This window comes from Pseudorca crassidens, chromosome 1 (assembly GCF_039906515.1).
Source record: "Pseudorca crassidens isolate mPseCra1 chromosome 1, mPseCra1.hap1, whole genome shotgun sequence".
Lineage (NCBI taxonomy): Eukaryota > Metazoa > Chordata > Mammalia > Artiodactyla > Delphinidae > Pseudorca > Pseudorca crassidens.
This window is the reverse complement of record NC_090296.1, coordinates 2,194,201-2,258,598: the sequence shown is the minus strand read 5'-3', so window position 1 is coordinate 2,258,598 and position 64,398 is coordinate 2,194,201. Positions and strand designations below refer to the sequence as shown.

The 64,398-nt window shown below is 62.9% G+C and overlaps 1 protein-coding gene across 7 annotated transcripts; it reads left to right on the top strand.

The window, feature by feature from the left end:
- Positions 1-16,330: 16,330 nt before the first annotated feature.
- Positions 16,331-58,167, top strand: KIF26A (kinesin family member 26A). Of its 7 annotated transcripts, none has more exons than XM_067715241.1 (16): positions 16,331-16,487; positions 19,035-19,280; positions 31,428-31,862; positions 38,382-38,572; positions 44,394-44,583; positions 48,870-49,082; positions 49,631-49,724; positions 50,006-50,268; positions 50,382-50,565; positions 50,701-50,863; positions 51,189-51,351; positions 51,972-54,846; positions 55,884-56,089; positions 56,196-56,216; positions 56,584-56,734; positions 56,930-58,167. In XM_067715241.1, exons 1-16 carry the CDS (start codon positions 16,350-16,352, stop codon positions 57,109-57,111), a joined length of 5,715 nt encoding a protein of 1,904 aa, XP_067571342.1. In that variant the 5' UTR covers positions 16,331-16,349; the 3' UTR covers positions 57,112-58,167. The 7 variants fall into 7 exon arrangements, with proteins under 7 accessions (XP_067571342.1, XP_067571426.1, XP_067571511.1 ...); XM_067715325.1 differs by lacking the exon at positions 16,331-16,487 and adding an exon at positions 18,484-18,682; XM_067715410.1 differs by lacking the exon at positions 16,331-16,487 and adding an exon at positions 18,767-18,893.
- Positions 58,168-64,398: the final 6,231 nt, after the last annotated feature.

Genomic DNA, 64,398 nt, shown 5'->3' with positions numbered 1-64,398 from the left:
CTGGCACAGACTGAGAGTCAGTCGTGGTTACAAGCCTTGCCGCCCATAAGCAAGTGACCGTGGCAATTCCCTCCTCTCAGAGAGCCCATTGCTTCCTCTGGCAGCGGGGCTGGTAGTGCCCATCTCGCGGGGCTCGCTGCAGGGCCACTCCCAGAGCGCTGATGTGGGGCAGAGCTAGAGCTTATCGCAGGGACGGTAATACCTCGTGGGGGAGGGCTGATGGGGGGAAGAGCCCAGGTAGCAATGGGGTGGGGTCTCAGCCCACGCCCCCTCGGTCCCTGGGGCTTTCTGTGACAAGCCCTGTCTCTCCTGACATACATTGCCCCCTGCCCCTGCCCCCCGACCCCTCTCCTCTCTCTGGCATTATGCCCAGGGTCCCCAGTACCCATTCTCTTTAGCAATGGAAGCCCCTAGTGTCCACTGGGCACTTGGCCCCCTGGGCTGCTAGTGTGGGGTTCTGGCCTGCCTCTACTTCCTCTTTCCCCTTGCCGGGTGGAACCAGGCCACTGTGGTGCTAAGCCCGCCCTGGCCTTGCAGACAGAGGGCCACCCTGGGCCATGGCAGAGCCTCCCTGGATGAGGCTGACCAACTCGTCAAGGTTTGCCTGGGACTTTCAGGTTTTAACACTGGAGATCTCATGTTCTGGGTGCCCTGTTTGTTCAGGGCAAACTGGGACAGCTGATCACCCCACCCTGGACTAGTTCGGGGGAGCCACCACCCTGGTTCCTTGGACCACTTACCAGCTTGTCTTTTCCACAAGAGAAATTAACCTTCTGTCTTTTTAAAGCCACTGTTATTTTGGTCTCTGTTAAAGTAGCTAAACCAGTCTTCTGAGCGAGTGGTCTCCAGCTTTGCCATGTGGCTGTCACCGGGAGGGCTGGTGAAGGTCACCAGGCCCAGGCTCAGAGCAGGATGGACGGGGAACCCACGCCTTGGCCAGGTTCCCAGGTGATTCTGATCGAGGCCCAAGGCCGGGAACCACTGTCTTAAGTAATCGATCTCAGCAAGAGAAAAGAATTGGAGGAATGAGGGTAGACAGACCCCGGAACCTGTGGCTTTTGGAGATGTCCCGAGCCTCTAATCCCCAGGGAAGCAAGAGCCCAGAACAGACACTGCCTGTCGGTCCCTCTGTCCGCAGCATCCCTGCCTGAGTCCCTAGGGCATGGGCAACCTGCTGGAGGCTGCCCCCAGGCTATAGTGAGTCTACGTCCAAGTGCCCCTGAGGTTGAGAATCTTCATAGAGGAGGAGGGACAGATGACAGTTCCCTACTTTCTCCACACCCTTGGTGACTTGGTGAGTGTCCACTGTGACGGGCTCTCTGAGCATCTGCTGTGGTTCTTGAAGACTGCGGGGCACACAGATGGCAGGGGACATGTCCAAGAGAGCTTCCCTCAAGCCCTCCAGTCGTTGGGGATCACTCTTTTTTTTTTTTTTTTGAAGTCTTATTTTATTTTATTTTTTAATCATACCTCATCTAAAAAAATAGCTCTGAAATTGCAATGGATACTACTGAATACACATAGTTGATGACTTTAATCAGGTATTCTTTGTTTTTTTTTTTTTAACATCTTCATTGGAGTATAACTGCTTTACAATGGTGTGTTAGTTTCTGCTGTATAACAAAGTGAATCAGCTATATGCATACATATATCCCCATATCCCCTCCCTCTTGCGTCTCCCTCCCACCCTTCCTATCCCACCCCTCTAGGTGGTCACAAAGCACCGAGCTGATCTCCCTGTGCTATGAGGCTGCTTCCCACTAGCTGTCTGTTGTACGCTTGGTAGTGTATATATGTCCATGCCACTCTCTCACTTCGTCCCAGCTTACCCTTCCCCCTCCCCGTGTCCTCAAGTCCATTCTCTACGTCTGCATCTTTATTCCTGTCCTGCCCCTGGGTTCTTCAGAACCATTTTTTTTTTGATTCCATATACATGTGTTAGCATACAGTATTTGTTTTTCTCTTTCTGACTTACTTCACTCTGTATGACAGACTCTAGGTCCATCCACCTCACTACAAATAACTCAATTTCGTTCCTTTTTATGGCTGAGTAATATTCCATTATATATGGGGATCACCCTTGTCTTTATTTTTTCAGTGTCTAGAGAGGTAATTAACATATAGTAAAATCGACAATGTATGTTCAAAGCGTACAGTCTGATGGCGTTTGCCCTATGCATACATACATGAAACCATCTGCATTACCAAGGTAAGGAGCAGATCCACCCCCCAACGGGGTTAACGTGGCCCTTTGCGATTACTTCCTCCCTTCCCCAACGCCCCCCACCCCTGACACGAGGTTTTCTTTCTTGGAACATTTTCAAATGCAAATTCAATATCTTGAATGGATATAGGACTATTTGGTTTATCTATTTCTTCTCAGGGGAGTTTTATCAGTTTGTATCTTTCAAAGAATTTGTTTATGTAATCTAAGTTGTCAGAGTTATTGGTATAAAGTTATTCATGATATTCCATTATTATTCGTTTGGCATCTGTAGCATCCGTACAATGTCCCATCTCACATTCTTTTATTTTTTCAAAATTTTATTTATTTATTTATCTGCCCAGCATACGGGATCTTAGTTCCCCAACCAGGAATTGAACCTGTACCCCCCTGCAGTGGAAACTCGGCGTCTTAACTGCTGGACCGCCAGGGAAGTCTCCTCCCCTTCTTTTTTTTTTTAAACCCAAACTCCCTGATGGTTTTCAGGGTGTATTTTTTTTAAAGATTTTTAAATTTATTATTTATTTTGTTTATTTTTGGCTGGGTCAGGTCTTAGTTGCGGCACCAGGATCTTCACTGAGTCATGAGGGATCTTTTGTTGTGGCACACGGGCTTCTCTCTAGTTGTGGTGTACGGTTTCCAGGGCGCGTGGGCTCTGTAGTTTGTGACATGCGGGCTCTCTCATTGAGGTGCACAAGCTCAGTAGTTGTGGCGCACGGGCTTAGTTGCCCCATGGCATGTGGGATCTCAGTTCCCTGACCAGGAATCGAACCTGCATCCCCTGCATTGTAAGGTGAATCCTTTACCACTGGACCACTAGGGAAGTCCCCCCTCCCGTCCTTAATATTGATGATTTTGTGTTTTCTCAGCCTGGCTAGAGGTTTATCATTTTTATTGATCATCTGAAAGAACCCACTTTGAGTTTGATTAATGTTCTCTATTATTTTTCTGTTTTCTATTTAATTGATTTCCACTCTTTTATCTCTGTTATTTCCCTTCTTCTATTTACTTTAGGTTTTGTTTGTTCTGCTTTTCTGGCTTCTTTTTTTTTTTTTTTTTGTGGTATGCGGGCCTCTCACTGTTGTGTGGCCTCTCCCGTTGCGGAGCACAGGCTCCGGACGCGCAGGCTCAGCAGCCATGGCTCACGGGCCCAGCCGCTCTGCGGCATGTGGGATCTTCCCGGACCGGGGCATGAACCCGTGTCCCCTGCATCGGCAGGTGGACTCTCAACCACTGCGCCACCAGAGAAGCCCTCTAGCTTCTTAAGATGGTGTCTGTTAGGCCATTTGAGGTTGACCCAAAGGTCCCCGAAGCTCTGTTCATTGTTTTTTTTAATATATTTATTTATTGATTGATTGATGTGGCTGTGCCAGGTCTTAGTTGCGGCACATGGGAGCTTCGTAGCTGCGTTAGGGATCTTTAGTTGCAGCACGCAGGATCTAGTTCCCTGACCAGGGATGGAACCCGGGCCCCCTGCATTGGGAGCGCAGAGTCTTAACCACTGCAACAGGGGAGCCCCTCTGTTCATTGTTTACAGTTTTGTTTTCTCTGTGTTTCACTTTGGATAGTTTCTATTTCTAGCTAAATAATTGCTTCTTCTGCAGTGTCTAATTGGTATTAATTACATCAGTGTAATTGCCATCATGGACATTATATTTTCCACCTATGGAAGTTCGATTGGGTCTGTTTAATAGTGTAATCTCTGCTTAATGTATTTAAGCATTCTAGATCTTCTTGAACATACTGAAATAGTTACAAAAATAGTTTTAATGTTCTTGTGAACTGATTTTATCATCTGCATCACTTCTGGGTCTGTTTCTTTGTGTGTGTGTGTGTGTGTGTGTGTGCGCGTGTTATTTATTTATTTATTGAAGTATAGTTGATTTACAGTATTGTGTTCGTTTCAGGTGTACAGCAAAGGGATTCAGTTATGTGTGTGTGTGTATACATTTATCTATCTACCTCTCTATCTACCTATCTATCTACCTATCTACCTACCTACCTATCTATCTATCTATCTATCTATCTATCTATCTATCTATTTACCTGTCTATCTATCTATCTACCTACCTATTTATCTATCTACCTAGCTATCTACCTACCTATCTATCTACCTATCTATCTATCTATCTGTCTATCTACCTATCTATCTATCTATCTATCTATCTATCTACCTATCTATCTGGCTGTCTACCTATCTATCTACCTATCTATCTATCTACCCATCTATCTATCTATCTATCTACCTATCTATCTACCTACCTATCTATCTATCTATCTATTTACCTGTCTATCTATCTATCTACCTACCTATTTATCTATCTACCTAGCTATCTACCTATCTATCTACCTACCTATCTATCTACCTATCTATCTATCTATCTGTCTATCTACCTATCTATCTATCTATCTATCTATCTATCTACCTATCTATCTGGCTGTCTACCTATCTATCTACCTATCTATCTATCTACCCATCTATCTATCTATCTATCTACCTATCTATCTACCTACCTATCTATCTATCTATCTATCTACCTACCTATCTATCTACCTACCTATCTATCTACCTATCTATCTATCTACCCATCTATCTATCTATCTATCTATCTATCTATCTATCTACCTATCTATCTGGCTATCTACCTATCTATCTACCTATCTATCTATCTACACATCTATCTATATATCTACCTACCTATCTATCTATCTATCTACCTACCTACCTATCTATCTATCTATCTATCTATCTATCTATCTATCTATCTATCTATCTACCTGTCTATTTATCTATCTATCTATCTACCTACCTATTTATCTATCTACCTAGCTATCTACCTATCTATCTACCTACCTATCTATCTACCTATCTATCTATCTATCTGTCTATCTACCTATCTATCTATCTATCTATCTATCTATCTATCTATCTATCTATCTACCTATCTATCTGGCTGTCTACCTATCTATCTACCTATCTATCTATCTACCCATCTATCTATCTATCTATCTACCTATCTATCTACCTATCTATCTATCTATCTATCTATCTATCTATCTACCTACCTATCTATCTACCTATCTATCTATCTGTCTATCTACCTACCTATCTATCTATCTATCTATCTATCTATCTATCTATCTACCTATCTATCTGGCTATCTACCTATCTATCTACCTATCTATCTATCTACCCATCTATCTATCTATCTATCTACCTATCTATCTACCTACCTATCTATCTATCTATCTATCTATCTATCTATCTATCTATTCTTTTTCAGATTCTTTTGCTTTATAGGGATATTGATATTGAGGGACTTCCCTGGTGGTCCAGTGGTAAAGAATCTACCTTCTAATGCAGGGGACATGGGTTTGATCCCTGGTTGAGGACCTGAGATCCCACATGCCACAGGGCAACTGAGCCCGCGCATCACAACTCCTGAGCTCGTACGCCTCAACGAGAGAGCCCACGTGCCACAAACTATAGAGCCCACGCGCTCTGGAACCCTCACGCCACAACTAGAGAAGAGAAAACCCACACGTCACAACGAGAGAAGCCTGTGTGCCGGAATGAAAGATCACATGTGCCTCAGCGAAGATCCCACATGCCGCAACTAAGACCTAATGCAGCCAAAAAAAACCAAAAAACAAACCAGAATTAAAAAACCCCAAGATATTGAATATAGTTCCCTGTGCTATACAGTAAATCCTTGTTGTTTATCTATTCTATATATAGTCGCGTGCATGTGTTGATCCCAAACTCCTAATTTATCCCCCTTTTCCACTTTGATAACCGTAAGTTTGTTTTCTATGTCTGTGAGTCTGTTTCTGTTTTGTAAATAAGTTCATTTGTGTTATTTTTTTAGATTCCACATTTGAGTGATATCATATGCCATTTCCATCTGACTTACCTCGCTTAGTATGATAATCTCTAGGTCCATCCATGTTACTGCAGACAACATTGTTTCATTCTTTTTTATGGCTGAGTAGTATTCTGATATATACATACACAGATATATCTCACACCTTCTTAATCCATTCCTCTGTTGAGAGACACTTAGGTTGCTCCCATGTCTTGCCTATTGTGAATAGCGCTGATATGAACATTGGGGTGCATGTATTTTTTCAAATTAGAGTTTTCATCTTTTCTGGGTATATGCCCAGGAGTGGGATTGCTCTAACATATGGTAATTCTATTTTTAGTTTTTAAAAGAACCTCCATACTGTTTGTTCTCCATAGTGTGCACCAATTTACTTCCCACCCACGGTGTAGGAGGCTTCTCTGGGCCTGTTTCTGTTAACTGAGTTTTCTCCTCATTTTGCGGTTTTCTGCTTCTTTGTGTGCCTGGTCATTTTTGATTGGCTGCCGGGCATTGTGGCTTTAAACACTGTTGGCTGCTGGGTAATTTTGTACAAACATCGTGAGCCTTGTCCTGGGGTGTGGTGGAACTGCCTGCAGAGAGTTTGATCCTCTTGAGGACTGCATTTAGCTTTGCTAAGCAGGAGCTGTTCAACGTTTATTCTGTTTTATTCTGTTGCCCCAACAATGAGGCAGCCCTCGAGTCCTCTAGCCAACACCTTGCAAACAGTGAGACTTATTCCTTCTGGGCAGTGGGAACACACACCATTCCCAGCATGTTTAAAATTTTTTTTTAATTATGGGAAAATATACAATACATAAAATTTATTCTTTTAACCATTTTTTTTTTTTGCGGTATGCGGGCCTCTTACTGTTGTGGCCTCTCCCGTTGCGGGGCACAGGCTCCGGACACACAGGCTCAGTGGCCATGGCTCACGGGCCCAGTCGCTCCGCGGTATGTGGGATCCTCCCGGACCAGGGCACGAACCTGTGTCCCCTGCATCGGCAGGCGGACTCTCAACCACTGCGCCACCGGGGAAGCCCTCTTTTAACCATTTTAAAATGCACAGTTCTGTGGCATTACATACATTCACATCGCTGTGCAACCATCCACCTCCAGAACTTTTTCTCATCTTGTGAAACTGAAACTCTTTCTCCATTAAATAATAGTTCCCTGTTCCCCTCCTCCCAGCCCTTGGAACCACCGTTCTACTTTCTGTCTTTAAAAAAAAAATTATTAATTTATTTGGCTGCGCTGGGTCTTAGTTGTAGCATGCGGGAGCTTTGTTGTGGCGCAAGGACCTTTAGTTGCGGTGTGCATGCAGGATCTAGTTCCCCGACCAGGGATCGAACCTAGGCCCCCTGCATTGGGAGCACAGAGCCTTAACCACTGGACCACCAGGGAAGTCCCTCTACTTTCTGTCTTTCAGAGTTAAGACAGTTACCTCAAATGAGCAGAGTCGTACTGTACTTCCATCTTCTGTGACTGGCTTGTTTCACTGAGCAAATGTCCCCAAGGCTCATCCGTCTTGTGACAGGTGTCAGGATTCCCTGCCTTCTCGAGGCGCAGAGCAGTGCTCCACCGTGTGGAGGGACCGCAGCTTGCCGACCTGCTCCTCTGTCAATGGACACTTGAGTTGCCTCCACCTTTGGGCTGCTGTGAGTGACGCTGCTGTGGACATGGTGTGCGCGCATCTGCTTTGGTTCCCACGTGGTTGAAACGCAGGCAGCTTTCCTTCTGTTCCCTCCCGGTGGCTCCTTCTCTTGCCTTGGGGAACGTCCTTTCCTTCACGTGCCGACGGGCACTGGGCTAGAGACTCAAGGGGCACCCTTGCCGGTCTCCAGAGCTGTGGCGGTTCTGGCCGCTCTTCTCTCTGAGACTCTGCCCTGCAGACGCGCGCAGCCTTGGCTGCCCCAGAGTCCCGACGGTGTGCGCTCTGTCCGGGGATGCCTGAGAGCTCCCCCTGGTGCTCCCTCCATGTGCTGAGGCCCGTCAGCTCTCCCGGGCCAGTGGGCTGGGCCAGCGCACGCCCTGCCTCACCTGCTGCCCTCTCTCAGGGGTGCCTGTCCCGTCCTGCCTGAGAGCCAATGTCTGTGAACGGTGGCTTCACCCATTTTGTCCCTTTTTGAATATTTCTGGTTGGAGTGTGAATCTGGTCGCTGCTGCTCTATCTTGGCTCAAAAAGCCCCCGCCCCGTTACCGCAAGAATAGTGGCTCAAACCTCCCCCTGTGGTCTGCTGATTCTCTGCCATGGTCCATTCCCAAAAATGTTTCTGGCTGTCCCCGAGGGACGACAGTATTGTGACAGACACACGGTTGGGGGGGTCCCCATCCTGCTCTCCTCTGGAGCTAGATGTCTCCTGGACTCTTCGTGCTTACGACCCCCGATGCTGGATTTTCCTGGGGACTCAGATGTTCCGCTGGCTCAGTGCTGGGGCATGGAGGCTTCGTCAGAGCCCACCTAGATCCACGTGTAGCTCGTCACACGTGCGCACAACTTCCCTGAGGGCCTGGCCTCAGCAGAAGTGGGTGGAGGTGGCCACCTCCAGGAGTGGTTCCTGGGGGGTGTCTAAGTGGCAGAGCCAGCTCAGTCCCGGCAGAGGGGACCCTCCAGGTACCTTGTCCTCCACCCTCCAAGACTCAGCCTTCCTTTATCTCCAGACCAAGTCCCCATCGTGCCTGAAGAGTGTCTTGGGAAGATGCCCCAGCACACAGGCCAAGGCGACATGCCATGGGCAAGGTGACACTTGGCCATACATTTTGTGAAGTCTGGCTTCTTTAGTCTTTGCTCCTCGTTTCAAAAACCATTCAGATAAGTGTTTAATTTTCCTTTGGAGTCACTTTGGTCTCAGACCGTGGGTGGTGGTATAAAGCACTCAATTGCTTTCTTTGTAATTTCCACTGGGATTTTTCTCTAGAGTTATTCAGAAGTATGTCTTCACTTTCATCTACATTTCTAAATTAAACAAATAATTTCTTTTAAAACTGAACTTTAAGCGTTTATATAATTTAAAAAGTCAAATAATAATTATAAAACTTGTTAAGAAAAACAGGAGCTTCCTGCCCCAAGTCAGCATACCATGTCACAATTCCTTTCTGGTACAGTTTTTAAGTAAAAAAATAATTGCCTCATTTTTTAATTTGCATAGTTATGAAAGTTTATATCCCTTCTAAACGTGTTCAGACACATTATGTAATCTATATCCTCCCTTCCTCCCTCCCGCCCTCCCTCCCTTCCTCCCTCCCGCCCTCCCTCCCTTCCTCCCTCCCTCTCTTCCTTTCTTCCTTCCTTCTTTCCTTCTTTCCTTCCTTCTTTATAAGGCCTCCCTGTACAGTGCTCTGAATGCCTGCTCCAGTCTGGACCCTTAGGACTCAGCTGACACCTGTAAACCTCTGTTCACCACCCTGGAAATGCCCTTTATCTCTTTCCTGGGTTGCAGTCCCATTTCCTTGATCCCATGTCCTCTTTTTCCTTGGTTTAGTTCTGTATTTGGGAGGAGCCCATCTGCCAGGAACTTGGAGAAAGGGAAAGATCAAAGGCCAAGTTTTTGTCTTCATTCTACTTTTCTACTCAGTTGATAGTTGGGCTGGGTATAGAATTCTAGATAGGGAATAATTTTTCCTCAGGGTTTTGGAAACTGCTCTATTCTCTTCTAGTTTCCATTTGCTACTGTTGAGAAGTGGAGGCCAATCTGCTTCTTGCTTGACATGTGGATTCCTCCCCCCATCACAAGCTTTTAGTATCTTCTGTTTGTTCCTGGTGTTGTTTTGAGATTTCACAAAGATGTTGGTCTTTCTTTCTTTCTTTTTTAATTGTGGAAACCATTAAATCCTCAGTCCTTAGTTCTGGGATTTTTTTTTTCATTATTTCCTTACCCATATTTTTTCTGCTCTTTCTTTCTGCAACTACTATTATTCAGATATTGAACTTCTTACTCTAATCCTGTAATTTTCTTTTCTTTCTCCTCCCCTTATTTTTCTCTTTCTTTTTCTTCTACTTTCTGGGGTTTTTCCTTGATTTTATTTTTCAACCTTTCGAATTTTATTTCTGTTATCACAGTTTTATTTTCCAAGTGCTTCTCTTATTGTTCTCTGAATTGCATCTGTACTTAAGCTCATGGAACTCAACGTCTTCTCTTCTTTCTTTGAGGAACCCCCATGGTCATGCCCAGGATGAGTGAGGGATGGTGGTTCATGAGGCATGCAGATGTCCTCGACATGGTCAGTGGTGTGCCTGGACCCTGGGGTCCCTCAGCACCCCCATCTTTATTCATCCAGCACACCAGCTCATGCTGTTTGCATGCTCATTGTGTGTGGTCCATCATGCTGTACACTCTTGTGTAAGCTGTATTATGCACACACACACACACACACACACACACCCAACCTGTGTTCAGAAGGGCAGCTTCATGTCCAGCCCTGGTTCCTGCAGATCCAGAGCTGAGCTGGACTCTGCCCCTGCCCTGGAGAGGTGAAGGGAGCTGTTTGTATGGGACAGTCACCCAGACGGGCTCCTCAGGAAGCAGCAAGGTTTCTGGCACGTTGTCGGGGCAGCGATGCAGCTGCACTAGGGGTTCCCCAGGGCTTTCCAGCTTGCACCCCCTGCCCCCATGTGTCCCTCTACCCTGGTCATTGCCTGTCCTCGAGCTAGAGGTTGAGCCCAGGTCTTTGAGGGGTAGGGGGAGACGGAGCAAAAACGGGGGTGAGGGAGGAGGAAGGAGTCGGGGTGGGCTGAGGCCTGTGGGGGTGGGGGGGACACAGGGAGGCATGTGGAGGGGATGCTGAAGAGGTCTCAGGGCTGGCACCTCTCACTCTCAGGGGTCTAAGCAAGCCCCTGCCCCTCTCAGGGCCTCAGTTTTCCTATCTGCATAAGAGGGAAACCAGACGGTTTCTCTCTTAAATATTGATGCATTCTTTTTCACCAGAGACTGTGGCCAAGGGGCGCCATCTGCCGGCCACAAGTGGCAGTGTCCCCATTGCAGCTGTGGCTGTGTGGACACAGGGGATTGGCTTCCCAGAGTCCTGGTTCCTGCCCTCTGACCCCATCAACCAGGGAGTCGGGGAGGAGGGGTCTGCTCCTGCTCCTTGGTGACCTTCCTGACTGGTTTCCTGTCTTCCTTAAACATTCACTGACACCTGGGAATCAGTGACACCTGTGCCCTGGAGGGGCACAGGAACATGCCAGGTGCGGCAGGAGTACCAGGACTGGGGGACTAGTTCTGCCTAGGGCTGGAAGCCTTCCTGGAAGAGGTGGCATCTGAGTGCACCCTGAAGTTGGAGTTTGTCAGCTATGAGGGGGAAGTCCAGGCAAAGAGGACAAAAGAAGTTGAAGGAGCGGAGCCCAAAGAGGAGGAGGTCCAGGCTGGGTGCCTTGCGGGCTGGCTGAGGGACCACCACTTTCTGTGGGGCACCTCAGAATTTCTACTGGGGCTGGGAGCCTTGCAGGCTGGGCTGGAGGGCCAGAGTGCTGCTGTCATGGTGTGGCCACTGATTACAGGGTTTGGGGACCACTCGGTGCCACGTACATTTCCTCTCGGGAGCTAGGGAGGTGCAGACAGATCAGGAATGCTTCCATCTGGGCCAGGAAGTGTCCTCAGGCGGGTCAAACCCGCTGACCTAGGGCTGGGCTGGGCGGGTCTGGGCAAGTCATCCCAGGGTCGGGGTCTGACCCTGCAGCCTTGCTCTGGATCGGGTGGGAAGGAGGGCCAGTGTGAGGAGGCCAGAGCAGACATCCAGGTGGGGGGCCAGAAGGGCTGCACCCAGGAAGGGGATGGAGGGCAGGGGCCCCTCTGCAATGGGACTTCACACAGGAATTAGCAACAGAAAGGATGCCTGGGAATCACGCATGCCTTTATTTCTTCAACAACCATCAGTGGGGGTCCACCCTGTGTCGGGTATGAGAGGAACAGCCGATTTTCTAATGGGATGATGTGCAGTAAACAAGACAAATAAGAAACATTCATAGTAACACAGGGTAGGTGCTGAGGAGGAAAACTAAAGCATTGCAGTGCTGGGGAATATTGGGAGGGTTTGGGGTTTTAGGTAAGGTGGGTAGGGAGGGCTTTGCCAGGAAGGTGACCTTCCAGAAAAGAGAGAGAGAGCAGAGTGGATGTCTGGGGAACAGCGTCCCCTGCAGAGGGAACAGGAATGAGCCCCTGAGGGGGCCGTGCTCAGCAACAGCAAGGAGTCTGTGAGGCTGTGGGACGCTGGGGCTCCCAGGGCATGAGAAGGGAAGCAAAAGTCCTGAGCAGAGAGGTGGTGTGGTATCACCCACCGGCTCGAAGGCACCCCTGGCTGCTGTGTTGAGAGCAGACCCAAGGAGGTGGCAGTGGTCACAGAGCCTCCAGTTAGGGGCCCCTGCAGTAAACATGACGGTGGCCGGGACAGGGCATGGGCAGCGCAGGCTGTGCAAAGCAGTCTGACTCTGGTCATTGTGTCAAGGGCGCGGGAACAGGAAATCCTGATGGATAGGACCCAAGGGCGCCGAGAGCAAGCAGGAGTCAAGGATGACTCCAGGGTGATTGAACTGAGTGAACGAATGAGCGAGTGAATGATGGAAAACCCAGCACCCAGGAGGCCCCTCCTCCACTGCCCTTATCTGAGCCCATCCCCACGTGACTTGAAGAAAGGGCCAAGGGGTGGGCCCTTGCGCCACGGCGCTGGCCGAGGTGCTGAAACCACGGTGCTGGAGGTGGTCCCATCTTTCTGGACCTGGGGCTCCTCCTGGCGTGGGGTGCTGGGCAGGGGTGCGGGCAGAGGGCAGGGAGGGGCTGGCCCAGTGACCAGTGAGGGTCCCTGTTCCACAGGGCGCTGGCCTGACTCTGCTGGTCTCTCTCTCTCTCTCTCTACTTGACACACCCTTATCCTGCAGCCCACTGCGGCAGGGGTGGGGGTGGGGATGTGATCATCCTCGCCTCCTGCTTCTGACCCCCGGCTGAGAGCCCCCAGGTCAAGGCCATGTCCTGCCCTCCACAGCTGCCCTACTGAGGCCAGGCCCTGGGGGTGAAGGGGCTCCTGCACAGACGCCGGATCCAGACGGCCTGGGAGGCATTCTGGCAACTTAGTTCCCCACTCTGCCTGTTTCCTCATCTGTGTGCTGGGGGTCGCAGTAACACCCCCTGCTAGAGTTGTTGTGAAAATTAAATGAGTGGCCCCCAGCACTCAGCCACCCCTGAAGGAGAACTGGGAACATGGCTGATCTTCTCCTGACCTGAAGCCTGCCCCCCCAACCCCCCCGGAGACCCTGCCCTGAGCCGAGGTGGGCTTCCCTTGCGGACACGGTGGGGCTGTCATCACGGGCCGCCCTCCTGAGGCGCCCCTCACCCACCCCAGACATGAGCCCAGCCTCTTGGAGGGGTGCTGAGGGGGCGCCTGGCGAGCTGACCAGACTTGGAGAAGCTGGGAGGGTCCCAAGCCCCCCTTGAGATAAGGGGGAAGGTTTCTTTCCCTCCCCCACCCTGCCCATGGAGGGGAGGGAGGGGCTGCTCCATGCTGAGTGGGGTCCTAGTTCGAGGACCTCAGATCATCTTATCTCTGGCAGCTTAGGCACTGCAATCCTTTTTTTTTTTGGCGGTACGCGGGCCTCTCACTGCTGTGACCTCTCCCGTTGCGGAGCACAGGCTCCAGACGCACAGGCTTAGCGGCCATGGCTCACGGGCCCAGTCGCTCCGTGGCATGTGGGATCTTCCCGGACCAGGGCACAAACCCGTGTCTCCTGCATCGGCAGACGGACTCTCAACCACTGTGCCACCAGGGAAGCCCTGCAATCCTTCTTGAACTCTTTATTAAACACCCACACTCATGGTTTAAATGCCCTGCAAGAGTTAAAACCACACGGGGGGGGGGCGGGGAGAAAGTGGAGAGAAGCCTCTCCCCGGCCCACCCTCTCCTCTCCGCAGAAGCAACAACTCCTACCTGTCCCTTGCGTCTCTCCCAGGAAAGGTCCAGGCCTTTATGGGCATAAATGTTCTCTAGAAACGCAAACCTGACCCTGCTGCACACGGTGTCTGGGCTTCTTTCCAGGATCCCCTGGTTTTTGACCTGTGTCTACCGTCAGCGAGGACCGAGTATGAGGATCTGTTGGCCGTCTCCCTACTGGTCCCCTTTGCCACCATCATAGAGGCTGCTGCCAGGCATTCATCTTCCAAAGTGCAACGTGGACGCATGTCAGGATGCCGGCCCAGCTCTCAGATTGCTGGCTGGAAGGGCTTGGCCCCTCTTAGAAAGGCTGGCTGGGGGTGGGCTGGAGACCACCCGCGGGAACTTGGGTTACATGTGGAGCTGGGGGCGTTTCCCAATGTTCCCAGCAGGTCGTGGTGAGGTGGGGGTATGGCTCAGGCTCCCCATGCCCGGTCCAGGACTCTGACCACTGCATCCTGGTGTCCTCCCGCTGTCCTGAAACACTGCCATGTGGGGTCTGATTGGAAGCCGAGTCCAGCAATTAATCCTGTCAGAGCTCCACTCAACTGCAGGGGTTTTTCTCCTTTGCTCCCTTGGCCTAGATTTCCCCGGGGACAGCTCTGACTGGCCGTGGCGTGCTTGGTGAATTAAATGTTAAAAAAAATCCCCACGATGGCTTTAATCAATCCACTGAGAAGGTGGCAGCCCCCTCCCAGAAGAGCGGGGTCCGCCGGAGGAAGCGCCCCAGGATCAGGGTCTTGGAGAGGTGGGGAGGGAGGAGGGTGGGAGGTCCCCAGGGTGGCCTCCAGTGGCCGACAGGAGGGGCTGAGGAGGGGGAGTGGGCGACTCCGGGCCTCCTTGTGGCTTTTGCCCTGATCTCTGCCCCAGGCCAGGAGTGGCCACGGGGATGGGGAGGCGGGCAGCTCCTCCCGGGGTGTCTCTCCTGACGCGAGGCCCGGGTGGGGCAGAGCAGTGGTAATGGCCAGCCCTGCGCCGGGCAGATAAGGTGTTTATGATGAGTCCTTCGGGTGCAGTCAGGTGGAGAGAATGTCCTCCAGTTGCCACTGGAGTGTCAGGGGAGGAACGCCGTGAAGCAGGAGGGTCTCCCGGCGGTGGAAGAGGGGTGAGTAGGGAGAGTCCATGGTCCCTTCCAGGGGGCAGAGGGGGCTGCGGGGCTGGCCCAGCCCAGCTGTCATTTCAGGCCATCTGCGCACCTGCGCCTCTGAAGGGGCCCAGCGCTGTGGCGTCCAGGCCCTCGCTTCGCTGGTCTTCTCTCCATGCCTGCTTACCTTCCGCACCCTGTTCAGGTCCGTCCCCCCCGGCAGCGTTGCCTAATACCCACCCCGCTGACTCCCAGAGACCTCGCCGTGGGCCTAGGTTGTTTAGGAAACCCTGTCCCGGGGCTCCCCCCTCCCCAGGCAGGCGTCCCGCCTCCTGGCCTGCGCCCACAGAGGGCGCCCGTCAGCGTGCGAGGCTGGGGGGCTGCGCACTGAAGGAGCGCGGGATTCGGGCCTGAGCTTGTATCCCGGTAGAACCCAGCCCCTGATCCCCGAGCGTCCCGCCACGGACTCCGAAATTTGGTCGCGCCTGGCGAATAGCAGGGATCCTCCAGCCCGCAGGAGTTCCAGGAACGGCCGGAGGTTCAGGTCAAGGGCAGAGAAGGCTGCAGGTGGCTGCGGAATCGGGGTGCTGGAGTGGAGGCGCTCTGAGGTCCTGATGGGACGGGCCTTAGGAGTCCGTTGACCGAGGCTGGGGTGTGGGATGGGGAGCTTCTGAGGAGGGGCCCCAGACAGGAGCGCTGTGGAGCATGGGGAGAGGGGGGAGCGCAAGGTCACTGGGCTCCCTACACATGTCTAGGGACTGGGACCCCCAAGGCGCGGAGTCCCCAGGGCGGATTGGAGTGGGAGGGGTCACGACACGCCCCCTGTCCGCCGGGGTTTTGCGGAATCCCGCTAGGCGCTGCCGCCCGGACCCTGTGCTTCCCGGCCACAGCACCCGGTAGGAGGCGCGCGAAGCAAGGGGGTGCGGACCCAGGCCGGGTCCGGGCCCCCATCCTCCGCCCCAGGGCCAGCAGGGTACTCGCCCCCCGCCCCTCCTCCTCGGGTGTGCGTGGCCAGGAGTCTGGCTCGCCGCTCTGGCGGAGGGGGCGCTGTCGGCGCGGGCGGGCGGGGCCGGAGCGCGGGGGCGCGCGGCGCGGAGCCAGCGCAGGGGCCGCCGACGCGGGCCGCGGAGGACTGGGGACCTGGCGGGCTGCCCTGCGCGGTGCGGAGCGCGGCGGAGGCGGGCGCGCGGCCAGTGAGCGCGCGGGCGGGGAGGCGGCGGCGGCGGCGGCGGCGCCGCTGCTCCCCGCGCTCCGCTCTTCCATGGCGCTGCCGGGGCCGCCCGAGCCGCCCCGCGGCGCGCCCCGCAAGGCGCCCAGCCTGCTGGAGATGGGGGCGCTCTGCCTGGACTCGGAGATCATCCTGGGGTTCACCAGCCACCTCCTGCGGCGGCGAGCCAAGGTGAGGGCCGGGCGGCGGGACCCGGCTGGCGGCAGAGGCGCCGTCCCGCTACTTCGCGGCGCGGCTCCCGCGGCCCAGGGTGCGGCGCCGGGAAAGAGGCGGCAGGTCCCGAGCAGCGTCGCGCAGGCCGGGCCGCACTTTTCCCCCTTAGTGCTGTCCTATCTCTCTCTCTCCCCTCAGCGAGGCGTCCTGAGCGGGGGACTGTCGGCGAGGGAGGAGAGCGCAGCGCAGGGACTCCGAGTCCCACCGCGCGCCTTGCTGGGGAGGGAAAGGCTGGGGGCCGCGGGTCTCGCGGCTGATCCCGAGTCCCGAGGTGGTCCAGGTTCCGCGGGACCGTGTCTGGCCGTCCCCGGGAACCCGGGTGTAGGGTGTGAGCGTGTGCTTCTGGAAGCGCCGCAGCCGTGCGGACAAACGAAGTTGCGGGTGTGGCCGGCCCCGGGGCATAGGACAAGGGCTCCTGGGGCCGATGTGTTTCCGGAGGTGCAGGTGAGGAGTGTGTGCGTCGGCGTGCTATAGAGTCGCGCTTCCCGGGCCTGCGTATGTGTGTGTCTGTGTCCCAGAGCAGTTGAGGGGCGGGGGCTGCGATGTCCCGCTGTACCCAGATCCGGACGGGGGTGACGCCCCTTTCCTTCGAGGAGCTAGAAAAGGAGAAGAGCTTCGGCGTCCAGGCCGAGTGGAAAGGGGCTGGACGACGTGGGACCGTGGAGTGAGAGTGGGGACCCTTTGCCCACTTTATGCTCCCCTCGCCGCTTTGCAGGCCAAGAACAACTGGGAGAGCCAGGAGGGGCAGATCACCCCGCTCCACTCTTTTCTGGGGAGTGAGTGCGTAGGTGGAGAGGACCTTTCTAGTGAAAGGCAGGGTGGGCAAAACATAAAGAAGGAGTCGCTTTGAGGGGCTCAGGAGAGGCGGGGAGCGGCTCGAATCTGTGTGAGGGTCGCACTGCGTGCCGGGGAGCTGCGGTTGGGGTCTCCGCCTGGGCCGCGGTTTTCCAGCCGCCCTCTGCTCTGGCTCCGCTCCTTCTAGCCCCCCTCCCCCGGCGTACCTCTTCGCCCCGGACGTGTGGCGCGAGGCCTCTTCCGAGCCTCGCGGCGGCGGGTGCGCGGCGGCCAGCAGGGAGCGCTCGCGTCGCGAGAAACCGGGTGGCCGCGCCCGCGGAGCCCGACCCTGGATTTCTGGCTGACCCAGAGCCGGACCCGGATCCGCCTGCCGCCTCGGATAGCGAAGACACTTAGGGCTGAGCTGGAGCGGGAGCAACTGGTCGCCGGAGAAGGGGGGCGACCTCCCAGCCGGAGACTAACAGGCAATTAATTCCGGAGCTAAGTTCCCATCTGCCCGGCCGGCTGACAACAGGTCCCGCGCACACCCCCAGGGCCACCTCCTCCCTCTTCCCGGGCGCACGGCGCGCACACCGGCCTTCTTGCACACGCGCGGCTGCAAAGACTCGCGTGCCGTTTGCAGACACGCCTAGGCACAGATAGACTGGCATGGGCGCTGCACGTTCCGAGGCGCAGAGCCCGGCGATGCTCACCCATGCGTGACAGTTAGACCCAAAGTGTGGCCACCGACACGCGGAGTGCGCTGGATTTTCAGGAAAAAGCGATCGGGAGCCTGGGGGCCGGGGTTCCCTTCCACTTTGTTGTGTGACCTTGGGCAAGACCTTCCCCTCCGCGGCCTCAGTTTTCTCGCCTGTAAAGTGACGAGTGGGTTGGGGCCTCCCAGGAGACCCCAGTGTCCCAGGAGAGGAGCAGGAAGGCGCATACGCGCGCGTGTACGGGGTATCTCACCGCGGCCCCCAGCGCCCCTCCCTCGGGCTGGGACTCGCCTAACAGGTTGGGGGCCTCGGAGTGGGTGCGGCCGCGCGGCGCTGCGGGACCCCCTCCCCCACACACTGCAGAGCGAGGGCTTGGGCGGGGCGGGACAGCTCTCCCGGAGCCCCGCCCCTCCCCGCCCCCGGAGTCCCCGGCCCCGCCCTCGTTTCCGAGCGCGGTCGCCGCCACAGCCATCGCGCTCTCCGCCACTTGCCTGCTCCGCGAACTTCGGAGCGGCCGGCCTCGCCATGGGGGCGTCCTCAGGTCGGATCACGTAGCCGCGGCGACCCCGGAGAGCCCTCGTGGCCCCGAAGCGACGGCCCAGCCCTTCCTGCGTCCCGGCCATGGGCAGCCGCGGCGCCCCCCTGTGTGCGGCGCAGCCCGCGGTACGCGCAGCGGGGCACGAGAGGGAGGCGGGCGACGGGGGGCCGGCGGACGGCCCGGGACCGAGCCCGGGACGCAGAGGACACTGGCAGGGTGCGCGGCGGCCCCTGGGGGCCGGGCCTGGAGCGGAGCGCGGGTGGCGACGGGCCTCCTGCTGGGGGGGGTGGCGGGCAATGAAGCCCTCCCGGGATGGAAGAACACGTTGCGCTGCAGGTTCGTGCCCAGCGCTCGTAACTTTGTCGAGTGAGTCACTCGGCCTGGGTCGCTCTGAGGTCGGGAGTCTCCGGTGCTGGGTACCGGGGTGGCGCCGCCCAGCGGCCCAAGCTCACTGTCCCCTTCTGCCCCCCCCACCAGGTGACAGAGGGCGGCCCGGCCCGCGAGACGTTGCAGCTGCTGGAGGTGCCCCCCCGCAAGAGGCTGACCGCCGGGCCCGAGCAGGATCCATGCGGCAGCCGCCCTGCGCCCGAGGGCGCCGGGGCGGGCGCGGAGCAGGGCCACTCGGCTGGTGGAGGCGGCTGGTGCCGCCACTGCCACACGAAGCTCGCCGAGCTCAAGCGACAGGCGTGGAAGCTGGTCGGCGGGCCCGGGACACCCCTCCGGGTAAGTGACCCTTCCTCAGGCCGCCCCCTGGGACGGGTTCTATGCTGACACTTGGGAGTCTTCGGGGCCCGGAGGGAGGCGAGGTTCCACCGTGGATTTGGGGCCAGTCCCTTCCCTTCTCTGGGCCTCGGTTTCCCGTCTGTTAACACCTTGTGTGTGAGTTGAGGCATTTCATCCTAAGAGGGTCCCACTGTCTGATGGGAGGGGCTGGGTGGGCGTTTCTGCTGCAGATGTCCCACAGCTGGAAGCCGAGTGTGTGTTTGGGAGAGGGAGAAGAGGGGGAGACGGCGGGGCCTCCACCCCGGGCGGGACAGCTCCTGCCTTGCCAGCGGCAAGAGGTTATTTGGTGCGTTGTTGCCCTTGGAGCACCTGGGCCCCCAGCCAGGTGTCTGGAAACTGCACACCTGGGGCAGGAGGGCTTGGAGGGCCAGAGGGTGGGCCAGCTGCTGTGAGGGGGGCCCCCCTCCCTGTCCCCTCCCAGGGCCATAGCTAAGAGTTGCATGTGGCCCACAGCCTGGGGCTCTGCCACTTTAGGCAGTGGCCACCCATCTGGCCCCCCAGGCTCCAGACCCAGCTGCCAAGGTGTTGGCCAGGGGAGGGCGCTCTGCCGACTTCTGTAGCCAACGGGCTTGCCCTGGTCTTGGAAGGAGCAGGGACCATTGTTCCAGGAACAATGCGCTCTGGAAGTTTGCACAGCCTGGGAAGCTGGGGGCTGGGTGGGGGGGGGGTTCTCCAGAGGAAGCCCTTCCCGCCCGACCTGCAGCCTTTCTGAAAGCTGTCTTGGGAAGTAAGCCTGCATAATCCCCATTGAATCTAAATATAGTTCTCCGAGGAGGCCCTGTTGTCTGGGCGAGACCCCGGCCTCCTGGGGTCCAGCGGTGTTCCCCGCGGCATTGGGAGTGGGGATGTGAGTCTGGTTTGTGTCCTGGGCACCCTCGCTCTGCGGTCAGGGGAGGGGGCCTGTGGCCCGTCCTGGGGTGGGGCTGCACGCTCCCGCATCTGCTGCCCTGAGCAGGGTGCAGCCTTGCCACGCTCTGTGCCCCACATGGCCTGAATCTGGTTGATAAGACGTGAGAAGACCTTCACGGCCCCAGGAGAGGGTGTTCTGGGCTAGACTCCTGGGGGCCTGACGGGGCCACAGGGCCATCTTACTACCCTGTTAGGGGAAATTGAGGCCAGAGAGAGGAGAGGCTTTAGTGACTGAACTGGGCTTTGCCTGGTGGTGCTGGACATGTGGCCGGTGGGTCGCAGGTGGGCAGGGGATCCTGGTGGAGAGAGCTGCAGGTCACACCAGTCGCCGGTGGATTCGGGGTCCCTCATCTGGATGTCTCAGTGGTCGTTTCCTGCAGACAGCTCATCAGGGAAGGCCCTGGACCACCCATAGTGCTCACCTTCCACCTCCCCTGGCCTCCCCGAGTTTGGCGTTTGACACTGGGCACCCCTCAGTGCCAGGTGAGGGCTCACCCCCTTCCCCAGCTGTCCCTGGCACCCAGCGGCCTGTTCACGCAGCAGACCAGGGTCTCTGGCTTTGTTGATCTCTTTGGGCCCTTCCCCCGCTGCATTTCCTCCTTTGTCAGATGGGGGTAGCCTCCAGCGGCCCTTCTGGGGTGCTGTCCAACCTGTAGGGTGCCGTGCCTGAGGAAGGGAGGGCCCCGTCATCCACTGTTTCTCCAGAGAGGGTGGGAGTGGGCCCAAGGGGGCTTCAGGCCCTTGGGCTGAGCCACCCGGGCCGTGGGACATGGGACAAGGTGGCTGGGGCCTTGGCGGGTGTCACTGTCCTGTGTGACCCAGGCTGATGCGCGCACAGCCTGCAGCCTCACCCGGCCTGCCCAGAGCTTCCTGCAGGCAGGCTGGGGAGACGGTGCCCGGGATGGGCTTGTGCAGCTGCTTCTGCTTTTGGTTTGCGAAGGAGGCTGGGGCAGCCGGGGGGACCCGCGTGTGCCCGGCTCTGGGTGAGCCCCAGGGGGGCCTCCCAGGAGTCTGGCCCGATGGTCCAGGGGCACTGGGCTCTGCTCTGAGACTGACAAGGCACTGGAATGTAGTTTGTGGTCTAGAATTTTCCCTAGGGCCCTTTCTTGTTTCTCATCGTGAGGAGATGAGCTTTGTGAGAACAGTGCTTCAGTTTACAGAGAACTTTGCTGGCTGTCATCTCACTTAGTCCCATGCTTGGGGCATCTGGGGAGGCCCCGGGCCGGAGGTGGCTTGCTGGGCTCCCCTGGCCTGGGATGAGGGTGGAGCTGGGACCCCAGGCTGGCTGAGAGGCCCTTGCCCCTGCGGTCCCTGCCTGGTCTCAGGTGGGAGGGAGCCTTGCAAGGGTCGAGGGACGGCCACCCCATCCTCTGCCTGAGGCATCCCTGCCGGGGCTCGACTCCCCGCTGGCTTCTTGCCCACCCTCCTGCCAGCTGCCAGCTCCAGGCTGGGGCCTTGGGCAGGTTCGCTGAGAGCTCGTGGCCTCGGTTTCCCTCTCTGTACCTGGGGCCACCTTCGCACCCCTTTCACAGGTGTGTTGGGCCACGTCTGGCACGGGCTGGCCCGTACGCCTCAGCCCTTGTTGCTTTTGCTGGGATGTAGGCTCGGGGGTCATGCTGTGCCCAGGTCTTTGGTGCCCATGGGAGGTGGGCGGGCGGCCTGGGTGGAGGGCCCGCCTCCCCCTTGCTGCCTCTGCTCCCTTCTCCCTGCGCCTGCCTCAGTTTCCGCACCTGGGCAGTGAGGATGACCGTGGTTCCCGCCCAGGGACCTCATCCATGCGGAGCAGATAGGACTGTGCCCCCTGCTTTGGAGCCCCAGTGTCCCTGGGGGCCGTGGGGGAGGGAACATGCTCTGCCTGCCCAGCTTGGAGCCCAGAGACCGTCCTGCCTGAACTGGGAGGGGCGGTGGGCCTGGTTGTGGAGGGGATGCCAGGCTGGGGCCTCTGGGCCTCCACGGAGCCACCTCTGCTCTCACCAGGGCCCAAGGCCTTGTCTCTGAGTTACCCCTTCGGACCTCTGCGTGGCCTGGAGCACGCCCTTCGGACTGTCCTGTGGCCTCCACGGGCCGCTCCTCCCGTGGGCCCCGCTTCAGATGCCCTGCTTCTCCCCAGACCCCCTCCCCCTGCCCCAGCCTCCCCAGGTGGTCCTGCCAGTTCCCTGCTCTGCTCTCCCTGCCCCTGCCTCTGAGAGGCCTCTGCTGGGAGCTCCCAGAACCCCCCACCCAGGGACCAAAGCCAGGCCTTCCTCTCCTCCACGACTGAGTGCCCTCCAGCTTAGTACTGGCCACTCTATCCCCCGAGTCAGAACCTGAGGCCCCAGCCTTCCCTGGCAAACTGGTCACCAAGTTCCTGCAGGCCCCTGTCATTGTCCCCCGGCCCAGCCCACCCACAGCTGCCCGCCCTCAGGGCAGCCAGAGGGGACTCTCTGAACTGTGGAGCCCTCAGGAGGGTCCCTGGCCAGTCCTGGGTCCTGCTGTCCACCTGGGCCCTACCAGACTGAGCCCAGACCGAGGCCCCCCGAAAGGCACAGCCCCTGGGCACAGGGCCCCTTCTTCACTGAGTGGCCTCACTTTGAGCTCCTGGCACAGAGCCTGGTGGCCCTCCATGTGCAGTGAACCTCTCCTCCCCTCCCCTCCCCCGAGCTTTCCCTCCCCCACATCTCCACTGTCCTCCCAGAGGCTACCCCTGCTGCCACCTGGCCCCGCCTTTTCTGAGCCTTTCCCACACTCCACGGCCACTGTGTGGTCTCTGTGGCCAGTGTGCTACCCCCAGGCCAGGAGCTCTGTCAGGGCAGGCATGGGGTCTGGGTCACCCAGAAACGTTTGTTGAACGACTGAGTGACCAGATCTTGCCTCGCACACCCTGCTGTGTTCACCCCGAGGGCTGCTGGACTGGATCTTGGCTCTCCCCGCCGCCCCATATGAGGCCCTTGTGGAGGATGGCGGTCCCCAGCCCCTTGCAGCTGTGGGGGGCAGGGATCCTGCTTGGGGATCTGCTCCAGCTGCCGCCCAGACGCGTCGTGTGGAGGTGGTGACTCTTCTGGAACCCGTGACGTCCACGTGTCAACACGGCACTGAATTGATTAGTGCTCAGATGGGGGAAGTGATCAGTTCTCCTTTCGATCTTGGGAATCTCTCGCTCACCCGAACAGGGGGGGTCTCGTCCTCCCTCACCCTGCGAATTCCAGAACCACTGCCCACCCATGCAGCCCCAGCACTGGTTCGTGTTTTTCGCCAAGCTGGACAGCGAGTCTGAAGGCTGCCGGGAGGCCGTGGGCTCACCCTGGGCACAGCTCGGGGTGAGTGACCAGGCTTCTAAGGCTAGAGGCCTGGAGACCCTCCCATCTCTCTCTGGGGCCTGGCTCAGGAGTGGTGGTCTGTCCCCACTGCCCCCAGCTCTGACCGCACTGGTATGCCACGGTGGGGTCCCGGGGCGGCAGGGGCTTGGCCCAGCTGGTGCTGGACATTTGCCACCTGGGGTCACAGTCCCTGGGCCCGTGTCCCGCATGCTGTTTGGAGCCTGGCCTGAGCTCCACCAGCTTCTGGGGGGGCTCCCCGGGGCGGGGCGCCTGGTGTCAACAGCATTCTCCTGCTGAGCCGGGTGTTGGCAAGCCCCAGAGGCAGCTGGGAGGTGTGAGAGGGGCCGGTGCTCCCTGGGGCTGGCTGCTGGGCACTGTCCCAGCTGGTAGGGGACTGATGACTCAGCCGGGGAGGGATCAGGCCGCGGGGACCAAGCCTGGGCGGGAGGAGGGAGGAGGCCGGTCAGGCCTGGCCTTGCCACCTGGCCTCTGCGAGACCTCGGCCGGCCCCTCCACACCCTGCCCTGGCCCCCTCCTCCCTAGGTGGGCGGTGGTCTAGCTGGTGTCCCCTGCTGTCCCTGAGAACTTCCTCTGGTCCCATCCGTGTGCCCGTCTTGGGTCCTTGCTGGTCTGGGGCTTCGGGGAGTGAGGGTGGGCAGTGGGGGCGGGGCTGAGCTTCGGGTCCTAAACACCTGTCCTCTGAACGTCAGCCAGAGGCGGAGATGGGGCTTTGGGGGCCGGCTGGGGTCTGGGGTAGGGAGCTTCTTGAGGGGAGTCCAGTTGCAGTCAGCACTGGGGCTGAGCAGGGGAGTGAGTTGTGGTGACTTTCCTCACTGCCTCTCTGCTGAAAGGGGGAGGGTCAGGGTGTCACCCCTGTACCTCGGGCTGCTCAGTGCCTTTCCGGGGGCTTGTCTTGGTCTGGCATGGTTTAAGGGAGGGGGTCTGGGGCCTTCTCAAGGGTCCCTCGAGTGTCCTGAAGGGATCTTTTACTTGGCAGTTGGAAGAGCTGGTTGTGGTCTTGAATGGCAAGGAAAGTCTAGTTTCCTTTTTCCTTTGCCTGCCAGGAAGCTCACAGCAAATGCAGTCTTCAGCTTCCGCCAACCGCATGGGCCCTTTCTCACACATCTGTGGGAGCTGATCGTTCCTAGCTGCTCTAACATGACTGTCTCTAGCCACGTGGTTTCACTTCCAATTTATGCCGAGTAATTCCTGGAAGCCACCGCAGTTTTTGTGCAAGAAGGTGCGGGGTATGAATAAATAAACAGGATGGAAGTGGATCGAGTGTCCCTCAGTGCGTCTGGCCTCCGTCCACTCGTCTGCTTCCTGGGGACGGGGAACCCGTGCGGTGGGGGGTGGCATTCAGGGCCAGGCTGTCCCCTGTCAGGTTTCTGGAAGCAGCCAGTCTGGGCTGTCTGGGACCCTCTGGGAGCTGCTCTCTGGTCATGCACCCCTGAGCCCTGACCTCTGAGCCCCGTGATCTTCATTCCCACTGGGTGGACGCGTGGCGGACAAGCCTCTCCCCCCAGCTTCTGTGGCCCCCAGTCCCCGTGGCCCTAGCTCCCGTGGCCCCAGTTCCTGTGGCCCCAGCTCCCGTGGCCCCAGCTCCTGTGGTGTGGTCGCTTCTTGGCAGGACCTCAGCTGCCCTGTCTGGGAACAGCGTCCTTGGGCTGAGTAGACACTCTGGCCCCCTCTGGGTGAAGGGGCGCTTTTGCTTCTGGTGCTACGTTTTGTGGCCGAGGGACCAATGTGGACCGCAGGGCTCCTGGGAGGGCTCCCCGGACTCATCTGGTCTGGTCCCTGCCCCCCCGGGCAGCATCCCAGGCTTCGGCTGTGGGCGCTGGGCTGGGGCAGGGGTGGTTGGACTCAGCTGGGTGCCTGGGGCTGGTGGATTTACGGTCCTACACGGCCCAGGGACAGGCTGCTGTGTCCGCCTTGGGTGGATGTCCTTACACCGCCGTGTGCGTTCACCTCTGATCCCGTGTGATGGATGCTGGCCTGCGCAACTGCCTCCGTTTCCGGGTGGAGCGTGCCGGGCGCTGGCCCTGCCCCGTGCCCTGCTCGGGGGTGTGGGCTGCAGAGTCGGCTCCTTCCGAATTGCCCCGTCCTAGGCTCCCCGTCGCCATCCTCCCCCACACAGCCTTGGTGCGAGGCCACAGCCCAGTTTTGCTTCCTGGAATCCCCGCCAGCCCCACATACTTGGCCTGTTCAAAACTCGTCACCAGTGAGCAGGCCTCTGGGAATTATGTGCTTAGCTCCACCACCCCACGTGCCAGGGGAGGAAGTAGCGGACACACGGGTGTGAGTGACTTGCCCGAGGCCACGCACCCTGGCTTCTCCACCTCTGAAGTCTGTGCTCTTAACCAAAGGGCCCTGGGAGGGAGGGCTCTGGAAAGGGGCACCCAGGAGGACCTCCTGGAGGAGGTGGTATTTGATCTGGGCTGGAATTAGCCCAGAGGTGGGGTGAGGGTCTCCAGGGGTGGAGCATCAAGAGCTCGAGGATGGGGTTGCCCGGAGCACATGCGGAGACTGTGTCTTGGGTGCCCTGTAGGGTGACAAGGGGAAAGCAGGATGAGGTCGAAGGTAGGGAGGTGGGGTGGAGTGCAGTTGCGCTCCAGCCCTGGAGTAGAAGTGGGGCCTGGGGGGTCCTGGGAAGCCCTCCGATAAAGAGCCGTAGTTCCGGGCTCTTCTGGCAGGCTTGTCGGAGGGGCTGGTGGGCGGGGGTGGCCCTGTGTGCAGGAGGACACGGTATCTGGGGCCACCTGGGGGCAGGGGCCCCATTCAGCTTCTGCACCTGCCCCTTTTGCCGGGACTCAGAGCCTCCCAAGTGGCATTGGGGGCCCTGGCCGTGGCTGGGCTTGCGGGGTGCGATCTGCCACGGCCCGTTGTCCGGAAGAGGAAACTGAGGTCCACAGGCTGTGCTCGCCTCCAGAGGTGGACAGTCAGACTGAAGGCTGTGTCCGGCTGGGCGCCGGACCCACCCTGCGGCGGGTGTCCTGGTAGAGCTGCTTCTCCACCACCCTCACCCGCTGAGGCCGTCCTGCCTGTCTGGCCTTTAGCCCCCCGGGCCCCCGCCACCCTGTGTGGCCTCGTGTGGAGGATAGAGAGGCCGTTGAGGGGAGGAGGTCTCAATGAGCTAGTGTGTGCCCCGAGCTGCCCAGCTGGCCGGTGCCTGGCACAGGGTCTTGGGGATAGGTGCTGGGCAGCGCTGGGTGGGCCAGGCTGCGGCCCCCCTCCCCTCCCCCCGTGTCAGCTTGGGGCCTCAGAGCTGCAGGCCTGCAGGCCGGGGTGGTCTCTGGCGGCCTGGCTGGCAGAGGGAGGGTTGGGTTTGGGTCTCCAGGCATCCCACTGGACCCAGCAGGTGGTGGGGCCTGGGGCTGGGGGCCGGGCCCCTGGTGAGGCCCTGGCTGGGTGGGAGGGAGGGAGGGAGGGCCTGGGATGGCTGCGGTGTGGCTGGAAACCGAGCCCGCTGCACGCGACCTGGGAATGTCCTCGACAGCAGAGCCCGGGAGGGCAGCGCCCGGCCCGGCAGCCAGGGGTCCCTTCCTGGACCTGTTGTCAACTCCGGAAAAGGGGGCCGCGCGGGGTCACGGCCCAGCTGCTTTGTTTGTGGAGAGAAGGGAGGATGGGGCGGAGGGAGCTGTGGCTGGTGGGACCTTGCTCAGTGCCTGCTTGTCGAGCCTGACCGTGTGGCTGGCCTCTGGGCCCATGTGCTCTCCTAGCCGCCCTGCCAGTGGGTGCCCAGGCCACCTTTTAAAAGACGGGGTGATGGGGGCTCAGAGAGGGTTGCCTCATAGCCCTGCGGCCTGGGGGCTTTTCTGAATTGGGGAATAGAACCCCTTCCCACCCCCTCCCGGGGGGCATCCGTGGCTGTGGGGTGGGGGGCTTCTGGTCAGCTCCCCGCCTGCCCTGCTGGGGGGCCTGGCCAGCCAGGCTGGGGAGGCCTCTCCTGGTGGTGATGGTGGGGCAGCGCGGCCCCCTCCAGGGCTCCCTCACAGGAGCAAATGGAAGGATTACTTAAAGCAACTTGGAGACCCAGAAACAAAGCGAAGAGTGAGAAGTCATCATTTTTAAGTGCGGGGAGGCTCCCTGAAAGCCAGGCAGCGTGCAGGGTAGGTGGTACGCGACGCTAAGTTGAATCAAATTAAGAAAAACAGTTTCCAGATGCAAGTGAAATATCTGATTAGGCCACAAAGAGGAAACTGAAAGTAATATTTTGCAGCAGGAAAACTACTGTCTTTCTGAAGGAGCTGGGCTCTGGAGGGGAGGGGTGGGTGCCAGGCTGCACGGTGGCCGGGGCTTTCAGGGGTTAAAATTCTGGAACTTGGGCCTGTGGACCCTGGAGCTGCCAGGAGCTGCTCCAGGGCTGGGAGAGGAGACCAGGCCCGGGGGAGGGAGGGCTGCTCCTCCCAGGCGTCCCCCAGCTCCCCGCCCTGTGCTGGGGTCTGAGGACTGTGGGCTGCACTGGGGGGAAGGGGTGGCTGAGAAGTGGGGAGGGGCCTTTGTCTCCCTGAGGGCTGCCCAGGGGTCGGCAGTGGTGTGGAAGGTGCCGTCACCCCTCACCTTCTGGGGCCCTTCCTGGGAGTGGCCCGTGCCAGCTCCCAGGAGAAGCCCCCTCCCTGGAGCCCCGAGTGCTGGGCCAGCAGCTGGGGGCGGGGATCCTGGCTCTAGGCCTGTCCTGCCCAAAGCTTGCGGTCCCCCGGCTGGTCCCTCCAGCGAGGGCTGTGCTTCTGAGTGACCAGCGTGCAGTGACTGTCCCAGGCTGCTCAGTGGCCCAGCTGCTGCCCGAGCGCCGCTTTGGCCCCTGTGGTGGCCCAACCGCTGCTGCCTGGCCTGTCTGAGGGGCTCAGGGTCCGCTGGGCTCTCTGTGCGGTCACCCCAGGCGGGTCCCTCCCCCTGTTGGCCTTTGCCATCTCACGTGTGTGACAGGAGACGGGTTGGAGAGACGGGCCTGCCCCACGCCGGGAGCCTCTCGAGGCCCGGGGGATCAGCCAGCCTTCGGCAGTGATGATGGGAGGGTCCCCCAAGGGGTGGGCTCGGCTGCCATTGCTGCAAGGGGGTACTTGGCCCCTCAAGGGGGCTTTGGCCATGGGGTGGGCCTGGCCTTCCTGGGAACTTGTGAGGCAGGACTCGGGAGACCTGGGGGGCCACGAGCGCAGAAACCCCCTCAGTTGGCTCACCGAGCAGGTGACCGGGCAGCCCTGGGCTTGTCTCCCTGTGCGGGGTGTGCTTGAGCTAGGGGGGCCCTCTCCCCCCGGAGCAGACCCCTGTGGTTCCCACGTAGGGCTTTGATGCTCAGAGCCTGAGGCCTGGGGCCGCTGGGGCCTCCCTGGCGCCCCACCTGGATTCCTCGGGACCGGCTGGGGGCGGGGCTTGGGCGGGGGGCTGCCGTGGCCGCGCGGTGGGGATCTGGTGGGGGCCCAGGGCTGTTAGCAGCCCCCCATGCCCTGCGCTTCCCACTTGCCTTCCGCCTCCTCTTGTGCAGGCCGTGGAGGGGATGCCAGGGCTCCCCGGAAGCAGAGGCCCTAGAACAATGGGCAGCTGGGCCTGGGCCGGGCGGGGTCTGGGCCGCCTTTCAAGTTGGTTAATGGCTCTAGCGGCCGCCCTCCCTCGCCCTCTCACCAGCCCACCATTAGCTGCCTCCCGCTGAGTGGAAAAACCAGAGTCATCAGGGCTGGGCCTGGAAAACTGGCGGGGTTGGGGGTGGGGGATGGAGTGACAGCCGGCCCGTGGGAGCCAGGCGTGGCTGGGCTGCCGTCTGGATTCCATCTGTGGCCCACGGGCAACACGAGTGGGGTCCCCGCGGCGTTTCCGGGCCTCCCCGGGGCCCCACGGGGGAGCAGCAGGCGGGGGTGGTGTCGCTGATTGGGACCCGACACGCTGGGCGCTTCCGAGGCTCTGGGGCCCGCCAGCCCCTGCTGGAGAAAAGCCAGGCCTTCCGGAGCGGCCCGTAAATCAGGTAGCTGGCAAGGCCTGGCCTGGCTGGGGTCACGCTGTCGTTCGACCGGGCCTGCCCGGGGGCACGTGAGGGGGCAGCTCTATGGCCGAGCCTGCCAGGAGCGCGGGGCGGCGCAGGCACACCCGGTTGGACGCGCTTTGCTTTGCTGCGCTTCACAGGTGCGCTGTTTTCTGTGAGCCGAGGCCTCGTGGCAACCCCGTGTCCAGCGAGTCTGTCAGCGCCGTTTTTCTGACAGCGTCGTTTTTTAATCCGTGCTCTTTTTTAACATTAAATTGTTTTTTTTAGACACAATGCTACTGCACGCTGAAGATTACAGTGAGGTGTAAACATAGCTCTTATAATTGGGAAACCAAAACCTCACGTGACTAGCTTTATTTCAATACTCCCTTTATTGCGGTGATCTGGACCGAAACTGAAATATCTCCGAGGTTTGCCTGTCTTGGGGACACAGAAGCAGAGCGATGCCCTCTGATGCTGGACCGGCAGAGTGGACTTTCACGGCAAGCCACCCTGTCCCAGCTGTCACCCTCTGGAGCCCTCCCAGGCGTCTGTGGACGCTGGTCAGGCTGGCCACAGCTCAGGCTTGGGGAACCCTGCTGGGATGAATGAGGCACCCCCTCCTGCACGATGCTTACGGCTTCTGCATCTGAGGGTTTGGGGAGGTCGTAGTCCTTTTTTGGCCAAGAGGGCCGCTGGACTGGAGCCACCCTTGCCTAGAACCTTTTGGGAGAAGTGTGGCCAGGGAGGGGGGAGGGCCCCGGCTCTGCAGACTTGCGGCGGGTCCAGGCTGTGGTGATGGGGAGGGATGGGGCCGGCTGAGTCCCCCAGCTGGCCGAATTGGAGACCCAGGCCCGCATTTGGGGTTTGCTCTGTCAGGTGACACTGGGGAAGTCCTGGGTGGTCACAGCCACGGCTGGGCTGGGCTCATGCTCTGCTCAGGGGGTGTCCCAGCCAGGCACCTGTGGTTGGGGCTTGCCCCTCGGGCAAGGGGCAAGGATGCTGAGGGGCTGGTCCCAGCATAGACCCAGAGCCCTGCGGGGCTGCCCCGGGGAGAGGCAGAGGCAGAGCCTGGTAGGGGGTCGAGGTGCAGGGGCTGGGCCCTGGGAATGGGACTCTTAACAGCTTCCCTCCAGTGAGTTTCCTTCTGAGGATTGGCTCCCTCCTCTTCTTTCTTCCAGAGATGTCACCTCCTCCAGGAAGCCCTCCCTGACCTCCAGGCTAGGCGAGGACCTCTTCTGGGCTCCCCTGGCTCCTGTTCTTAGCCCTCTCTGGTTACCAGGCTTGCAGTTAGACCCGTGTGTCCCCCTCAGTGCAGGCCAGGGGGTGGGCTGCAGGGACCAAGTCCATGCCCGGGATGGAGCGTGGAGGCCATCGAGCCTTGCCTCCTGTCTGTGCTGGCCGCGCTTGGCCTCTGTTTTCCCGTGGACTTGGAATCACCAGCTCGGCCCTGTGGAGCAGGGCTAGAGATGCCGCAAAGGCAGGGGGCGGGTCTCCAGCCCCCCGGCCCCACCTCCACTGGCTCTGGAATAGACGTTGCTTCCAGCCGGGGCCCTGGTGCTGGCTGCCCCCAGCCCGCCGTGGATGCCTTGTTCTGCCGGCCCCCTGGCTGCTCCTCGGCCGGGCGGCCGCGGCCTTGGCTGCACGTCGGGGAGCGTGCAAACGCCTCCTTAGCTGTGAGCGAGCGTGGTGGTGACGGCAGGAGGAGCTGGGCAGTCGTCAAGGGCGCCGCAAGCCTCACCCTCAAGCCCCGATGATTATTTCCTGCTGGGTGTGTGCTGACGACACAGTTCGGGGCTTATTAGTCAGCTACGGATGGTGCGGCGGCCGCCACGCACGCTGGCCTGGCGCCGTGGACGTGAGGGCCAGGCGGTGAGTCCTGGCACCCAGGCGCTGATCCCTTTGTCCCTTTGTCCTCTGTTCCCCCAGGACCCGTGCCTCTCCGCTCTGCTTCTTGACGAGCTGCCTGCGTGTCGCCCGGAGGCTGAGCGCCGCTGTGACGTCTGTACCACGCACCTGACCCAGCTCACACGGGAGGCTCTGCGGCTGCTTCAAGCGCCCACCAGCCGCGAGGACCCTGACGCCCCCCATGGAGGCCCCGGACTCATGCCCCCCAGCCCCGGTGCCGCCACCGGCCCGAGGGATGGACCGGCGCCGGTGGGCCCGGTGGGGCGGCAGCTGGGCCGAGTGGGGCCGGGCAGGAGGAAGGGGCTGGGCTGGCCGTCCGGGCCCAGCGTCCAGGTGTCAGTGGCACCCGCCGGCCTGGGCGGGGCACTGAGCACGGTCACCATCCAGGCCCAGCAGTGCCTAGAGGGCATGTGGAGCGTCTCGAGGGTCAACAGCTTCCTGCCACCGACGTGCCTGGTGAGTGCCCGGGGCGCAGTGGGCCGTGGGCCCCCTGGGACACCAGGCAGGATGCTTACAGCCGGTCAGGGCTGGGCGCTCTCCGGGGCTGAGCGCCCAGCTCAGTGGGTACCCTGCAGCACGGCTCCCCCTAGAGCAGGGGGGCTGTGCCTTTTGGAGGAGGCCCCAGACATTCCCAAGGCCCTCGTCAAGTCAGCCTACGAGGTCACTGGGGGGCAGGGTCCTCTTGTGTACCGTGGAACATCGCTTCCACCTGGCACAGGCCTGTGGTTGGGGACGGTTTGGCCATTCTGAGAGCATGCGTGGCGCCGTGGGCTGATGGAAGGGCCCTGTGGGCTGCTGGGGCAAGATCAGAACGTCATCCAACATCTCCTCCTGGTGACTCCCTGTCCAGGCTCTCCTGCCTGGAGCGCAGCAGCCCTGGGTGACACAGCCCTGCCCCCTGGACAGGTGACAGAGCCTGGAGGGTAGCGGGGGGCCTGCAGGTGGTAGGGACCCCGTTCCCACTTACACGGGGTCTGGCCTCTCAGGAGCTGCCTCTTTTTGGGTGACTGTGGGATACCCCCCTCCCCGCTCCGGGGCTCCCCCAGGCCCACCAGATTGTCACCCACAGCAGTGGCATAGCTTCCGTGGAACCAGCTCTGGGCACCAGGGGTGCCGGGGGTGCCCCAGACCTGGGCTGGGTGTGCCCAGGGAGGGCCCCGCGGCCTGAGATGACCCCAGCTCCGGAGGGTGGAGCTGGGGGCCCGGCCCCGCCTTGGTCACAGGGCTTCTCTGGTGGGAGTTTCTCCCAAGTGGCTTCTGTGTCCCCCCAGTCTTCCTTCTAAGAGAAGGCGTACCAGGGTGGGGAGGGGGTCGGGAGAGGGTGGGTTATTGGATCAGGGGTCTCCTGGGACGCTGGAGGGAGTTGCTTTGGGTTTGGTGGTACATGGGACTAGGTGTGCTGGGCGCCGGGAGGGCCTTTGCCCAGGAGGCCCAAGCCCTGCACGACATGGGGTGGGGTGGGGTGCCTTCTCCTGGGGGCCCAGCCGTGCCCGGAATAGGGGCTCACCAGGCGACAAAGTAGAAGGGACCCTGTAAGCAGAGGGACTGGTCTGTGTGCATGGAGGTGGGGAGGCCTTACTGGGAGACAGAGCTGGGGGTGGGGTCGCGGCCGGGGGGGAGCAGGTGGCGGTGCGGCACAAGTGTGGCTGTATCGTCCGCCCCCCGTGGATCCCCAGGGGCAGGGAGACGGGTGCGTGGCTGTGAAAGCCTTTCCAGTCACCACAGCGCCAGCCGCACCAACTCGCCCAGCAAGTGTCTCTGAAATAGAGCACGAGGCAGATGTCTCCTGGGGTCTCCGTGCCCCCTGGGGCTGTGGGACATGGAGGCACGAGGAGGGCTCCCAGCTCTTGGGGCAAAGTCCGTACAGCCCCTGGGCGGGACTGACCCCCGCCCTGCCCCCGCCTCTGGGCTTGCTGGCCCCTCCGACGGCACCGAGATGTGCTGGCTGGACGTTGCTGCCTCCAGGGTGGCCCTTGGTGAGACCCTGCCCTTGCTGGGAGCTGGACCCCTGTGACTCGCTGCTGGAGCTGGTCCGCCTGAGGCTGCCCTGTCCTTGGGGCCTCCCTGGCCCTCAGTAGCCTGGGGTGCACAGGGGGCTCCCAGGAAGAACTTCTGGGTCTGAACTAGCCTCCAGTTGGTGTGACAACGCCCCCTGGGTGTGGCCTCACTGTTTCCGACTCCTGCATTTGTTAAGTCCTGAGTGAGGTCAAGAAGAGGGAGGCGAGCCTCTGCCGTGCCAGTCCCATGGTGCCTCCTGGCCCGAGAGCTGGGCTGCCCGGGAGGAATGTGCCGAGGGGCTCGAGAGAGCCGGGCGGCTTCCTGGAGGAGGTGGCATTGAGCTGGGCCTGGAGGGAAGTGTCAGAGATGGTGGGCCCAGCGAGAAGTATATGGGGGCAGAGGAGGCTGCTGGGAATAGCCAGGGGGCTCCTTACCTGGGAGGGAGCTGAGCGCAGTCTTGCAGGTGGAGAGACGGCTTGGCCGCGGCTCTGAGGGCTCCAGGAGGCGGAGGGGTGGGGTGAGCAGAGGTGGGAGAGGGCGGGATGGCACAGCGCCCCGGTGCAGCCTCCCTGCGCTGTGGTGGGGTCACTGGCCTCTAGCTGGGCAGCCCCGCCGGTGGCCTGCACACCGTAAAACGTGAACATTTAAGGCTCCCTGTTGGTTTTATGTGTGCATTGATTGCGTTCAGGGTGGGTGGGAGTGGATTTATAATTAGACAACAGTCCTGGCGATCAATAGAGAGATTATTAGAACCATAAATAGAACTTTTGGACTCAGATGAGGTAATTTCCCCTGAACCGGGGCATTGATCGTTAGAGGCAGCCCTGGAATGTTAAAGTACTGCATGTTAGGCTCTAGAATTAAATACCTCTGGAGAGACGTGCTGTGAACCTCCACCACAGCCCATCAGCGGCCCTGGGCGCCACAGTCTCTAGGCAGACTTGGATCTGGGCGGGCGAGGTGGGTGGAAGGCCTGGTGTGTTCTAGGCGCCGTGGCTGGGAGCCTGCCCCGTGGGCTGCCGGGGGTCGTTCTGTGCGCATGGCTGTCTACTGTCCGGAAGGAGCAGCCCTCAGCCAGCCACGCTGTTGTCGAGACTGCAGCCCGCTTCCCCGTCCAGAGCACAGAGCTCGGCCCTTTCCGGGTCATTCACCTCCTCAGTGTCCAGTGACGATTCCCGGCAGTGGGAGCCGCCCAGCGGGACAGTCGGGCAGTTGCTTTCCAGACTGTCAGGCAGAGGCACTTGTGCCACTGTGGGGGAAGGAGGTGCCCGTGGGCCGCCCCAGGTGCTCTGCCCTGGCCTGCTCCACGGGGACACGGCTGTGAACCGTGGTGTCTCCCCCATGTTGGCAGGGCCCCGTCAGATGTTCGCAGGGCACCTGCGCTCATTTTACAGCCGATGCCAAGAGATTGAGGCTTTGGCCTCCTGACCCCACGGTGGGCTAAAGGTAGCACCGCCTGGGGCGGCTGAGGGTGGGACGAGTAACTGGGTGAAGGGTGCATCTACCTTGGGTCCAGGCTAGCAGAGCCTGTGCGAACCTTCCCTAGTCTTGTAGACACAGGCTGGGCCCTACGCAGGGCCCCACAGTTCGTGGAGGAGGACCTGGAGCAGAGGGTTCCCAGCCTGCCGCAGGGGCTGGGACAGCGGAGGCTCGGCCTGGACAGGGAGGATGGAGGGCTTCCTGGAGGAGGTGCTGCACGCTGCTTTGAGTGGGAGGTGAGGTCATTTTTGGTGGAGCCAGGATTTCCCTCTGTCCATGGAGGCTGGGTGGCCCCAGCTTGGGGACCTGACTCCTGCTGCCTGTGTGCCAGCCTGCTTGCCTCCCCCCACTTCCTGTGAACCCTGGCGGGGGTCCCTGGTGGGTGCTCACCTGTCCTCGGGGACAAGGCCGAAACGGCGTGGGATGGAGGGAGCTTTGTCCCTCTGACCTGGCTAACCCGTTGCTGGTACCCCCTCTGGGCCTCAGTTTACCCACCCGTGGAGTGGAAGTTGGACAGATGGGCCCCCACTTCCATGTGAGGTGCTTCTGTGACACGGGGGCGGGACAAGGCACCTGCAGAGGCTAGGACCGTCCCAGCCCAGGGCCCTCTGGGTGACCGGGCAGAGCTTTGAGGGGGCCTGGCACATGCCCAGTGGACGATGCCACCCGTGCCCCCTGCAGGGCAAGATTCAGCTCTGGCCGCCCCTTAGCCACCTCCTCCTCTGCCTCCCCACCTTTCCTCTGGGCACGAAGTGGCCCCCGGAGAGGTATTTGTCCTGAGGAGCTGGGGAGCGCTGTCCTTCACGGGCCACAATCTTGCAGATGTGGAATGCAGGTGCAGAGGGCTCCTAAGGAATGGGTTAGCTTGGTGTTTCCCAGGCCGTGCTCCTTGGCACCCCGGCGCCCCGTCGTGGGCGCCCTGCAGAGAGGCCTGGAGGCTGCCGCGGGGGCCTCCCGGGACGGCGGGCCCTCCTTACGCTCCTCTCCTCATGCTTTTCTTTCCTTGCTGCTGTGGCACCTCCATCACGTTTTCCGTTTGGCCGCCCCCCCCCCCATCTGCTGTCCCCGTGTTGTGTCGTGTCGTGTCTTCCCTTCCCCGCCCCCTCGGCTTCTTTGGGTGCGTCTGGGCTCTGCTTCCGGCAGGAGTCGGCAACGGCCTCCCAGTGGGCTGGCGGAGCCGAGGCGCGTGCGGGACCCCCGACAGGTCAGTGTGGGGCTCGGCCGGCCGTAGGCAGGCTGGGTGGCCTGCACCGTTGCTGGTGGGGCCGGACGTCCTGGCTGAAGGCAGAGATGCCGGCATGGGAGGTGGGGTGCTTGGGCCCCGCGGGAGTGGGTGGAGGGCCGTGTGGGGCCGTGACCTCACAGCCCTGTCCCCTGCCATCCAGGCGGCCTTGCTGGCCAGCGTAGCCGGGCCAGCCTGGGCTGCTGGGCGTGGGCCCCGCCTCGGGCCGGTTGGGGCAGTGGGCACCCGGGGTGTTGCGGGGGTGAGCCCTGCCCTGGCCCCCAGGAGCCCCCGGCCGTGCGCTGCTCGCAGGGGGTTGCTCAGCCAGACCCAGGCCGGGCCCTGTGGGTGACGCAGCTTTTAACATCAGTCCTGTCCTCCACCGCTCTGCTCGACAAACGAGTTTAGATCTCTCACGGGGAGCACGTATGTGAAGTGACAGAAAAGGGACTGACGTTTGAGGTGAGGGAGCATCGCATGTCACGTGCGTGTAAGGCCGCAGGGGAAGTGGGCAGCGTCCAGGCTGTCGGGGACCTTGGCTGCCCCGCGTCACTCACATTTGCCTTGAGCTCCACAGCTGCCTGGAGGAGAAGCAGCGTCCGGTTCCCGTTATCCAGGTCCAGGCCTGGCTGACCCCCCCCACCTTGTGGAATGTTCCCTGTGAGCGGGTGCCTCTCTGCTCCTGCAGCGCCCCCCTTGCCCTGGGGCACAGGGCCCACCTCCTGGCCGTGAGCTCCGCGTGTCCCTGCCACGCTTTGTGCTCCTGGAGGACAGATTTATTGAACACCTGCTACGTGCCAGGCAAGGTGCCATGGATGTGGAGGAGACCGGGCAAGTGTAGAGGCTCCCTCCGGGGCCTCCTGATTCCTGGCATGCACTAGGTGCTCATGCAAGCTTGGGGGATCGGAGAATAGGGTGCTGGGCAGTTGAGCCTGGCCTTGTTTCTCTGTGACTTGGCAGCACTACGTAGACTGGGGGAAGCTGGGGGAGGTCTGAGGGCTGGGGGAGGCCACGGAAGGCACAGGGAGTGGCCTGGAGAAGGAGAGGGCTGGCCGGACTGGGTTCTGAGGGATGCATAGGAGTTCCTGCCCTATAGGCAGATGCGAGGCAGGTGGCAGGGTGTGGTGCGCTAGCACAGTGCCTGGCGAGGGCCTGGACTATTCCAGGTTGGCCCTTCTCTGCCACTGACCTGTCCTTGCAGCCTTGGGGGTGCTGCAGGGGGGCCAGGTGGGGTGCTTGGCGTCCATCCAGCTTAAGGTTTGGGGCTCCCTTTGAACTTCCTTTGCAGACATGTTTCTGCTGTGTCCCTAGGGGGGTTTTGGGAGCTGGTGCTGACCACGGGCTGGGTGGGGTGAGACCCTCTGCCGTGGTGAGGAGGGATGCTGCTGTGAGGTGGCGGGACCTCCTGCCAGAACATTCCTCCTGGGGCCCATGATGGCTTATTCTGCTGAAGTGCCACCTGACGTGGCTTGTGGCCGTGTCACTTGGGAGACCCCGAGGACGCTAGGCCCCCTGGAGTGTGGCTGCTCCCTGGCTTCCTCACAGGCAGGCTCACCAGACAGGCCCCTGTCCTTTCATCCAGGTACAGAGGACTCCCTGGACAGGGCTCAGGGCCAAGTGAAGCCAGAAGCCCCAGGGACCGGGCTGTGGTGCCTGGGGAGCCTTGGGGAAGGGGATGGGGCTGGGGTGGCCGACGTCCATCCTCCTCCAGGACCAGGTCTGGCCTGGGGGTCCAGGGCCCGACACGTGCGCGTAAATGTAATATACAGCGGGCGGATCTCAAGTCTGCCAGCGCCGTCCTGGGGCGCGCTTAATTACCTTTGTGCTTCGCTACGAGCCTGTCTCCCTTTCCAGAGTTTATTTTAGCTAATGAGTTGGAAATGCCAGAGTAGTATTTCAGGTGATGGGAAGACAATGCATTATCACACATGGGGCAATTAGCGCTCATGACAAATCTTTATTGTGGTTCCTTCTCAGTCGTGCCTCTGGGTGCTCCCAGACAGATGGCCCAGGGGTGAGGGGGTGGTCCCTGTCCATCGGTCCTGACCACTGTGGTCACTGTGTTTGTGGAACTGGAAGGGGGAGGGGCTGGAAAGTCCAGTCCCTGGGCGGGCGTCTGTGCCCGCCTCTGTTCCAGCCACTCCCCAAGCCGGCTGGTCCCATGCGTGCAGGGCCCAGGGAGCTTGCTGGGCTCCGGGGTGCACGGGCCTGCTTCCTCAGCTCCCCGGTGAGGGACGGGTGCCTGTCCCTCATGCGGGCTCCCTGCTTCCCTCCAGGCTGAAGCAGCGGTGGCCGCGGTGGCGGTGGCAGACACGGTCCGGGACGGCCCTCCGTCCGTGGGCCCTGATGGCGCGTCGAAGACGTGGAGCCGCAGCGGGGCCTGCACCACGGCCCTGGTCACCCCAGCCCCAGGCATCCCAGCGGGAGCCTCCACGGGCCCATCAGCCGCAGCCTCCTTCTTCCTCAGGTACGTTCTCCTGGGGCAGGCCCGGGGCCTGGCTTGGGGGCAGCTTGGGCGCGGACAGTGTGAGGGGGCCTGGGGACCTCAGCCTCTGGCCTGGCAGCCTGCGGGCCTTCCCGGGGAGATCTGTGGCCTTGCGCTGCTGGCAGTCGAGCAGAAGGGGAGCTCGCAGCCGTCCTTCCGTCCGTCCGGCCTCTCAGGGCGCCACATCGACGGCAGTGTGAGTGGAGGCCTCTCGCCCTGGGGGTGGGGTACAGCCAAGGACAGGGTTCGAACTCTGCCGCTCCGAGCTGTGCAACCCTGGGCAGGTCACGTAACCTCTCTGTGCCTCAGTTTCCTCAGAGGTGCAGCGAGCTGATGTCTGTGAGGCCCTGAGAGGACGCTGGCCCAGCGGGAGGACGCTCAGCTGTGGGTGGTGGATGTCCTCGGGCGGCCCTGAGCCAGGGCCGGCGGGAGGGGGAGGGTGGCCGTGGAGGGGAGGCAGATGAGGCAGGTCTCAGGGCAGCTGTCCCAGCAGTCGGGGAGCACAGGGGTGGAACGGGCCCGGGGGAGCATCCCTGGGTGACCGAGGAGGCTGTCCTGGGGGCCGGCTGTACCCACACCCCACCTACCGGGCTCCCCCTCCTGGGGGGCTGCTGGCACACCCCCTCACGGCTCTGCTGTCAGATCTGGCTCCACCGGCAGCAGGAACCAGGTGGGTCCCCGCCCCAGCCCCGAGCTCCAGTGCGCAGGGCCGACCGGGCCGTCCGCGTCCCCGGGATGCCTTGCGTGGCCCCGCAGACACCAGGTCCTGGGCCGTCGGTTAGCGTGGACGAGGCCTGGCAGGCCGGGGCGCTGCGTCAGCAAGGTGCAGGGTGCGGGGGAGTGGTGTGTGGGAGCAGGGGGTCCCTTCTCCCACTTGCGCGCCCCCCGGCGATGCCCTTGGGTTCCGAGCTTCCCCCTGTGGCGTGGGGAACGCAGGATGTGCCGGTGGTAATGAGCGGTGATGGCTGGCCCGGCACGGGTCACTGTCCCATTAGCAGCCCCTGCGGGCGCTAATCTGGTCCCCTGATCCCAGGAGCCTGCGCCGCGTCAGCTTGGCCCAGTGGCGGGCACACGGTGGGGTGTTGGGGGGCGCCAGGCTGGTGAGCACAGCATCGTGGCCCTGTGCGGGCTCACCACCCCAGCTAGGTGCAGAGAGCCCGGCTGGGACTCTGGCTACGGGGCAGGTGGGGCCTGCCTGGAGGGCCCGGGAGCCCTGTGGAGGGGACGAGAGGGGCAAAGCGGGCCTCGGGAGGTGTCCTGGCCCGGGTAGGCTCTGCCCCTGGGCTTTGGGCAGCGGCCGCGCTCCATCAGGCCATGCTTGCTGGGGGATTTCAAGCCTGAGACCCTCTGAGGACGAAGACCAGCTCCGGGGGTCTGGGCGCCACACTGGCTCCTTAGCAGCCTAGGGCCCGCAGGAGGGGTGCGCCTTTTGTCTCCAGCTGAGCTAGGCTGCCTCCACTGACCTTGGGAAGTTACCATAGAAACAAGCACTGGGGGCTGGTTTACAAGGCATGGGGCGGGGGTGGGGTGGGGGGGACACTGCCGGCTGCCATTACTTCCAGCCTGTTGGATCCCCCCAGTCACAGCGGCTTCCGGAGGGTCCTGGGCCACGTTGTGGGGTGGGTGTTCCTGATGGGAACACCGTCTCCAGCTCATGCCTGATTTGGGCCCGAGACCCTCTGCCCTTTGGGGCTGTGGCACCCTTCACTGTTGGGGTGAGGGGGGTGCTCTCAGCTGTATGTGCCCTTCTTTGCTTTGTGGGGCTGTGGCTCAGAGGGGAAAGGGGCTTGTCCAGAGTCCCCAAAGACCAGGAGCTGCTGGACCCCGGGGGGCCTCGGGCACGAGCTGAGCGCGTGTTCCGTGCTCCCACCTGCATCCCTCACTGGGCATCTGGGGGGCAAAGCTGACACCCAGCCCATGCCCTGCCCCTCGGAAGTTTCTGGTAGTCGGGGTGGGGTCTGTCAGCCTTTGACAGCAGCACGGAGCCTTTGAAGGAGCCGAGCAGTGTCGCAGGACACAGGCTTTGAGGGTTGAGTAGGAGTCCGGTGTTTGCCAAGTGGAGACGGGATAGGGTGGGGTCAGGATCTGGGTTCTCCACCGGCCCTGAGCACTCCCTGCGGGCATGCTAGCCGCGGGCCTTCCCGACCACCTCTGAGCCCCTCACCCTGCTGTGGGCAAGCCAAGGTGGGGGTGATTCTGTGGGTGGCTTGGTGCCCAGGGTCTTGTTACAGGGCGTAGGGCACAGGGGTGAGGCCCGGCGCCCTGCACGCCTCAGCTGGGCTGGGTGGGTCGCTCGGGCATTGCAGCCACAGCTGTGACCGAGAGCGCAGCGTGCCAGCCCCCACCAGAGTCCTGAAAAGGCCGGGCCGCCAGTAATTACATTTTCTCCGGAGGCTCTGGTGACCTTGACTCCCCCTTCCCGAGTCCTCGGGACGCTGTGTGATGTCCCCGTCCTTCCTGTCTCTGCAGCCTTTCCTCCCCCGAGATGCGTCCGTTAGCGCTCTCTCCTACCCGCGCTTCTGGGCCTCTCCGGGGCTCACCTCCTGGACCCCTGAATCTAGATGGCGTGGGAAGAACTGCTGGGGGTCTTCTGGGCAGGTGCAGGGCAGGGCGAGTGGTGGGTTCCTTCGGCGACAGGAGCCCCCTGCACTCGTAGGCACCCCCGCCGCCCCATTGCAGTCTCAGCGGAGCCCCCTTCCCGTCAGCCCGGGTGCCCAGGCCACGGAATGTCAGCCCAGGTGCCCAGGCCACGGAACGTCAGGTGTGGCACCTGGCAGAGGCCCAGAACCAGAGCGGGTGCTGCCCAGAGGTGCATGGGCAGGAGGGCCCCACGGAGAGGTGTCCGTCACCGGCAGGGTGCATGAGGCAGCTTCGTAGCCTCAGCGTGAAGTTCCCAGGTGACGTGCAAAAGGCAAGCAGGCCATGGCAGGGAGCAGCGGCCCAGGTCAGGGCCGCTAGGACCTTGGGCCTCGTCCTCGGAGGCGTAGGCCCCCTTAGCAGGCAGCTCTGAGGGGGGATGCAGGCGTGGGGCGTGGCATGTGGCATGTGGCTTGGTCTGCCGGCCTCCAGGCGGCCCAGGCAGGAAGCCCTGGGTTGGCCGTAACTGACCCCCACACACATCCAGACAGGCCCGTGTGTCTCCTCAGGGTGATTAAGGACCTCACCGTCAAGGCCAACTGCCTGTGAAATTACCTTCTTGTTTGGAAGAGACAATTTTTCTTTGTAAAAAGGCAAATATTTTCTTTTCTGTTTATGTGAATTAATGACCCGGGCCAGTGAGCCTGGGGAAAGGCCTCTGGGATTAGGTGAGAGGGCTGGGGGCTCAGAGGGAGGTTGGAGGAGCTCGGTCCCTCGCTCATTCATTAGTTCACTCCCTCCCTCCTTCCCTCCCTCCGGGCCCCATCCTGAGCTTCCCTGTGTTCTAGGCCTGGGCTTGGCAAACCCCTGCCCTCCAGAGCCCCCACCTGATGGGACACAGCCGTGTGAACCTGTGGCTCAGGGCGTGGAATGGTTCCCGTGGTAGCAGCAGGCACAGGGTTTGGGGAAGCCCAGTGTGGGGGCATCAGGGCAGGCTTCCCGGGGGAGGTGTCCTCTGAGGACGAGGAGAGCTGTGCGTGCAGGTGAAGTTCCTGCTTTTCCAAGTCTCCTCTCTAGAGCCAGACCACTCAGACGTGCCCACCCGCCCCCTGCAGGTTCTGCCTTGAGCCCCCCGCACCCCAACCCTGCTCCCCAACAATGCAGTGGGTGTTCGGGGTCCTGAGTGTGGTGCCTGTGTGTTCTCTTAGCCTCTGTGAAGCCTGGCATCACTTCCTCCCCCACCCTCACTGCCTGGAAACCAGGTCTGTGCACCCAGAGGCTGGGACCCTCCCGCGACCACCCCCAGGCCATGTGAGCTGAGGTGCAGTTGCTCAGTGGCTGACGGGCTTGTCCCGGTTTTGAAGGGAGCTGGATTTCATCACAGGAGACAGTGCTGTCCCGAGGCCTCTGAGTCATGCCCGGTGAGGCAAGCCTGTAAGAACAGAGACCTGGAGGGCTGGGCAGGCTGGGCACAGCTTCTCAGCTCCCAGCCCTGCGGGGGCTGACCCAGGGCCAGGGAGGGAGGAGGGGGTGCCCCGAGTTAGGTCAGACCATGGGGCAGAGACGCCCAGCCAGTACCGTTCCAGCCCCGTGGGGCTGGCGGGACTTCAGATGGCTCCGGGCCCAGCCTCTGTCCAGGCGAGACCTGGGCGTGTCCAGCGGGGAAGGACACCTCCCTGTGCTCTGCTGCTGGGACCTGAGGGTGACGGAGGGGGCTGAGGTCTGTGCCGGACACCCTGGTTCCTGAGAGGGTCACAGAGGGTGCAGAGCCGTCTGTGGCCTTGAGCAGCAGGCAGAGCACTGCCTTCTGGAGTGGCCTCTGCAGCCCGATGTCCTGTCTCCCCCAGCGCCTTACCCGTCCTCCTGGCCTTCACGTCCCCTTGAGCCTTGGGGGGTTCAGGGTGGCCCCACCCCAGCCTCGGGGACCCTGGGTGGCCCTGCCCGACCTAGGGAGGAGCAGGGAGCCAGCTGTGACGGGAGCGGGGGACACACCTCGGCCGTGGTGGTCTGCTGACCTGTCCAGTCTCCTCGAGGGCCCAGCCGGTGCCTCCCAGGACAGGCCGGTGCCGGGCAGTCCCTGTGCTGCCCTTCCCCCACGTCTTGGGGACTTCTGTTCAGGCGGTTTTGGGTTTAGGGCACATGCGCTCAGGCAGGAATCGGGGCCGCGTCTCCGGCTGAGGGCCCCGGCCCGAGTTGTCCGGGCAGCTCGTGGGTTCCGCTCACAGGCCCCCGCCCCCGCCAGGCGTGCACCGGCCGCCCCACTGAGTTAGGAAGGGTCCGCCCCGCACCGTAGATTACTTTTATTTTCCTTGATGACACCTCGCTAGGAAGAAAGCCGTCCCTGGGGTCTCTTAAAAGACAGCTCCTGTGAAAGATGAGAGGAGTTAAGCAAAACGCCGGTAGCTGCTCCGAGTGGGAGGCGGGCTGGGGGCCGTGTGCCCAGAGGGTGCAGGCCCTCCTGTCGGGCCCCTTTGAGGGGCACAGGTGAGACTCAGGGGCCTGGGGTCTTTGGGAGAAGGAGGGCGGGCGCAGCAGGACTGGGAGAGGGGCAGCTGGGCGGGGCGGCGGGGGGCTGCCTGCAGGCCTGGTGGGCAGCTTCTTTCAGCCCTGAGTTGGCCCTGCTCTGACCTCCAGCCCCTTTCACCGGGAAGGCGGGCGGGGTGGGGGGGCTGACGGAGGCCTGGGCCATCTGGAACCAGGGCCGCCTGGACCCAGGCCCGTCTGTGTCACCTGTGCTGGGTGCCTTGAATGCGTTCGCTCCTCAGGGCTATACACGAGGGCGTCTGGTGGTCATGTCATCCCATGTTAGAGATGGGGAAATCGAGGCACAGAGAGGCTAAGTCACCACGTGTGGGTCACACAGCCTGTGAGTGGCGGACCCCAGCATGTGCCGTCCCGCCCCAGCTGCTGAGTTGGGGACTTGGGGCGGCAGAGGGTGGGGGAAGGGGATGCCCTCAGTGCGGGGTGTGGAGGGGGGCCGGGGTCCCGTGTCTGCCTGGGGCCTCTGTCGCCTGGCCTGTACTGGCAGAGCTGCCAGTGGCTGGACATGGTGGCCCCAGCCCCGGGGGCCCCTGCTTGGCTGGGGGGGAATGACCTGTGGCCGTGTAGCCGCATTTAGGGTGGGGCGGGTGGCAGGACAGCTCTGAGGACCCGCACCGCCTCTCCTCCCTTCCCCTCCCCTCCCCACGCCTCCCGCCCCTGCCCTCTCCGCCCCTCCCCTCCCCAGGGCTGCCCAGAAGCTCAGCCTGGCCTCCAAGCGCAAGAAGCCCCGCCCGCCGCCGGCCCCCGCCGCCCGAGGAGCCGCCACCTACCCCACGGACTTCAGTGGGGCCCTGCAGCTGTGGCCGCCGCCCGTGCCCCCCTGCCTGCTCAGGGCCGCCTCCAAGGCCAAGCACAACCCCAGCAGTGTCGGAAAGGTAGGCCGTGCCCTGACTTGGGGGTGACCCTGGGGGGTGGCACGAGGCTGGGGTGTCTGGGCAGCTGCGGGATGGGGTGCGGGAGGTGGAGGGGATGCTTCCTTCTCCTGGGCTGGACCAGGCTGGTGAGTGTACAGATGGGGCGACGGAGGCCCAGGCCCACCGTGACGGCTCCAGGTGGTGGCAGGGAGCCTGGCAGACTGTGGTGGGCCTACAGGGAGTGGGTGGGAGGGTCCCAGGGGCACGGGCTGGTCTCAGTGTGGGGCGGGACGGCCAGGGCTTCCCGGGACTCAGGGGTGGGGTCTGGCCCCAAGAGCCCCCTTGCCTCGTCTTTGTTGGTGTGCTGCCCTCAGGGGGTCCAGGGGGCAGGGGTGGGACCCCTCAGCTATCCAGAGTCCCGGCAAAGCCCAGCCGCAGCCTGACCTGAGAAGTGGGGGAGCGGTTGAGTCAGGATGCTCCCAGCTTCAGGTGGGGACGCAGGCCCCGAGTGGAGAAGGCCTCGCCCAGGCACAGGCTGGCTGCTCCTGGCTCCTGTGGCCTTTGGCTTCAGGTGGGGACGCAGGCCCCGAGTGGAGAAGGCCTCGCCCGGGCACAGGCTGGCTGCCTCCTGGCTCCTGTGGCCTTTGGCTGGGACGGTTTCTGTCCCGGTCCCATCTGGGTTGCCCGTGACGGCCCCCCAGGTCTGGGTCGGGGCTGCCTGTGCGGCTCTGCGTGCGTACATTAGTGGGGGATTCTGTGCCTCTGGAGGCACAGCAGGGTGGGGCCTGTCACCAGGGCCACACGGCTCTGGGGTGAGCACAGGACCCCAACCCTGAGCGTGCACCCCATCGCGTTTCCCTGGCCTTCTGCCCGCTCTGCCCCTCCCCGAGAGTGGCGGCTGCCCACCGGGCACTGGGTCCGGCCTTTCCAGTGCCCAGAGGCCCAACCCCTGCAGAGCTGGGGAGGCGGGTTCCACGCACCCCTGGACTCAGTCTGTCCTGCCGCCTAGGACACGCCCCAGGGGGCTTCTGCTCCTAGTGACGGCTCTGCAGAGGGGTCTGATGCATCTGCAGGGGTCACCCTGCCCGGGCCCGAGCTGATCCCCAGGCCCCCACCCCACCCTCCCCCTGGCCCTCCTGCTGTAGCCTCTGTGCTCGGCCTCCCGGAGGTCAGTCCCCGTGTCCAGACGTCCAGGAAGCCTTCCCTCACCCCATCACCACCACGCCCTGAGACGGAGGTAGACGTGTCCCCCCGGGAGCTTGCTGAAGTGGGGAATCTGGGCCCTGCTTGGGCGGTGGGAGTGCCGGGGCCAGAGGAAGGACACCGCGAGCTGGCCGTGGGGAGGGGGCTCTAAGCAGCTCTGGGCCTGGTCACTCGGCCCGTCTGGGGTGGGGGCTGGGTGGCTGGAGGGTTGGGGAGGCTCGTGGTGCGGACCCTGCTTTCTTACCGCCGCCGTGTTACTTGGGGCTCCAGCAGGCCTCCCTGTCCCCCTGGGGCCAGGCCCCCCACCCAAGTATTCCAGGGCGGGGGCTCCTCCCCTCTCTCCGGCAGACCACCGCTGTGCCCTGGTCCCCTGCGGCAGGGAGCCCGTGGCCGCCCGTCCTGGTCCTCTCACCGTGCCCCCCAGAGCCCCCTCCCCAGCTCCCTGGATGTTATTTGCATGAAGAGCACATAGTTAGAAATGCCTTCTGAAAGACATTTAATATTGTCAGAGGAAAGAAAGTTAGATTACACTCGATTCCTGACATTAATGTACCACTTAAGGTAATTCATCATCCTGCGGTATTAAAGAAGACAGCCCCTCCCCCCAGGGCTGCCTGGGCCGTCTCTTAGGAGTGGAAGCCCCTTTTTATGCAAAATGTATTTTTTCCCTACCTAGCTGCTATTCAGCGGGGCTTTGCAATATCTGAACATTTAGGGGGGAGACGTGCTTGTGTGGCGCAAAGACCCTGTCATTTCCCCGCGGTAATGAAAGGATTCTCGCAGACAGTGACCCAGGCATTTAGCTGGGACGGTGGCGCGTGGCGTGGGGCTGGCGCATGCGATGTCCCCTCCCCGCCGGGAACGCTCTCCAATCCGCAGAACCCGTTTGGCTCCTGAAGCGGCCAGGAGTTCACGCTGAAAAAAAATTGCCCAAAATTACTGGGAAATGCACGTTTTCATCTGCTTGGCAGTGGCGTTTGGAAATGAAATAGTTTTGTTCATGTCGTCGGGGAATAAGAGAATCGATTCTCGGCTAATGGAGCCCAGGTTCGGAGGAGCTCAATAGAAAAGTATGTCTTTCCGCGTCTCCCCGGAGGACCCCCTCTCCTTACGGCGGTGCGAGTTTGCATGTCAATTTGCCACATGCCGAAGGGACGGAGATGGTGCCTCGTGCGAACTACCCACGGTAAACCAATTTCGCCGGAGTTATGTATCTGTCAGTTACAATTAAACCCGTGAAAAATATTGGCTCTGAGATGAGGCTGGTAATTTGATTTACACTGTACTGGAGAAATCGGAGGTTTCACCGGAGAGCGGAGGGCGGTGTCCTCCAGCGGAAACCGGAGTCTGGTGCCTTCTCCTGGGAGGGCCCCCCCCAGGGTGGCTTGCCCTGTCAGCACTCGGGCCCCCTTGGCCACACCCAAGATGCGCAGCCCAGGGTGATTGTTCTCCACGCGGGTTTGGGGGTGTTTGCAGTGTCACTTGTTCTGGGCTCCTGCATCTTGGTTCCTGGCTTCCCTCCCCTCTGAGCTTTCTGTTCCCTTGAGGGCGTTGGGGCTGGTAGTCCAGCCCCAGGAGCTGGCATGAACGTGGCTAGGGAGCACGGGCAAGCCTTGTATCTGCTTTTGTGTTCGGGGGACTCACAGTGGCAGAGGCTGCCTGGTGGCCTGTTGGGCCCTGAGCTGAGCCGAGCCCTGTCCAGCTCTGCTCTGTCCCCACCCCGGGCCCCCACCCCAGCCTTTGTCTCTCCACCATCTCCCCTGGCCTGGGGATTCAGGATTCCCGTCTCCTCTGGGATCATCCCGCCCTCTTCCTTCCGGGTTCTGTGCCAGTGGGATTGCCTCTGGCGTCCTGCTGACACGGAGTCCTGCCACAGGTGTCCAAGGGGTTTGAGCCTCCCCAGGTGTCCTTGGGGTTCCGAGCGGCTCTGGGGTCAGAAGCACCAGATCCCGTTTCTCCCCGAGGGCGCCGCAGGCGTCAGGCCCGTCCCCCTCCGCGTGTTTGTCCTTCCTTCACTCCACACACTCCTGCCCACCCACCGCCTGAGGTGCGGACACGGGAGGATGTGCCCAGGGCTCTGAAGGCCTCTGGCTTGGGGCTGGGAGCTGGCGGAAAGGGCTCCCTGGAGGAGGTGAGGCTGGACAGACACGTGGGGGGCCGGGGTGCGGGGCACTTGTCCCTCCCCTCAGCAGGGAGGCAGCTGCTCGTGCGGCCCGCGCGCCCCTCGCCTGCCTGGCCGCGGCGCACGGCTGTCTTTCCTCGGGGCTGCCCCTTGCTGTGCGTGGAGCCCGAGGTCGGGAGCTGGGGGGTGGGGGAGGCCCCGGCTGTGAGGCAGCCCCTGTCCTCCGCATCAGGGGTGGAGGACACGCCTTCGGAGGAGCGTGCGTGGGGCTCTGAGGGGACCCTGTGGGCGGGGCCGGGGCCTGTGCCTTCCTGTCTGGTTGGGCCGGGTCTTGCCGCCCCGATCTGCTTGCCCCTCTCTCTCCGCCCTCAGATTTGGGGTTTGGGATTTCAGGAGACCCCCTGGCAGGCTGTGTGACACGGGTGAGACAGTCGACCTGAGTGTGTTCCCTCCCCGTTCTGAAGCCTGTGCGGGCCCGGGGGTGGGTCGCCATGGCGGCTGGTCCAGCGGGGAGCTGGCGGGCCTGGGGTGGGCCTGTGTGGGGTGACCCTACTCTCAGAGGCCTGTCTTTGGGTTCAGCTCCCTTGGTGCTGGCTCTGCCTCGGAGTCAGCGAGAGGGTGCGGAGGAGCCCCAGATCGAGGTGCGGTGCGCTCTGGGTCCCGTCCTCGTCCTTCTGTCTCTCTGCTCGCTGGGGCAGCTGGAGTCTGCTCCCTCTGTCCTGCCCTCCCTCCGCCCTGTGCCCCCCGCGCTGTGCTGACGCGCTCTGTTCCCGGCCAGCCTCTCCTCTCGCTGGCCCTCGTTTTCTCCCTGCATGGCTGACCTCATGTGGGAGGCGCTCTGGCCTGGAGCTGGGGTGCCGGCGCCGCGTTCCTGCGGCGGGGACCCCACGCCGGGGCCTGGCCCACTGTCCTGACTCGCGTGAAGCCCCTCCTGCCGTGTCCTTAGCAGCTGCTCAGATGCCCGCCCTGCCCACCTCCCCAGGTGAAGGTCATGCTGCGGATCTGGCCTGCGCAGGGGGCCCAGCGCTTGGCCGAGTCCTCGTCCTTCCTGAAGGTGGACCCGAGAAAGAAGCAGGTGACCCTCTATGACCCGGCCACGGGGCCCCCAGGCTGTGCGGGCCCCCGACACGCCACCACGGCTGCCGTTCCCAAGATGTTTGCCTTCGATGCCGTCTTCCCCCAGGACTCGGAGCAGGTGAGGGTGACAGTGGCGGCCTCGGGTGGGGGCGGGGCCTTCTCGTGCAGAGCCGGGGCTGGGCGGGGGTGGGCGGGGGTGGGGGTGGGGGGGAGGCCGGCTGTGTTTCCCCTTCCTCGCTGGCCTCCCAGCCCTCGTGGTGTGTCCACCCAGCTCCTGGCCTGGTTCTCAGGCCAAGTTTTTCAGAGCCCATGCCGCATGGAAGCTTTCCGAGTGGTGCTTTGTTTCCCAGAGATGCTCCTCCACGTGTCCCGTGTGTGCCGTGCGTGCGTGCAGCATGGTGTGTGCCCGGCGTGGCCGCAAGGGCACTGTGACTTCTGTGTGTGTGCGTGCACACTGCGTGTGCCTGTCAGCTGTGTCTGGCTGGTTCATGCTGTGAGTGTGTGTGTGTCCATGTCCGGTCCGTGTGTGTCTTGTGTCCACGTGGAGATTTTTGTGTCCTTGGTCTTGGGCGCCCTCCCGGCCACCTCGTGGACTCACTGTCTGTACGTGATGAGACAGAAGTGGCGGGAGGCCGGTGGCTGCCTGACTCTGTGCCTCTCCCCCAGGCCGAGGTCTGCTCGGGGACAGTGGCCGACGTGCTTCAGTCGGTGGTCAGTGGGGCCGATGGCTGCATTTTCTCCTTTGGCCACGTGAGCCTTGGTAAATGCCCCTTACCATCCCCTCTCTGCAGTCGCTGGGCGCCATTTCTGGGTGGGGTGGGGGGTGGGCATATCCCATATGGGCAGCAGGTGGGCACCTGGGGCGGGGGGCTGTGGAGAGGAAGCTGAAACCCTGTAGCCCTAGAAGGTAGAGCCGCGGAGTGGGTCGGAAGAGGCCCCCGGGGTCTCAGCGGCCCCAGGTTGGCCTGAGGGCCCCGGGCGGGGCCAGGGAAGCAGCTGCCGGGTCTGCTGGGCTCTGAGGGCTTGTCACGCTGGCCCCAGGCAAGTCGTACACCATGATCGGGAAGGACAGCTCGCCCCAGAGCCTGGGCATCGCGCCCTGCGCCATCTCCTGGCTCTTCAGGCTCATTGACGAGCGCAAGGAGAGGGTGGGCGCCCGCTTCTCCGTCCGCGTCTCGGCCGTGGAGGTGTGCGGCCGGGACCAGAGCCTGCGGGACCTGCTGGCCGAGGTGGCCTCCAGCAGCCTGCAGGACGCCCAGTCCCCGGGGGTGTACCTGCGGGAGGACCCCGTCTGCGGGGCGCAGGTACGCCGAGGCCGCCGCGCGGGGAGCAGGGCCGCGGGCTTGGGGGCCGCGTGGGGGTGGCGGCTCGGCCCCGAGCCACTCAGGCGCCCTCCCCGCTGTCCGTCTGTCTGCAGCTCCAGAACCAGAGCGAGCTGCGGGCGCCCACGGCTGAGAAGGCGGCCTTCTACCTGGACGCGGCACTGGCTGCGCGCAGTGCCAGCCAGGCCGGCGGTGGCGAGGACGCCCTGGGCGGCTCGCACATGCTCTTCACGCTGCACGTGTACCAGTACCGTGTGGAGAAGTGCGGCAGGGGCGGAAGTAGGTGGCCGTGGCGCCTGCGTGGTGTGGGTCCGGCCGCCCTCCCTCTCGGCAGGACTGTCCCAGGTGTGGGCTGCGGGGCAGGGTCTGGGTGCCCTGCGGCCGAGCCTTCACCCTCCTGCCCTGTGGTTTCAGTGTCTGGAGGCCGCAGCCGCCTGCACCTCATCGACTTCGGCAGCTGTGAGGGGGCACCTGGCAGGGGTGGGGAGGCCCCCGGGGGCTCGCCACATCTGTCCTTGTCGGCTTTGGGCAGCGTCATCTTGGCCCTGGTCAGTGGAGCCAAGCACGTGCCCTACAGGTGAGTGGTGGGCTCCTGGCCGGGGCCCTGGGGACCCAACCCAGGCCAGCCCACGTCAGGCGTGTCCAGCTTGTCTGTGGTCCCTGAGCCCCTCAGTTCTTCGCTCCTCCATCACCTGACGGGCCTTGCTGCCCGAGGGCTGGGGGGGGGGTGGTCCTGGCGCCCAGGGCGTGGGGAACAGAGGTGGGGGTCAGCCCTGACCCCGAGGCTCCAGGCCTGGCCCTGGTCCAGCGAGAGGCCCTGCGGCAGCCCACGCGCCCAGCCTCCCACCCGGCATCCCTCCTGGGCCCTCAGCTCCTGCCCCCCGCCCCTCCCCGGCCCCCAGGGAGCACAGGCTCACCATGCTGCTGCAGGAGACCCTGGCCACCGCCAGCTGCCGCACCACCATGATCGCCCACGTCTCCGATGCGCCCGCCCGCCACGCCGAGACGCTCAGCACCGTGCAGCTGGCCGCCCACCTCCACCGCCTGCGCAGGAAGAAGGTCAAGGTTGGCTCCGCCTCCCGCCTGCCCCTCCCTCTCCCCAGGGCCGCTGCCTGCATGGTGGGGGTGCCGGGGCCCCGCGTCCTGGGGTCACAGGGCTGTGCCCACACGGCCTTGCCCAGAGGCGGCGGGGCCCAGGCTCGAGGTCGCCCCAAGCAGAACCGGACCTGCTCGCGCCGGGGGCTGTGGTTGTCTGGCCTCTATCTGCCTGGCTCAGGGGTAGGTGTGTGCTCAGGGCAGCCTGGTGGGATGGCCGTTGCCTGTACCCCTCCCAGGCCTGGTCCAGCAGGGCACGCCCCAGGCAGCCCTCCGTCGGGCCGGAGGGTGGAGTTAGGGGCGCCCCGGGGTGCGCTGGGTCTGACTCCGGGGTTTGCACTTACGCGCCATGTGCTGAGGGCACGTGTTCTCACCCCCCTGTGACTCGGCTGAGCGCTTCCTTGGAAGTGGCTGAGGAGGTCCGGTTATGTTCGCGGCCTGAGACCTCTCGTGCCGGTCCAGTGCTTGATGGGACACGGTTGGTGGCTGCGCTGTCACTTCCTTCACTGGAGCGTGGTGTGTGCGGCTCGGGTGCGGGGGAAGGGGGGGCAGGCGGGGAGGCCGCTCAGGTGGGCCTGCTCTGTTCCCAGTACGCGTCCAGCTCCTCGGGTGGGGACAGCTCCTGCGAGGAAGGCCGTGCCCGCCGCCCCCCGCACCTGCGACCCTTCCACCCGCGCTCTGCAGCCCCAGACCCCGACCGCCTGGCCCCCAGCTCGCCCGGCGACCCCGACTACTCATCCAGCAGCGAGCAGTCCTGCGACACCGTCATCTACGTGGGGCCGGGGGGGGCGGCGCTGTCGGACCGCGAGCTCACGGACAGCGAGGGCCCCCCCGACTTTGTGCCCATCATCCCCGCACTGAGCCGCCGCCAGCCCTTCCGGGGCCCGCGTGACGCTGACCACTTCCGCTGCAGCACCTTCGCGGAGCTGCAGGAGCGGCTGGAGTGCATCCACGGCAGCGAGGGCCCCCCAGGAGGCCTGGGTGGCACCAGCGGAGCCCAGGCTAGCCCGGCCCGCGGGGGCAGGAAGCCCTCGCTGCCCGAGGCCGCGGCCCCCAGGAAAGCCGTGGGCTCCCCACTGGCCGCCAGCACGCCTCGCGGCAGCCCCGGCCCAAATACCCACCGGGGTGCCCCAGAGCCCTCCAAGGCTGGTGGTGACCAGAGAGAGGACGGCAGTGCCAGACCCGAGCTGCCTGTGCCGGATAAGGCCACGGGGGGCAGAGGCAGGAGGCCGCTGCCCAGCCCGGCCCCCCCACTGCCTCGGCAGCTGGAAGCTGGCGGGGCCCCAGAGGAGCCTGGGGGAGCCGACGGTGTGGGTGTGGTACGGACACCCCCCGTGGGCATGAGCGGGCAGGAGGGCTGCCCCCGCCCCTCCGCACGCGGCCAGTGTCTGGAGCGGGGCCTGCTGACCACCACGGTGACCTTGCAGCAGCCCGTGGAGCTCAACGGCGAGGACGAGCTGGTGTTCACACTGGTGGAGGAGCTGTCCCTGGGGGGGCTGGCCGGCCCCGGGCGCCCCTCCAGCCTGGCCAGCCTCAGCAGCGACTGCTCCCTGCAGGCCCTGGCCTCGGGTTCGAGGCCCGTCAGCATCATCAGCAGCATTAACGACGAGTTCGACGCGTACACCTCGCAGGCGCCCGGTGGGGCTCCGGACGGGGCGGCCGAGGCTGGCGGCAGCCACGGCTCCTCCGTCAGCTCGTGGCTCAGCGAGGTCAGCGTGTGCACGGCCGACAGCCTCGGCCCCGCCCCGCGGCCTCCCTCACGGGCCAGCCCAGACCCCTTGAGCCCCGGCTCGCCAGCGGGGCCTGAGCCTCTGGGCTCCCCGATCCTGGATGGCTCCTTGGAGGGCAGCAGCTTTCAGTTCTCAGAGCAGGACAGACCGGACAGTCCCGGCCCCGCCCAGAGTCCTCGTCCCACGGAGGAGGCCACGGCAGCCGCCAGCCGACCTGGCCGGGAGCCCCACGCCGCGTCCCCACGGCGGGCCGCCCCAGCACCAACCATCCACTCCAGCCTTCCCCGCAGACCGAGGACTACCTCAGCGGCCGGTCGTGTGGGCTGCCCCCGCCTGGCCCCGGGCCCGCCTGGCCCCGGAGGCCTCTTCGAGGACCCTTGGCTTCTCCGGGCGGACGAATGTGGCCTGCTGCCCCTGGCCTCTGCCAGCAGGGCCCCCGGCCTGGCCCCGATGCTGGCTTGTGCCCGGAGGGTGGTGGACGGCTGTGAGGTGGGCAGGGCAGCCCACAGGCCAGAGGCCGTGGCTCAGATCCCACTGCTGCGGAGGGGAGCCACCACGCTGGGTGTGACCACGCCCTCCACATCGTTCGGGGACGCCTTGGCCGAGGCAGCGGCCTGCCTGGGCAGCCCAAAGGCCACTTCCAGCAGCAAGAAGAGTGTGGCCTCCAAAGGAGACCTCTGCCCGCGGCCTGGCGGGGGGGCGGCCCCCCCGGCCCCGCCGGTGCGCAAGTCCAGCCTGGAGCACAAGAACAGCCCGGCGCCGGCCCCTCCCCAGGCCGGGAGCCTGGCTTGGGCCGGGGCTGCCACCTGCCTCCGAGGGGAGGGGGAGGCCAGGCCTGGCGGCCGGGCCGACCACTCCATCCCTAGGGCCACATCCAGCCTGAAGGCCCGGGCTGGCAAGGCAGAGGCAGGGTGCCGTCCTGCCACTCACGGGTCTCTGGAGCGGTGCGAGGAGGGCCTGGCTCACGGCAGCAGCAAGGCCAGGGAAGGCCCCGGGAGGCCGGCCCGGGCCATGCCCAGGTTGGGTGTGCCGCCTGCCAGCCCCACGCCTGGGCCCGCTCCTGCCTGTAGGAGCAGCCCGGCCAAGGGCGTGGGGGCCCCCAAGCCCCCCACCAGCGGGGGCAAGGGCCGCAGCCCGGCGGCAGGCGGGTCCAGGGCTCTGGGTTCTTCGGTGAAGCCGCTGGCCCCTGTGGCGGGCAGGACCCCTGGGGGCCCAGTGACGGGCCCCAGGGTCGCCCCGCGAGCGGTGCCTTGCGTTGGGGCCAAGGCCAGCCGGGGCACCATCATGGGCACCAAGCAGGCGCTCCGGGCCGCCCACAGCCGTGTCAACGAGCTGGCGGCCGGCGGAGGCCACGGCCGAAGTGGCCCCTTGTGGGGCTCGGCCGACTCGGACAGCGGCAACGACAGCGGTGTGAACGTGTCCGAGGAGCGGCCGCCCGCGGGCCCGGTGCTGCCCTCCCCGTACAGCAAGGTGACGGCCCCGCGGCGGCCGCAGCGCTACAGCAGCGGCCACGGCAGCGACAACAGCAGCGTGCTGAGCGGGGAGCTGCCGCCCGCCATGGGCCGCACGGCCCTCTTCTACCACAGCGGCGGCAGCAGCGGCTACGAGAGCATGATGCGCGACAGCGAGGCCACCGGCAGCGCCTCCTCGGCCCCTGACTCAATGAGCGACAGTGGGGCCGCATCCCCGGGCGCCCGCTCCCGCAGCCTCAAGTCCCCCAAGAAGAGGGCCACAGGTGGGTGTGGCCCAGCCCCTGCAGGGCCCCACCTTCGCGGATCCCAGTGTAGGCGGCCCTCAACGGTTTCACAGACGTGCCTGGGGCTGTTCAGGCTGTAGGTGTGTGCAGCCACTACCGTTTGTAGACGCACCCAGCGTGTGCCCTTCTCCGGTCCCTACGCTGCCTCTGAGGCTGGTCCCCATGCCCTCAGAGCGGGCTGGCAGGGGTGGGCCACACGGGGCACCCTGCTGAGGCGGGGGGAGCCGGGAGAGGACTTGGGTCTGGGGCTCCAAGCCTGGTGTTCCCCCCCGGGGCTGGTGCCCAGCTGCCTGGGAGCCCCCTGCTGTGCTGTTCCTGCCTCCAGCCCCTGGCCCTTCTGTCTCTGGGGACCTGGGTAGTGTGGGCCTGTTTCTCATGCTGGGTGTGGCTGGGGGGTTTGGCCACTGGCTGCTGTCCTCCGGGAGGGCGGGGGAGGCACGCCCTGGCTGAAGGTGGGCTGGGAAAGCAGGAGGCCGGCGTGGGGAGCAGGGAGGGGTGTGCTGGGAGATGTGGCTGGTGCCACAAGCATGGGCCTGGCTTGGGAGCCTGTCCGGAGGCGGTGCGGTAGAGACGGTTGCGATTAGGAAGCAGCATGGCCCCTTAGGCTGTCGGAGGGCTGCCTCCAGGGCTGGCGGGTGTGACCCTGAGGCTGCTGTCCAGCAGGGAGGGTGTGGCCGTCCCAGGCTGGCTGGGGGAGGGGCTGGGGGACAGGAGCCCATCTCTTCCACTGGGCAGGCAGGGGCAGCCAGGCGGGTGTGACCCTGAGGCTGCTGTCCAGCAGGGAGGGTGTGGCCGTCCCAGGCCGGCTGGGGAGGGGCTGGGGGACAGGAGCCCATCTCTCCCACCGGGCAGGCAGGGGCAGCCGGGTTTCCGGCCGGCGTAGGCTGAGCATTTCAGGACTGGGAGGGCCCCCGTGGGCTCTGCCTGTCAGAACCGCAGCCAGGCGCCCCTCTCGGTCTTGGGCTGAGGGCTGGGGTCCGGCCTCTGCTCACCCAGCGCCCGGCTCTCTGTTGCAGGTCTGCAGCGGCGACGGCTGATCCCGGCCCCGCTGCCCGATGCTGCTGCCCTGGGCCGCAAGCCCAGCCTCCCCGGCCAGTGGGTGGACCTGCCACTGCCCCTGGCTGGCTCGCTGAAGGAACCCTTTGAGATCAAGGTGTACGAGATTGATGACGTGGAGCGCCTGCAGCGGCACTGCCTGCCCCCGAGGGAGGACCCGGCCGAGGTCGGGGCTGGGGCAGTCCGGGGGCAGGTGGTCCTGGGAGGGCGGGGTGGGCCCCTGGGGTATGGCAGGGCAGCTCACTGACCTCATCTTGCCCTCTTGTCCACAGCCCTCCCAGAATGCAGAGAAGGTAGGAAAGGCCCCGCTCGCCCCTGAACCCCTGGCATCTCCCGATGGCCCTTGTGGGCCGAGTGGGGGGCCGGAGGGGTCCTGAGGCCACCGCTCTCATGCCCTGGAGTTACGCCGGGGTGTGGGCGTGCTTCCCACCGCCGTGCCCGCTCGTCCTGGGCCCGGGTTCCAGACAGGCACGGGCTGCTTTGGGAGCACGTGGCGTGAGCTCCCTCGGGCAGGAGGGGCCCAGGTCCTACCCCCTGCCTGCCTTTGAGGCCCTGCTGTTTGCCTGCTCGGGCCCGGGGGGTGGAGCGAGGCTCACGGAACCCCTGGGAGCAGGCCGTCCTCCGTGCCTGAGCCCACCCGCCACCGTCCCCGCCGCCCAGGGCCCGGTGTGCGTCAGTGCGAAGTTGCGGCTGGCCGAGCGTCGGCAGCAGCGGCTGCAGGAGGTGTGGGCCAAGCGTGAGGCGCTCCGCGAGGAGCTGGCTGAGACCCAGGGCCGGCTGATGGTGGAGCCCGGCCGCTGGCTGGAGCAGTGTGAGTCTCCCCGCTCATCCCCCCACACCCTGGGAGGCGCAGGTGCAGGACCCCAGGCTCTGCACCCCACCTGCACCCCCAGTCCAGCCACTTCACCCCATCCCAGGTGGGGACCCAGAGGCTGGGAGGGAGAGAAGCATTTCCTGGGCCTTGCGGGGACCCCGGCCTGACCAGCGGTCTGCCGTCCATCCCTAGTCGAGGTGGACCCGGAGCTGGAGCCCGAGTCGGCCGAGTACCTGGCGGCCCTGGAGCGCGCCACGGCCGCCCTGGAGCAGTGCGTGAACCTGTGCAAGGCCCGCGTCATGATGGTCACCTGCTTCGACATCAGCGTCGCCGCCGCCACCGCTGCCCCAGGGCCGCAGGAGGTGGACGTCTGAGGCTGGGCACTGGGACACGGGGGAGGGGGTGGGGGTGTCGGGGGCTCGAGGACGGGACGTGGGACGGAGCGAGGATGTGGCGGGGGTTGGAGGGACGAGGATGCGGAGGGTCCAGTGGGGACCCGCGGGTCTTGGAGGCGATGGAGCGTGAGGCAGGGGAGGGGCCGGCCGAGCACGTGGACGGAGGAGCGAGTGAGCAGGACACGGGAAGACTATCGCCCCCAGACAGCAACGCAAGTGCCTTTAACCTTGGACTGGATTTCTCTCCTTTTCGCGTTTGGTGCTAAGGACTCGAGACACCAGCAGACGGTGCGCTGGGGCCGCCGGCCCGACTGATCTGATCGCGCCTTCTTTACAGCCAGGCAGTTCCATGTAGCAAGACAGCCCCAGGCTCGCCGGGCTCCGGGTTAGGATTCAGGGTTGCTTTTCTTTCCTAGCTGTTTCCTCTCAGCAGAGCCCGCCTTGGTGGTCTCCAGACCTCGGCCTGCGTGTGTTCTCTGCGCAGATCGAGCCGGTGGGGTCTTCCAGGCGGGGATGGCCGACCCTCCTCTCCCCAGGACCTGCTCTGTTCTGAGGTCACCGGGAGGGCGGCGCCCAAGGGTTGAGCTGAAGGCACCTGGCGCCTTCTTCCACGGCAGGAATTCTTACCAAAACCACAAGCAAAAAACAAACCAACACACACAAAAATGGGAGGGGGAGGGGGAGGGTTTTGTAAAGGTTCTGTTAGGTTCGTATTTTTATATCGTTTTGCCTATAACTGAGGTATTTGCAGTTGGAATTTGAAGACAAATGGTCTATGTTTTTATGGTTTTCTATGGAAGGTGTCACTCCGGCCGGGCTCTTTCTGGGGGTCCCCAAGCAGGGCGGGGGTCCTCAGAGCCACTTCTTGCCAAATGTAGACCAGGGGTGAGCCCGCCGGCGAGCGGGGCGCTCCCGTCACTGCGGGTTCTGTTTTCTGGTCGTCGTGTTTTCTAGGGTTGCCCAAACGTTTGTACAAATGTGGAGATAATATCTTGCTACAGCTTTTATTTGTGAATAAAAGATGCAGCCACTGTTCATGCGGCTCCTGAGTTCACTGGGCGTGCAGTCCTCTGAGGGTCCTGGGGCGAGGGCGCTGCGGAACGTTGGAGGGATGCGTCCACGGGGTCAGAGGGCTTCGGGGTCAGCAGGGGACCCTCCCTCTGCCCACAAACCCTACAGCATCCCCATGCAGGGACCAGCGTTGTAGGCGAGAAGGCACTGGCCGGGAGGAGGTCCTCCTGCAGGCTGGGATGCAAGCCCCCATCTCCTCTCTGTCCCCCTCCCCAGCCACTCCGTCTCGAGTTGCCCGGCTCTCGGGGTCCTGAGGCAGGGAGCCAGGGGCAGGGGCTGGGCTGATGGGAAGCAGCATTTTCTGGTGGGCTCCTGGCCCCTTTCCCAGAGCTTATGTTAGCTGGGGAAATCCTGGCAGCGGCCATGGTGACCCCGCGGGAGACCCCACCTGCCTTTCCAGGAGGTAGACGAGCAGACACTCCACGGGCACGTCAAGGTTCAGGACCCCCTGAGCTGGAGGGGGTCCCCACCCAGCACAGCCACCCTCCCCACCGCCCCTCTCTGCTGTGCTCAGGCCGCCCTACCCGATGGCCCTGGCTGCTCCCTGACTGCCGCCCCCGCCCCATCTGGGTGTCCCCACCGCAGGCAGCCACGCGGGCACCTCGAGGCCCCTCCCAGCCAGCCGGGCCTCTTGCAAACCCCTCCGTACGCCTGGAACTTCTCCTCCGGGCGGCGAGTGTCGGGGCCCCTGCTTGGTGGCCTGGCTGCCCGGGGCTGCATCCACCCGGCACGTCACACCCGTCTCCTGGCCTCGATGGGGCCCCTTGGGGGCGTGGTGGGGTCTGAGTCATGGCTGCACCCCCTCGTCGGGCACAGGGCTGAACCCCAGTGGGGCCCCGGCGGCACATGCTGGATGAATGAACGAGCAAACAAGTGAACGAGGCCTCGCCTCAAGGAGTGTCCCTCTGGGATAGAGCAGCGCCAAGACCGAGAGCACTTAACAGCTTGCAAGCTGCTTCCCTGAACCCTCCCCGGGCCGGTGCTTTGTGTGGCCGTGTGGCCCCCGAGCCCCGCCCCGGGGTCGCCTCCTTGCTCGCTGCTGTCGATGGCATTTGGGGCCCCTGGGATCGGGGTTGCACGTCGGCCGAGAGGCACCGGGACCCTGGACCCCCCACCCCACCCTGCAGGCTCTCCCTCTCTGTTCTGAGGCCAGCCTGATGCCTCCCAAGGGGGGTTCTGGGGGGTTGGGACAGGTGTGGTGGGACTTGGGGGGGGATGGGGAGATACATCCTTTCAGGACCTGTTGTCTGAAGGGAGGGGCTGAGAAGACCCCCTGGTCTGTGGATCCGGTGATCCAGGGTCTGACCTTCCTGTGTGGAGGTGCTGGCCCGGTGGCCCTTCCATCCTGAGGGACCAGGGCGCGGCTGGGGTCTGGGTGGGTCAGGGCTCCATGCTCAGGGACCAGGGCTGGCCTGTGAGCCCGGGATCCATTCTGAGGGCTGTGCTCTTGCTCCCAGCATGCCCTGCAGCATCTCACCTGGGCTGTGTGGGGGATGGGATGGTGCGTGGGGCACGCTGGGTGGGTCCCTTTCTTCTGCGCAGAAACCCCTGCTCCCCTACCTGACCCCCAGTCACTGAGGGGCCCAGAGCCTGCTTCTCACCGAGGAGGCCCCTCCTGCCCTTGATCCTCCTGGGCCCCCGCCCCAGCACCTGTCCTGGGTGGGGGGGTCTCTGTGGAGCGGGCCCAGCCTGGGGCAGTTGACCTTTGGGGCCAGCGGAGCCCTCTTCCCACAGGCCAGGGTAGGCTCGGGAGGGCAGCGCCTGCTCTGTTGGACGGGAGCCCCTGTCCTGGGGCTAGCCTGGGAGCCTGGGCGGCCTTTCATCAGGACCATCAAAGCCCTCGGCCCTGTCATTACAGGCTGGGAAGCCAGCAGGGGAGCAGCTGTGAGGACGAGAATGCCCATTTTACGGATGGGAAAGCTGCAGCGGCGTGGGACCCAGCTCCTTGAGCAAAGCCCGGGCTGCCCCCTGTCATGCTGCGGGCAGGGGTCTGTGGGCGTCCTTCTCATTCAACATCTGCGGAAGCCGACACCCAGAGTGGGCAGGTCCCTCCTCCTGGGAGGGGAGGAGGAGGGGCGCTCCCGGTGGAGGCCCGGGATCAGCCGGGTCTGGGGTGGAAGCAGAGGGCGAGGGCGGGGCTGCCTGGGCCGCTCGGGACAGGGGAGTGAGCCCACCCAGGTGAGGTCCTTTGCGGCCTCTGAGGTGCCCGCCTGACTCACTCTGTGAGTTCAGAGTTCAGTCCTGCTCCGCCCGCCCCCCGCCCCAGCCCTGGGCACCAGGAGGCCACGAGGGGAGGTGGGGCTGGGGGGGGGGTGTCGGGCTGGGCTGGGTGGCCAGGGGCGGGGGGCTTACCAGGCCCAGCGGTGGCTGGGAACAGGCCTGAGCCAGGGAGGGTGGGCGGAATGGCGGGGCGGGAACTGAGCACCTGGCCCGCGGCCCCCGGGGGAGATTTGCCCGCTCCTTCCTGGGCCTCATCTGGACCAGGGGGCGTGCTGACCCCCGCCCAGGGCTTCAGGTGCCAGGAGAAGAGTCTGGATCTTCGAGAGCGAGCGTTCAGTCCTCTGAGCCTCCTCCTGTGGTCGCCCAAGCCGTGGCCCTGGGGAGGGTGACAGCAGTGGGGATGGTGGTGCGAGGGATCAGAGCAGTGGCAGCAGAGGTGTGGGAGCCTGGCAGACTGCCCAAGGCCTTCTGGAGCCCGGGCTGCAGCAGGCTTCTTGCCTGCCTCGGGCCCTTCTCTGCCCGTGAGGCCATCTGTCTCCTGAGCTCCGGCCCCAGTGACGCCAGGTGTGCGGCCTTGTCCCCTCCTGACCCGTGTCCTCCCTGGGAAATGGGGGTGAGGTCACGTCAGCCGCCCCCATGGGGCTCCCACTGGGCCTGAGCCCTGTGGCCTGGCAGGGGTGGAGTGGCGCGTCCTAAATAAACAGCAGTGACCCGCCGCCCACCTGCCCCTCGGGGGGCACCTGGCGCTCTCCTGAGGTCTAGGGCAGGGGCAGCGGAGGGTAGCGGCCTCGGTTCCCGCCTCTGTTTATGCCACCGTTTGGGTGCTCACGGCTGGGCGTCTGTCCCACCCCTGGGTCTCCCCCCAGTGCCCAAAGCCCTGGCCGGCCTCCTGGTGCACGGTACCATCCACGGGTGCATGCACCACCCGTCTTGGGGTCCCTGGCCCCATGGTCCCGGGGCAGTTCGAGGCCCCCAGTGGATCTCCCTGCAGCCCTGGGTGGGGGAGGGTTTGTCTCACGGGTGGAGACCCCGCTACTTGCCCCAGCAGGGTGCCCGGAGCCCCCGGGGGCCGAGGCTTGGCCCTGGAGTCTGCGCCCAGCAAACAGGAAGCTCGGAGGGTGACTTCTCCCCGATGATATTGTGTTTACCAAGGCGGGATCCAGGGTCCGTTTCCACACAGGAAGCCCAGGAGGCTGGGAGGGGGCCGGGAAGGAATTCCCTGGGCTGGCCAAGAAGCCAGGCTTCCTGTGGTCAGGTCTGTAGAGTGGGGGGTGGGGGTGGGGATGGAGCCGCCAAGAGCTCAGGGAGGCCCCTCCCCACTCGGAACTCAGGGCTGGGGACCCTGGAAGGCCTGTGCCCCCCAGCCCCTTGAGGCTGGGGACAGGAAGGCCCAGGCCCAGGGCCTATCTCCCTACCAGACGGGCAAAGGGCCGAGGGGCATTGCGTCTCCCCCTCCCGAGTCCGGCGTGGCCTGGCACAGGGGCAGGTGGGCTCACAGGGACGTTGGAGGTCTCGGGGAGGGGTCTTCTGGGAGGGGGTGGGAGCTGGGGCGGGGCCTCCGCAGGCGCTGTACCTGGAGCCTGCCCTGTGGGCCCTCCCTCTGTGCCCGCCGCCCTGCCCGGGGGCCACCTGCCTCTGCGCCCCATTCCAGCCTGGGGCAGCCAGAGGGTCCTTCTCAAACTTCTCTGACCAGGTTACTTCATCTCAGATTAAAAACCACCGATGCTCTGCTCAGCCTTCCAAACAAAGGCGGGCCTGGTAGCCAGGCCTGGAGGCCTTCATGAATGTATGTCTTCCTCCGCACCCCGCCCTCCCCTCCCCTGCCCTCCCCTCCCCTGCCCTCCCCTCCCCTCCTCCTCCCCTCCCCCTCCCCTCCCCCCTTTACCTGGAGAAACAACCCCCACAGAGACAAGCACAGAGTTTCATTACGCACCCACCACCCAGCTGCACCAAACTTTAGCCTCCTGCTATCTTGTATTTGTTTCAGAATCACCTTTCGAAAATAAACTTTATCTTAGATTTATAGAAAAACTCAGAAGATAGTACAGAGAGTTCCCGTCTGCCCCATACCCAGGCTCCTGTAATGTTAACATCTTACGCTAGTGTGGTGTTGTACATTTGTAATAATGATAATTATTATTAACTGAAGTCCATTCTTTGTTCAGATTTGCCCTAATGTCCTTTTTCTGGTCCCGGGTCCCACCCAGGGTAACACCGTGAAAGGGCGGTGGCACCTACGCAAACGACTTGGAATTAGACTACACACGCGAGCTGTTATTGCACCATCACTCGCGTCTACTGGTGTGGACTTGCGGGTACCTATTTTATACTTTGGGTTATAATCCAATACTACTTAATTTTGTTACTCAAATCCACTGGGAGCCCTTGCATTTGGCCGGAGTCATTTTTAAAGTCCTCGATGGTTGCATGGAGGCCCTTGTGCCCTCCCCAGGTGGCCCAGTCTGGAATGGGCAGCCCACCAGCCATCCCGTGGCGAATTCGGGGCCCCCTCCCTGCCCCGGCCCGCCGGCCTGGCCTTTCTGCTGACTCTGTGTCGGTGGCCACAGCATCCTCACCAGCCTCCCACTGGACATTCTGTGCCTGTGGGCCTGGCTCTCCAGCACTGGGAGGCCCCGAGCCCCTGAGATGACAGCTGTGAGGGCTGAGGCCCTGGGGGCGCTGCAGTCTCTGAGTGCCCAGGTTGGGAGAGCAGTCAGCCTAGGTCCCCTCCTGGGGCTTCCTGAGCGGAGGGGAGCTCCAGGGGACAGGGACTGTGCCGGGGAGGCACCCAGGCCCCACCTTTGAGCAACCCTGGAGATCTGGGAGTGGTGATGGCATCCTTGGGGGTTGCCCAAGGCGGGGTCCGTCTCCTCCAAGGCCAGATGCCAGGCTCTGGGCCTCACAGTGGACTCAGTGGCTGACGCAGGAGGCGGCCTGCTGGCTGGAGGGCTTGGGGCTGCAGCCTCAGTGCCGACGATGCTGGTCTAACAGCTGGTGTGACCTGGCCACCCGGCCCGGCCCCGGGGCTGGAGAAGGGGCAGTGACGTCCCTGAGAACCCATAGGGTGGCTCCAGGGTGAGGTCACCCTATACCCGACTTCACGCTCTCATCACTTGGGGAATGTGAGGTCAGCTGGGACGTGCCGCCCACCCCCTGGGCAGCCAGGCCTCCTGCCATTGGTCATCTGGTCTGCCCACCGCCTCCAGCCATCTCCAGGGACAGCCGTTTGCCCACACCCCCAATCTGGAGAAAGGCAGCCTCTCCCCCACTGGCTCCTGCTTTTCTCAGCTATTTGGGAAAACATGGTCCAGGTTAATAAATGGTTTCAAATGTCCTCTGAAGACGACCTAGATGCTCCACTGAGAGAAAACTCCCAACCTGGGGGTAGCTGGTGCCCCGAGCACCCCCAGAATGGACCCCTGGGTATGGGGCCTGAGACAGATGTGGCACTGTGGGTCCCGGGCAGGCCCCCCTCCTGTGCCTTGATTTCCCCTCCAGTGGAAGGAGCCACTGCCGGGCTGTGTCTGAGACGCCCAGACAGCGGACACAGACCTCGTTGGTTTGGAATAAGTCTCTCCCGTTTCTCCAGCACCTGAAACGTGGGGCTGCATTTCTTGCAGCCTCGGTGGCCACCTGGGGGGGCTGATCTGCCTGGCAGAGGGGTGACGCTCTAAATGCAGTGCCCGGGGCTGAGCTGTGCTGCCCAGGGCTCGCCGGCATCTTTACGAGGCAGGATGAGCTCGCTGAGAACTCGGGACCGGACGGGGAGGATCTGCAGCTGAGCCGGCCCCGCCCGCCCATCCACCAGCCACACTGTGTCCCCTGAGCCGGGCCCGGCTCAGCCACCGTCTGGGCCCCAGACTGAGGTCGAGAAGAGGCTGGTGCTCGCTCCACGTCCTCGCAGTTTGGCTTCAGGGAGGAATCTTGTGGGGACTTCCCAAGCCCTGTGCGCCCAGCCCTGGGCGGGGCCGAGCC

What these genes read in the sequence shown, in the direction of transcription:
- KIF26A (XM_067715241.1), top strand. Translation starts at nt 16,350, where the DNA reads ATGGCGCTGCCGGGGCCGCCCGAGCCGCCCCGCGGCGCGCCCCGCAAG. An exon ending in TGCGCAGGAAGAAGGTCAAG is followed by an intron (nt 51,352 to 51,971) that starts GTTGGCTCCGCC and finishes CTCTGTTCCCAG; the next exon opens with TACGCGTCCAGCTCCTCGGG. An exon ending in CCTCCCAGAATGCAGAGAAG is followed by an intron (nt 56,217 to 56,583) that starts GTAGGAAAGGCC and finishes CCCGCCGCCCAG; the next exon opens with GGCCCGGTGTGCGTCAGTGC.